The sequence below is a fragment of the Magnolia sinica genome, chromosome 15, assembly GCF_029962835.1.
Source record: "Magnolia sinica isolate HGM2019 chromosome 15, MsV1, whole genome shotgun sequence".
NCBI classification, from domain to species: Eukaryota; Viridiplantae; Streptophyta; class Magnoliopsida; order Magnoliales; family Magnoliaceae; genus Magnolia; species Magnolia sinica.
In genome coordinates this window covers 38,862,815-38,934,903 of record NC_080587.1, presented here as the reverse complement: position 1 = coordinate 38,934,903, position 72,089 = coordinate 38,862,815, and the positions used below count along the sequence as shown (strand labels likewise).

At 40.8% G+C, this 72,089-nt stretch overlaps 1 non-coding gene across 1 annotated transcript; it reads left to right on the top strand.

The window, feature by feature from the left end:
- Positions 1-29,871: 29,871 nt before the first annotated feature.
- LOC131228433 (small nucleolar RNA R71) lies at positions 29,872-29,978 on the top strand. The gene has a single exon (XR_009162936.1). It is a non-coding gene; the product is annotated as a small nucleolar RNA R71 (small nucleolar RNA).
- Positions 29,979-72,089: the final 42,111 nt, after the last annotated feature.

The window sequence follows — 72,089 nt, the reverse complement described above, 5'->3', positions numbered from 1 at the left end:
TAGGTATAGGTACTAGGTACCAAACATCATTTCTCACAAATTGATTAAGCTCTTCTTGCATAACAATTATCCAGTTTTCGTCAGTAAGAGCTTCTTTTACGTTAGCCGATTCTATCTGGGATGTAAAACACACGTAATTGCATATATCTTCTAGTTGTCTACGGGTGCGCAAACCAGTGAGAGGGTTTTCAAGAATTTGAGTGGTTGGATGATCTTTAACAGTCCTTAGATTAGAGTTAGTTTGATTTGATGAAGTATCTGGTTTGTCAATTGAAAGAACTTCATCATTATCAAAACTTGAGGCAAGTGTATTTAAGTGATCGTCAATGACCACATTAATGGACTCTTGAATAACACCGGTCCTCTTATTCAGTACTCGATATGCTTGACTTTTTAAAGAATATACTAAAAAGATCCCTTCATCACTTTTAGTGTCAAACTTGCCTAGATTTTCACAGTCACGTAAAATATAGCACTTGCTACCAAAAACTCGAAAGTATTTGACAGTAGGCTTCTTATCGAACCACATTTCATAAGCAGTTTTATTATTTATTTTACTTGTATAAACTCGATTGATTATATAGCATGCAGTATTTACGGCTTCAGCTCAAATATTTTTAGGGAGCTTCATACCATTCAACATTACATTTGCCATTTCTTGAAGCACTCTATTTTTTCTTTCAACAATTCTATTTTGTTGTGGTGTTTTTGGTGTAGAGAATTCATGTGATATTCTTGGATCGCTAAAGAATTTCTCAAAACTGTTATTTCTCGAATTCTGATCCATGATCACTACGGATCTTACAGACTTGAGAACATTTTTCTATTTGGATTCATTTGAGAACTCTTTTTACTTCATCAAGAGTTTCTGATTTATCCCTTAAGAAGGCTACCTAGGTAAATCTAGTATAGTCATCCACGATTACCAGTATATATTTTTTGCCACCTCGACTCTCCGTTCTGGTTGGTCCTATAAGATCTATATGGAGAAGCTCAAGCGGTTTTGATGTGGCATTGGATTTCACCTTTTTATGAGTAGTCCTAGTTTGTTTACCAATCTAGCATTCGCCACATATTTTGTCTACTTTCTATAATTTAGGTAGACCTCTTATCAGTTCTCTTTTGCTTAATCTATATAGATTGTGGTAGTGTACATGTCCAAGACGTTTATGCCATAACTCAGTTTCATCGGTATGGACCATGTAACACAATTGATCAAATGAGCTAAAATCACTTACCATGTAGCATTTTTCAGAAGTTCTACGACCAGTTAATATTACTAAACCATTTTTGTTTAAAATTTCACACCCTAGATTAGAAAATTTTACATTGTGGTTTTTATCGCATATTTGATAAATGCTTAACAAGTTATGTTTTAAACCTTCTACATATAAAACATTCTCAAATAAAGGGAGATTAGAAAGTTGAACCGTACCTTGGCCAATAATCTTGTAGTTGCTACCATCACCAAATGTGACTGAATCATCAGCCATGTCTTCAAGATTAGTGAATAGACCTTTATCACCAGTCTATACCTTGAGCATCCACTGTCTAAGTACCACTTTGAATGACTTGTAGCTTTGATAGCCGTGTGAGTAACCAAGCAAGTAACCTTAGGAACCCATTTCAAAACTATTTTGGGTTTGGGAGTATAGTTGGTCTTCTTATGTTTGTAGTTGTTATAAGAATGACCCACTGAGTTAGATTTTAAGAGCTCCTTAAGTAAATCAAATATTTTTTCAGCTAAAGGGTTTTGGTTCTGATTATTATAGTTGATATGGTTACTTTTAGGTTTAAATGATTGAAATGTTTTGGCATTTTTAGAAAACTTTTGATTAGAACTTTTCTCTTTTGAGTTTGTGGACTCTCCCTTTACAAACTTAGGAGGAGTATTCTTCTGTTTAGGAGGAATATATCTACCGTAGCCCAAACCGGATTAGTCGCTACATTTTCTTGATCCAGATAAAAGTTTTTCTAACTTTAGATCACCTTGGGCATACCTCCATGTGTCCTTTAAACTCAAAAGTGAAGAGACTTCAAGTTTAAGTTTTTCATTTTCAGATTTAAGATTTTCAATAAGAGAAGTTTTGTAATCTAAATTGCATTTGCATTTTTCAAAACAATTTGAAATATGGGATTTTTCTAAAATAAGAGATTTAAAATTTTCTTTAAGCTTTGAAAACTTTTCTTTTTGAAGTTTTAATTTAACAACAATTTTACAACTTTCCTTGTAAAGAGCATTATAAGCATCTTGAAGATCTTCTTCATTTTCATGATCACTGTTCAAATTTTCTTCACTAGTTAGATCATCATTATCTGAAAAAGTGAACTTGGCTAGAGTTATAAGGGCTTTGAGTTCATTGCCCGACTCAGTTTCAGAATCTTCTGATTCAGAAGAAGCTTCAGAATCGGAAGATTCATCCCAAGTAGCCAACATACTCTTCTTTTTAGGTTTGTCCTTTTTAGGACACTTGTTTGCCAAATGCCCATATTCTTGGCAGTTGTAACATTGACTGTCTTTTAATGACTTCCAAGTTTTAGATTTAGATTTTTTCTTATCATTAGCTTTTTGAAAATCAACCCTCTTTTTACTTTTGAAAATTTTATAAAACTTTTTCGCTAAGAGGGCCATATCATCTTTTGAGTTTTCTAAATCAGAATTGCTATTGTTTTCTTGAGAAACATTTTTAGAAGATTAAAGGGCGATAGATTTACCTTTAGGAGCTTTAAAATTTAACTCATAGGTTTGTAAAGAGCCAACTAGTTCTTCTACCCTCATATTGTCTATATCACAAAGTTCCTGGATCGCAGTTACCTTATAATTAACCGTTCAGGAAGTGAACGTAGTATCTTTGCACACACTTTAATTTCTGGGATTTTGTCACAAAGACCCCGCATAAAGTTCACAATGTCATTTAATCTAGTATAAAAGTCCATGAACATTTCATTTTCCATCATATGTATTTTCTCAAATTTGGTTGTGAGGATTTGGACTTTAAATTTCTTCAAAATTGATGTTCCCTCATGTGTCATTTCTAAAATATCCCAGGCTTGCTTTGTAGTATCATAGGATATAATTCTTTTGAATTCATCCAGTGATAGTGTGCAAGTGATTGCATTTAGTGCTTTTGCGTTGGCACTACTCTCACTTTTATGAAGAGCGGCCCAAGAAAAATAAGGTGAGATTTTCATAAATTTGGATCTATCGATAACCGTTACTTCAATGGTAGGAGGGGTCCATTCAGTCACTGTGGCTTGCCACACACTCTCATCCATAAATTTTAAGAAAATTCTCATCCTGGCTTTCCAATAGGCATAATTGGGGCCATCAAATGGAGGAGGCCTAGTGACTGAAAGGCTATCAAAATTTGACATCTTATAAATAGCTTAGATCGATTAGCTCAGGAATTAAATAAAAAAATAACAATTAGAACGAGCTATTAGGCTCTGATACCACTTAAAAAGGCCAAGCTATATGTCCTAGAGGGGGGGTGAATAGGATTATGCCAAATTAAATCTTTAATAGCAGAATTTAAATGAATATAGGAAAGATAACACTTTAAACAAATCATAGTACGAAAATGTAAAGCAACCTCAAAATTCAAGTCTTGAGAGGTTGATACAAATGTTGTTCTAAGGACAACCTTGCACCATAAAAACCAAGGGTTTATGGCAGGACAACCTTACTAGAACGGTTTAAGTATCAATATCTCAAACTGAAGAGGAATAAAAAGTAAATAACAAGAATGGAAGTCTAAACTATTACAACATTCCCCACAATGCTTGAAATGAAAATATTACAACATTCACATCCACACATACATCCCACAACTTTGAATGATAAAAGATATAGCAAATAAACAAACATTCAAATCACAAGACACAAAGAATTATAGTGGTTCGCCTGTGTGTTCACAAACTGTTAAACAACAGCCACACAGTTTGCTACTCCACTCATAATATCCTCGCACAGGGGATATTAGCGTTCACTATGAAAATAGGTTTTTCTCAGGTTCAACTAAAACTCTCAAAATTGTGTCTTTCAAATGGGCTTACACAATTCAAAAACCCCACACTCTAAGTTTTCTGGCTCTCCTCAGATAACCAACACTTTGAGATTTTTCTGGCTTAATCTCAAAGAAACTAAAAATATAGATGATTTACATAAATGTAAAATACCTGGATTTCTCCTTTTGTAGTAGCCCGGGAGAACCAAATTTGAGTAGAAGTTTGAATAGAGAACTTCAATGTCCAATACTCACTTTGACATGGTTCTAAGTTCTAATTGATTTTAAATTAAATCAAGTTGGGCTAGCTCTATTTGATTTTGAATAAAAGAAGTGGAATATCATAATTCCTCTTTCAAATCAGATTGGAATGTAGAAACAAAATCAAATATAAAAAGCTAACAAAAGGAGAATATTAAATATGCACAATGTAGCTTAAAAAGAACATAAACTTATCTCTCAGAGTGATGCCTTGATTTTACTTTAACTGGATATAAAACTTTAAAATTTGTGATCTATTTATAGTTGTATAAATTGCATCTTCTACTGGTGATGTGGACACTACGACTGGTCGTAGGACCAACAACATTTTAAAATTTTAAGCACGATCGGATAAAACCATTCCACGACTAGTTGTAGGCACTTCACGACTGGTCGTGAGTCCTCCATAACTGGTCGTGACTGGTTGTGAGAAACCAGAATTCATTGCTGGAGTTTGAGTCGTAGCTGCAGGATTGGTCGTGAACGAGTCGGCACTGTTCACATGACCGATCGAGCAGACTCCAGGACTGGTTATTGCTCAACCAAAAAATTTTGAAAATCTGCAACAACTTAGGACTGGTCTTGGAATTTCTTAGACTGGTCGAGCCAGTTCTAGGGCTAGTCGAACAGAGTCCAAGACTAGTCTAAGAACAGACTAAAACACATATAAAATAAGCAATTGACTTATGTATCCGAAATGACTTACCCTAAGGTCAATTTAAGGTCATTTATACTTGAGACATGAAGTATGAACATTGAACATTCTTTTCTTTAGATGATGGAAGATCTTTGAAGATCATGAAGCTTAAGATCTCAACGCTTGATGAAGCTTGAAATCTTGAACTTGTATTCTTGAGTTGTACTTCAGAGATCTTTGGAAGCTTGAACTTGTAGTTCTTGCGTTGTACTTCACCTTGAGTCTTGAACAAGATCTCATAGCTTAAAAACTTTGAAGCTTTAGAGAAGAGAACAATGTACTTGATCTTACATTTCTTGAAGTAGATCATTGTACTTGACTTGAAGCATTGTCCTTGAGCATGAGATGCATTGCCTTGAACATATATATCAACGTGCTGAGACAAGACATAGTTTGTGGTTTTGGCACAACAAAATTTGACAATCAAAGGAGCAAATAAGCATAGCACTTATAGAAAAGTCATTGCGCGCTGCCATTATACAATTGTCAAGATTCTTTAACGTCATACGTTCCAAAGAAATTCATTGTATGGAGCTTCAAGAAATGAAAAATAAAATAGTGGAAACATTATGTGTTTTCAAAAAGTATTTTCCACCATCATTTTTCATTTCTATGACACACCTTGTTGTGCACTTAGCGGAAGAGGCACAAGTTTGCGGACCTGTCAGATATCGATGGATGTATCCTTTTGAGAGGGCTGTATTGCAGAACGCTACATGATAGAGGAATCTATGATGTACTGCATGGAATACTATCCTAATAATACGATAGGAGGTCATAAGCGAGGAATGAAAATATTCAATGATGATGATGATGATGAAAATGCTGGTGATTGCTAGAACGATAAGAAAGAGAAAGTTTATGATCTTACTACAGTGCAATACTAACAAGCATGCAGATGAGTTTTGCAACATCACAGTGAAAATAATCAATGGGAGGAGTAAGTTAATGAAGTACACTATTCTTTTCTTATATTTTTAAATGGCTTATGGTAATAAACATTGTTATATACAAAAAATTAATTATTATGATTTGGAATTTATAGGAAGTACCAAACATACATCCAGGGCCAAACACATATGGGACAAAATCGGAAGGGTAATCTGTCAGCAGGAAAACCAATGGAATACATTCCTTGGTTAAGACATCAATTAAATAATTAAGAAATGTCTCAATTTAAGAGAATTGTCAATGGTCCTGACTTCAAATGAATATCGTATAATACGTACTGAGTAAATGGATATGTTTTTAACACTACGAATTTTAAAATGAACAGAACAACATAGAACTGTGGAGTCTCAATGAAAGCGCTAACTAGCTTCAGGGCAAGTGCCAGGGATAGGAATCCTATAGAAGAAGAAGTCACTTATTATGGCATCATTAAACAAATTCTTGAATTGAACTATTTCGACTTCAGAGTAGCACTCTTCTACTGTGATTGGGTGCATATTGAAGATAAATTGAATGGATGTTTCATAGATCCCAAAATAAAATTTATATTTGTCAATCTAGGAAGGTTTAAACGGAACTTAAAGGAAGACGATGAGCCGTTTATTCTTGCATCTCAGGCGGCTCAAGTCTTCTATTGTAAGGATCCAACTAGAGATGAGTGGCATGTTGTATTGGATGCTCCTAAGAGATTGACCAAAGATGCATATGCATTTAAAGATCCACTTGAGTTTGAGGTCAGGATGAATGCAGGTTCTTCAACACTTTCATTAATAAATGATTTAAATGAAGAAGATGAAGATGTACAGGAAAAATCATGGGCAGAGAGTGAGCCAAGTACCTCATGTTATAGGAAACAGAAAAGAAACTAATAAGATTCAAATCAATTTGAAAGTGAGTTAAATTCTATTTAGTAATGATTGTTACAATTTTCTAGCTATCAAAATCTTAATAGAATGTCAATTACATAATAATGAGATATTGTTTTGTTTTATAAAATTGCAAGAATTATGTCGCATTTTGGTGGTTCATCAGCTTCAGCCCAAAGAAGCAATACAAAGAAGAGACTTGAATTAAATGAATATAAACAACTAGTTGGAGAAACATTAGTGCCTTTCAACACATTTTTAGGGCAGCTTGGCAGGACACACTGTCCAATTTCATATGCTGATTGGCGCAAAGTGCCTGGTGCAATTAAAGATAATATCTGTTCTATGGTTTTAGTGAGCATATTTATTCCTAATTTTATTTCTAATTCTTAACTAGTAAGTTTTGTTTAATTATTAATTTAATGAAATAGGCCACGTACGACATCGATGATGAGCTGAAAGAATATGTATTTTCGAAAGTAAGCAAAGCTTGGAAGGTATGAAAATACAATCTATGAAAGGAATATGATAAATTTGATAATAATGTAGAAAGAAGAAGAAATTGTCCCATTGGTGTGAAGCAAGAGGATTGGGATATTTTCATTAATCTACAATCCACAGAATTGTTAATCAGTCTTTGCAAGAAGGGAAAAACTTCCGGAGCAAAGATTAAATACCCTCACATGACTAGAAGACGAGGTGTTGCTAGGATGTTAGAGAAAATGGTAATCTGTACTACATTTTTTGACAATTTAATTAAGGAATATAAATTCTTGTCAACTAATTTACTTATATAATTACAGTGAAAAGAAAATCCAAATACTATTATTACCAGGACCGACTTGTCTGTTGCCACCCATAGCAGACCTGATGGGTCTTACCCAACACAAACACATTATGTAACAGCGGCGAGAACAATTTTTCATTTTTTAATCTTTTTTTTTTTGCATTTAAGTACAATAAAGGATTTATTGTAACAATTATCATCCAACAGGAAAGAATATTATCGATAGTTAATAGTGATCTTCCAATAAACATAAGGATTTAGACCACGACCCAATTTCACAGGTTTTCTATCAATTCTACTGACTTTACATATATTTTCGTTGTTTTTTTTTTAAATAATAATACACAGACATCACTAATCTTAAAAATTATTATATATGTTTGTGGTCGTGATAGCAGAGGCTAGGTTAGAGGGATGGGTTTTTATAACGCCCTGAAATTCAGGGGTCGAGCATAGCTCAGCTCCCGAGTTCCAAAACATCACTTATGCAACATATTGAATGATGGATGTATGTTGTCTGTATTAGCGCATAAAACATGGAATAGATTAAGCCAAATAGCAAATATAATTCAGGGATAAGTGAAGAAAGCAAGCGGAAGACTTAAAGAAATATGTGAGTACATGTGCAAATCCCTGAAGTACATATACATACCAGGTCGTATTTTATGTGTTGTTATCAAAATTACAAGTATCAAATTACATCATTAATTTCCCAAAAGAAATCCCAGCTTCCCGCGTATCAGAACAAGGCTCACTAGAACCCGTCTGAAAACTGCATAAAAGAGAAAGCAGCCTCATCATCATCGATCTCCCGCTTTGCCTCAGAAGTCGCCTCAACATCTGCAACATCAGCAACTAAGACAGAGTCTGGTGGGTGTTTAACACTGCCCCAGATCGTGGGAGTGAGTGATCAACTCAGTGGAACAATAAAGCAAAAGTTAACACGTTATTAGTTCAATCAAGCAGTAATGATAAAGCAGAACAATTAAACATGTCCTAAGTACTTTTGTTAATGTAAAGATGTATGCAGAATGATGCGTGCCCTCACGCGTACACCCTCAGCGTCTACATCTTACGTTACGTATGACATTGTCTCAAAGTGCGCCACATCTATAAAGCACATGCAAATGCGGTGCATGAACATGATTACCAAGTTGTTATTAGTCCTTTTCATACAGCAGCATTGGAAAGCTAAGGTACCTTCCTCATATCACCATCCAAACAGTGAACCATTCTAGGGTCGTCAGTCCTAGGCATCTCATACGATCATATGGTTTCAGGTCATTGCAAAGGGCTCGTCACCAATCAATGCACACCTATCATACCTTTATTACTACAATAAGGCTCGTCACCTCAATGCGGTATCCAGGTATGTTCGAGGTCACTACAAAGGGCTCGTCACCAATCAATGTAGGCCGACAGCACGAATATAGTGTCCCATACCACCATAATCGGCTCACGAGTTTAGTTACTCACTGGTCACTACGGGGAGGCTCATCACCCCAGCGTAGGCCGACAGCTCGACCACGGTGTCCCATACCACCATGTCTGGCTCATGAGTCTTAGCGGATTAAGGTACTATGGTTAATAGGATTTCATCGGTAAGTTTGGTACCCTAGATTCAAACAGTAGCGTCCATACATGATGAACATAAATCGGACAATCGGGTTACTTGACGAACTCGACTAGCACGAGCGCAAGTTGGGTTGAACGACATAGAGTGCGCAAACACTCCGCGTGGCCAAACCACTGCCGACAACTCTAATATGACTCGGGTTCGTCTAATCACGTCCTACGTGGTGAAAGCAACTTCAGCCACGAACTTAAGACCGATTACCAATTTCCTGGACTATTCATAGTCCCAAACACATTCCACTATAACAGATATTGATATCAACAATTTAGAATAGTAATGGAACAACAACTCAAATCATACGGTACATGAGCATTTAAAGAATATCAACTTAACATGGATTTAAGCATAAGTAATACTTGAAATTAAACAACAAGGAATGTAACTTGCATGAAGGAAATCATACACACTAGTGGGAGAGTTGAGAATCGCTTCTCAACGCCCATACTAGATCAATATGTCACACTTCAGATCATTCAAACATTTCTACAAACACTTAGAATACACAATACAACATACATGACGTATGTTGAAATACACACATTTGGACAATTCCTTTTACCAAGGAGTTGCTGCACATACAATAAGCATACGTACACGACAATTAATCATGGCAATCACATGTTCATATTTTATACGCATACGGTACTTTATACATACACATAGAATACATAAATCTCAATGTAACACATGTATATCAGGAACGCAAAATAAACATAACATTTGACATGTGAAATCTCATCCATAGCAAGAATAAACCATTCACTAGCATTGAAAGCCTTGAAAACCATAACCTATACGATTAAAGTCCGCACTTTAATCCAGAAAAGAACACCGAACTAATTTCAGACGATATGTCTTCGTCAACGGTGACAGGATAACCTAAGGTAAGAATAGAAATGAGATACAACATCACAAAGACTATTCTAAGCTCTAAAACAGATTAGGGTTAGGTTAACTTACCCAAAGATGAACTCAAAATCACCAGAATAACGATTCTAAAGTGAAGGTTTAAGGATGAAGAAGAACAGGAAAGAATCTAAGATGATTCACCAACTTCTCTCTCACTTTCTCTCTCTTTTCCTCTCTCTTTCTAAGCTAGGGTTAGGAAATTCGTAATGGAAAAGAGAGCTAGGGTTTTAAGGTCTATAAATAGGCCTAACATTAATGAAAATAACCCCAGGGCCAAGGTATACTTAGGGTATAACCAAAACAAGCCTTTCTCAATCCAACGAAACACTTCCGGTGGGCCTAATACCATGAAAGGTCGCATTTAAGCTCACTGACCATGGATCTAGGTCAAGCTGAGTTTTCGTACCGACTGGATCTTTAGATCAGCCGTGGCGGACCACACTCAAATCAACGGTCATCGAATCTCGATCAAGTTCACAAGCACAAGGACATGCCTGGGCCACCTTTCCTGATCAAAGGGTGAAATTGGGTTAGAATCCAACGGTCAGATTGCTTAAAATCATCGCGCAAGCGACACGACTCAGATTTCACAAAATCTTAATTAATTTCCAACCGTTCTCACACTCTTCACTTCGAACTCAATCAAATCGACCCAGGACATCATCTGGACTTGATTTTTGAGGTGATGGTCAAGCCCAACATGATGACCGCAACAGCCTAAGATCATCACTATCGGACTTTCGACGCGCGGTCCAGGTCCGATCCAGAACTTATAAAAATTTTCAAGAACAACTGGCTTTAGCGATGAATCCCAGATTTCAGAATAACCTAGCGCTAACCATTCTAAAGGTTTTGAGTCATGCAGATACAATTTAAAGTGATTGATGCAAATTTCACAAGCAATCGAGTATAGCGCTAATTACCCCAAAAAGCTTCTAAGGAAAATAGAGGTAGTACTCAGGTCTTGGCACAAAATTTTCAGAGTCATTACAATCTACCCCCCTTAAAGAAAATTTTATCATCGAAATTCATACCTTCTCATATTCCTCAAGGATCTGAGGGTAGCTCTTTCTAACCTCAGCTTCAGATTCCCAAGTAGCCTCTTCCTCACTATGATGCGTCCATAGCACCTTCATAAGAGGGATAACCTTGCTACGCAATACCTGCTCCTTCCTGTCGAGAATATGCGTCGGTCGCAGTACATAAGTGGCATCCTCACTCAACTGCACCTGCTCCCAACTGATAATATGCGAAGGATCAGGAACGTACTTCTTCAGCATAGAAACATGAAATACGTTATGCACACCCGCAAGAGGTGTGGGAAAAGCAAGGCGGTATGCTACCGCTCCCACTCGATCCAGAACTTGAAATGGACCAATAAATCTCGGCGTAAGCTTCCCCTTCTTACCGAACCGCAGAACTCCCTTCATAGGAGAGACCTTCAGAAAAACATGGTCTCCAACCTCAAACTCAAGCGGTCGACGCCTCGTATCAGCATAACTCTTCTGCCTACTCTGGGCTGTCAGAAGTCGACGTCGAACGATTTCAACTTTCTCTGAAGTCACCTGCACCAACTTCGGGCCAAGCAAACTACGCTCACCAACTTCTGCCCAGCAGTACGGTGCTCTGCATGGGTGACCATACAACGCCTCATAGGGAGCCATGCCAATACTCACCTGGAAACTGTTATTATACGCGAACTCTGCATACTGGAGACAATCATCCCAACTGTCCTTGAAATCCAAAACACAAGCTCGCAACATGTCTTCCAGGATCTTATTCACACGTTCCGTCTGCCCATCTGTCTGCGGATGAAACGCGGTGCTGAACTTCAGTTTCACACCCATCGCTTCCTAAATACGAGTCCAGAAGATAGATGTGAAACGCGTGTCTCTATCAGACACAATCTCCAAGGGAACTCCATGCAGACGTACAATCTCCTTGATATACAGCCTAGCCAACTCGTCTGCAGAGTTTGTGACTCTGATCAGTAAGAAATGCGCCGACTTCGTCAATCGGTCGACGATCACGTAAATAGAGTTATATCCCTTCCTCGTTCACGGTAACCCAGAAATAAAATCTATAGAGATGAAGTCCCACTTCCATTTTGCTATGGGCATGGGCTGCAGCAACCCAGGAGGTCGACAATGCTCTGCCTTGACCTGCTGGCACGTGAGACAACGAGAGACAAACTCAGCAATATGGACCTTCATATTGTCCCACTAATAAGATCTCCTCATATCCTGATACATCTTCGTGCTACCGGGATGCATCGCAAGCTTAGAACTATGGGCTAACTCGAGAACCTCCCGTCTCAAGTCAGGGATGTCAAGAACACATAACCGGCCACGAAATCGTAGGCCCCCATCAGAATTAACACTCCAGTCGAAATTCTCATCTGTACCAACCCGCTTCCTCATCTTCACCAAAAGCTCATCATCTGCCTGAGCTGCAACGATCTTCTCGTCGATAAGGGGTTGTACACGAATATGTGCGATAACCTCATACGGTTCAACCACCGTAAGCTTCTGCTCAAAGTCTTGCACAAACTCCAACATATCCCACTCTGCTATCATCAGCGGAGCCGCAAACTCAATAGCCTTCTTGCGACTCAACTCGTCTACCACAAGGTTCGCCTTACCTGGATGGTAAGAAACATCGAACTTAAAGTCTTTCAATGTTTCCATCCATCGGCGCTGCCTCATATTCAAATCACGCCGCGTGAAAATATACTTAAGGCTTTTGTGGTCGCAAAAGAGCTCGAACTCCTCACCATAGAGGTAATGTCTCCAGAGCTTTAATGCGAAAATGACAGCTGCCAACTCTAGGTCATGTGTAGGGTAATTCTCTTCGTGTTTCCTCAACTGTCTCGAAGCATAAGCAATCACCCTGTCCTTCTGCATAAGGACACAACCCAGGCTAACGCGAGAGGCGTCAGTATATATAATATACTTAACCCCTTACTCTGGCAATACTAGCATAGGGGCGGACGTCAATTTGTCTTTCAGCTCTTGAAAAGCTAACTCCGCCATCTCATTCCAAGCAAACTTCAAATCTTTCCATGTCAACTGCGACAACGGTCTGACTATCTTCGAGAAGTCTTGAATTAAGCGTCGATAATAGCCTGCAAGACCCAGAAAGCTCCTTACCTCAGTAACTGAACCAGGCTGCTTCCAGTCCTGCACTGCAGCTACCTTGGCAAGATCGACAGCTATCCCTTCCTTGGACACCACATGTCCCAGGAACTTGACTTCCTCTTTCCAGAAATCACACTTCTTGAACTGCGCAAAAAGCTGATTCTTCCTAAGAGTATCCAAAACCGCTCTTAAGTGCTCCTCGTGTTCTTCCCGACTCGCAAAATATATCAAGATGTCATCGATAAAAATAATGACGAATCGGAACAAGAATGGCAGAAACACCCTGTTCATCAGATCCATGAACACGACTGGTGCGTTCGTAAGATCGAACGACATCACAAGGAACTCATAGTGACCGAAGTTAGTCCTGAAAGCGGTCTTCTACACGTCTTCATCCTTGACGCGCAACTGATGATACCCTGACTGCAGATCAACCTTCGAAAAGTACCGTGCCCCCTTCAACTGATTAAACAGATCATCAATCCCAGGCAAAGGGTACTTATTCTTCACAGTTACCAGATTCAACCTGTGATAATCAATACATAATTGCAAGGAACCATCTTTCTTCTTCACAAACAAGACAGGTGCTCCCCAAGGAGACACACTAGGCCGAATAAAACCCAATTCCAGCAAACCATCTATCTGCTTCCTCAACTCCTTCATTTCACTCGGAAGCATACGATAGGTGGGCAAAGAAATGGGCGCCGCACCAGGCATGAGATCGATAGTAAAATTAATCTCGCGCTGAGGAGGTAATTCAGGAATCGACTCAAATACATCTTCAAACTCCCAAACTACGGGCGTGCTATCAAACACTAAATTAGAAGTATAATAATCAGGACGAAGAGGGTAACTGACCTGAACTGGGAAAGTAACTGTCTCGCCCTCAGGTCCATGGATGATCACCGACCTTGCTTCACAATCAATCTCTGCTCGCATCCTCGTGAGCCAATCCATACCCATAATAACATCGTAATGATAAAGAGGTGCGACAAAGAAATCAACCTGGATCGATCCACTTCCTAGATCAACCAAACAATCCATACAACGCTTGTTCATAGCAGAGGAAATCCTCGTAGTGGTAGTAAGCGTCACTCCTTGCATAGAAACAGTGCTCAGACCCAAACGCCTAACTGCCGCATATGATATAAGAGAGGTAGTGGACCCTGTATCCACTAACATAGAAACGAGAATACCTTCAATGTGCGTTGTCACCTCAAAGGATCTCGGCACCAAGTCAGACATAGGTGCTTCAACTAAGAGCGCATGAACTTGAGCCTGCTGCTGACGATTCGGCGGAGGAACCTACAGGTCTGAAGGATGGATGAGCTGGCGCTGAATGAAGAGGTGGAGGAGAAATAACCTGAGGCATCGGACGGCTAATCCTCTGCGGTGGAGTAAAATCACTGGCCCGCATATGTGAAAAGCAAAAACGGTCCAAATGCCCCATCTTCCCACAATACGAACAGCAAAGATCAGCTCGCATCTGCTGAGCGGGCGGCGCTGAATGCCTAGGAGGAGAATCTGCTCGAGGCCTCTTGCCGAGGAAAGGTGCACCCTGAAAGTCAGGTCGCGGCCTAGGAACCATCGGTGTTCGCATACGGGACGACCTGTCTCTGTCCTGCTCAGCTCGCAAGGACATGCTCACCAACTCCACATAAGAAGAAATGCTAGCACAGCAAATCTTCGATTGGATCTCAGGCCTCAATCCCTCAGAAAAGTGCCGCATCCTCATCGGCTGATCGCCCAAAATCAAAGGCACATACCGACCTAGCTCAGTGAACCGGTTCTCATACTCTGTCACCGACAGCCCTCCCTAGCGGAGGCGAAGGAACTCACTCTCCTTCTTATGTCGGTACGTAGCCGGAAAATACTTCTCGTGGAAGCATGCCTCAAACGCCTGCCACGACCACTCAAATTCTTCCTCGACAGTGCGAAGAACACTATCCCACCATAGACTGGTCTCCTTCTCAAACATGAAGGAGGCAAGCTCAACCTGCTCAACCTCTGAACAATGCAGCGGTCTCAGCATCTTAGAGATGCAATCGATCCAATACTCGGCCTCCTCGGGTCTATGAGAACCTACAAATGTAGGAGGTCGTAAGCGCTGGAATCACTCAAAAGTGCCGCTTGCACTGGCGCTCCTAGATGGAGGCATAGGTGAAGTAGGAGGAGTCGCCCCCACTGACTGAGCAAAGATGCCAGCCATGGAAGATAGGAACTGCTGCTGCTGCTACTGTTGCTGCTACTGTTGCTGCTGCTGGTGCTGCTGCTGCTGAATCTACTGCTGCTGTATCAACAACATCATCTGCTCAAACCTATCAGACGGTGGAGCAGACGAAGATGCACGGCTCGGCTCAGGAACCGAAGGCGTGACTGGAGGAGCCATAGGTGTCGGCCCAACACCGGCATGAGATGGGCCCGTCTGTGGATCCGTCTGGCTATCACTCAAGGGAGGAACCCCAGCAAGCAACTCAACTAAGGAGAGACGGGCCGAAGTCTTCGAACCCTTAGGAGGCATACCCTACATTCAAGAGAGGATGCAACCTGTAAGATTCTACATCCACATAATCCATCCACACAACATTCATAGCACAACTCCAAAGATAAACAACATGCATTCCATTAAACAAAATTGTCGCAATACAAGTAGTGCAGCATTACATGAATCACGACCAGGAAAGCATGTGAACTACAACATCTAACACTTCAAACAACAACAACAAACAACTACAAACAACTCCAACTATAAAGCCAACAACGGCTACACACAGAAAGAAACAACAAAACAAAGTAAAGGACGACTACAACGACTACTACTCGTCGGAATCAAGAGATGGAGGCAAGGCACCCTTATCCTGCAAGCAACACAGGATAGACTTCAGAGTTCGAGTCACCTTCTTAAACTTATGCTTCACAAGGCCTCGAAGATCCATAATATCCTGGCGTAGAACAGCCTGCCCTTCTTCAAGCTGAATAATACGGGCATCCCTGGCAGCCTGATCTGCGCTCTGCTCTGGTGCCACAGGAGGAGAGCTCTCACTCGTATCCTGTGCCTCTACCTCTTCCTCGTCCTGCTCTGTTTCTTCTTCAATCTCAGCACCACTTCAGCATAACTCTCATCCTCATCACTCTCTGACTCATCCTCATTCTCTGAGGCCTACTGACGAGGACCAATCTCCATCTGCTTAAGGGTCATCAGATTAATATGACGAACAGGAACCGGCTTCTCAGCTCCAAGCCTATAGCCAAACTCATGAGCAAGCTTACAGATGAGTCAGCCAAAAGGAAGTGATTCGGTCCTCCTAGTTGAACGAGCGATGAGAATAATCTGACGCAAGATGTACGTCGGCACACACAACTTCACTTCTTACCCCACCTGATACAGAAAATCTACCATCAGACACGTACACTCGCTGTGATTGCTCCACCTTGGATATACATTGAACGTACACATGTGGTGAAGCAAGCGGAAGTCGTCCGTCATGTTGGTAGCCAAAAGACTCCTATTAGGCTACCATTCAACTAGACGACCACACAAGGATCGGGTGCGACGATCCCTCTCACGCATACTGTTCAAATTCTTCTCGCTGGCATGCACTTCACCAAGTGGCACATTTAGAAGTCGGGATATCAAAGCGACGTTGACCGTAGCCTCCCGACCGCTACCACAAGGAATCTTGAACTGCAAAGGCTCCAGCGAAGGATCACGAATATTGGCATAAAAAGCTCGAACAGTACTTGCATTCGTGCGATACTCGCCCTCAAACAAGGGACACCAACCAGCCCCTTCCAGACGCTCTAACAACAAAAACTCGTCAAACAGCCGCGGATCAACATGAGCCTCAAAAAGGACCCTACGGCCTTCATAGACTACATGCGACAACTCCGCCAACAAGGTTCTACCAATGGGAGCTCGAGGATCAAGGTCCCGCTTGGTTTGGAATTCACGAGCGGCGGTCGTACTCGCGGCGGCACCTCTCGGCCTCCGTGCACGGGTTGGGCGGCTAGGCCCGGCTTCATCCACGGGCACTCTCTTCTTCCCCATCAAAGAAAGAAGGGAGGAAACGGAAAAGATGGTCGTGATAAACTCAAAGAGGGCTATGAGAAATGAGAGAAAGAGAGAAATAGGAAAAAAAGGGTAAGCTCCCACACACTAAAGATCCCAAAGGAGAATGTGAGAGCTCAAATGAGAAGGAAATGGAGTGAAATCAGCAATGGGGGTGAGGGTTTTGAGATGGGCAGGTAGGGTTTGCACGAAAATGGAAGAAGAAGAAGATTTGGGGAGGATTTGGAGAAGTTTGGAGAAGAACTTGAAGGAAAAGAGAGCTTGGGAGGGAGGATTGTGAAGGAAGTAGGGTATAGAAGAAATTTAAACTAGCAAACCGTGGAAGGGTGGGCCACACTAGGCCATACATTCATTGGCCCGAGCCTTCCCGCCCGGCCTGGCCCGCTGATCGGTGAGCCCTCACCGAACCGGCGATGACATCGCCGGTCTCTAGACCGACCAACGATGGCTTGCCATTTGGACAAGGTCCTCCTAGTCCCTTATGCTCAAAAAGATGTGGGCCCCCCCTGGGCCCCACTGGAAATGCCCCGATCGTTCCCCTTGCTTGGTTCAACGCCTATCGGGCCATTTGGGCAGAAATCTGATACAAACAGAGATTTCTTGAAGATTGAAGGGTTGAAATGGGATGATAAACCATCTAAACGCATTAATAGATAGTCTAGGAAAGGTTTCGGGTCGCTGTGTGTGATCAGGAGAGAGCACAGACTCGATCTCGGTGATCGTTTTCAGTAAACTTTAGCCGATAGAAGCAACGAAACACAAACACACAAGCTACAATAAACTCACACCCAAATACACTAAAGTGGCGACAGCATGTGGTGTGTGACCATAACCCAGGTCCGGTTTAATGTAAATCATGCTCTGATACCAACTTGTAATGCCCTGAAATTCAGGGGTCGAGCATAGCTCAACAACCGAGTTTCAAAACATCACTTATGCAACATATTGAATGATGAATGTATGTTGTCTGTATTAGTGCATAAAACATGGAATTGATTAAGCCAAATAGCAAATATAATTCAGGGATAAGTGAAGAAAGCAAGCGGAAGACTTAAAGAAATATGTGAGTACATGTGCAAATCCCTGAAGTACATATACATACCAGGTCGTATTTCAAGTGTTGTTATCAAAATTACAAGTATCAAATTGCATCATTAAATTCCCAAAAGAAATCCCAGCATCCCGCGCATCAGAACAAGGCTCATTAGAACCCGTCTGAAAACTGCATAAAAGGGAAAGCAGCCTCATCATCATCGATCTCTCGCTCTGCCTCAGAAGTTGCCTCAACATCTGTAACATCAGCAACTAAGACAAAGTCTGGTGGGTGTTTAACACCGCCCCAGAACTTGAGAGTGAGTGATCAACTCAGTGGAACAATAAAGCAAAGGTTAACATGTTATTAGTTCAATCAAGCAGTAATGATAAAGCAGAACAATTAAACATGTCCTAAGTACTCTTGTTAATGCAAAGATGTATGCAGAATGATGCGTGCCCTCACGCGTACACCCTCAGCGTCTTCATCTTACATTACGCATGACATCGCCTCAAAGTGCGCCACATCTACAAAGCACATGCAAATGCGGTGCATGAACATGATTACCAAGTTGTTATTAGTCCTTTTCATACAGCAGCATTGGAAAGCTAAGGTACCTTCCTCATATCACCATCCAAACAGTGATCCATTCTAGGGTCGTCAGTCCTAGGCATCTCATACGATCATATGGTTTCAGGTCATTGCAAAGGGCTCGTCACCAATCAATGCACACCTATCATACTTTTGTTACTACAATAAGGCTCGTCACCTCAATGCGGTATCCAGGTATGCTCGAGGTCACTACAAAGGGCTCGTCACTAATCAATGTAGGCCGACAGCACGAATATAGTATCCCATACCACCATAATCGGCTCACGAGTTTAGTTGCTCACTGGTCACTACGGGAAGGCTCGTCACCCCAGCGTAGGCCGACAGCTCGACCACGGTGTCCCATACCACCATGTCCGGCTCATGAGTCTTAGCGGATCAAGGTACCATGGTTAATAGGATTTCATCGGTAAGTTTGGTACCATAGATTCAAACAGTAGCGTCCATACATGGTGAACATACATCGGACAATCGGGTTACTTGACGAACTCGACTAGCATGAGCGCACGTTGGGTTGAACGACATAGAGTGCGCAAACACTCCGCGTGGCCAAACCACTGTCGACAACTCTAATATGACTCGAGTTCGTCTAATCACGTCCTACGTGGTGAAAGTAACCTCAGCCACGAACTTAAGACCGATTACCGATTTCCTGGACTATTCATAGTCCCAAACACATTCCACTATAACAGATATTGATATCAACAATTTAGAATAGTAATGGAACAACAACTCAAATCATATGGTACATGAGCATTTAAAGAATATCAACTTAACATGGATTTAAGCATAAGTAATACTTGAAATTAAACAACAAGGAATGTAACTTGCATGAAGGAAATCATACACACTAGTGGGAGAGTTGAGAATCGCTTCTCAACGCCCATACTAGATCGATATGTCACACTTTAGATCATTCCAACATTTCTACAAACACTTAGAATACACAATACAACATACATGACGTATGTTGAAATACACACATTTGGACAATTCCTTTTACCAAGGAGTTGCCGCACATACAATAAGCATACGTACACGACAATTAATCATGGCAATCACATGTTCATATTTTATACGATACGGTACTTTATACATACACATAGAATACATAAATCTCAATGTAACACATGCATATCAGGAACGCAAAATAAACATAACATTTAGCATGTGAAATCTCATCCATAGCAAGAATAAACCATTCACTGGCATTGAAAGCCTTGAAAACCATAACCTATACGATTAAAGTCCGCACCTTAATCCAGAAAAGAACACCGAACTGATTTCAAACGATATGTCTTCGTCAACGTCGATAGGATAACCTAAGGCAAGAATAGAAATGAGATACAACATCACAAAGACTATTCTAAGCTATAAAACAGATTAGGGTTAGGTTAACTTACCCAAAGATGAACTCAGAATCGCCGGAATAACGATTCTAAAGTGAAGGTTTAAGGATGAAGAAGAACAGGAAAGAATCTAAGATGATTCACCAACTTCTCTCTCACTTTCTCTCTCTTTTCCTCTCTCTTTCTAAGCTAGGGTTAGGAAATTCGTATGGAAAAGAGAGCTAGGGTTTTAAGGTCTATAAATAGGCCTAACATTAATGAAAATAATCCCAAGGCCAAGGTATACTTAGGGTATAAGCAAAACAAGCCTCTCTCAATCCAACGAAGCACTTCCGGTGGGCCTAATACCATGAAAGGTCAGATTTAAGCTCACTGACCATGGATCTAGGTCAAGCTGAGTTTTCGTACCGACCGGATCTTCAGATCAGCCGTGGTGGACCACACTCAAATCAACGGTCACCGAATCTTGATCAGGTCCACAAGCACAAGGACATGCTTGGGCCACCTTCCCTAATCAAAGGGTGAAATTGGGTTAAAATCTAACAGTTAGATTGCTTAAAATCATCGCACAAGCGACACGACTCAGATTTCACAAAATCTTAATTAATTTCTAACCGTTCTCACACTCTTTACTCCGAACTCAATCAAATCGACCCAGGACATCATCCGGACTTAATTTTTGAGGTGATGGTCAAGCTCAACGTGGTGACCGCAACAACCTAAGATCATCGCTATCGGACTTTCGACGCGCGGTCCAGGTCCGATCCAGAACTTCCAAAAATTCCCAAGAACAACTGGCTTTAGCGATGGATCCTATATTTCAGAGTAACCTAGCGCTAACCATTCTAAAGGTTTTGAGTCATGCAGATACAATTTAAAGTGATTGATGCAAATTTCACAAGCAATCGAGTATAGTGCTAATTACCCCAAAAAGCTTCTAAGGAAAATAGAGGTAGTACTCGGGTCCTGGCATAAAATTTTCAGGGTCATTACAGTTTTGGTATTTCTAAGACTACTATGAAGGTTGCCACCCCCTACATCATAGAAGCTCGATTGGAGAAGAATGCATGTATGTCCATTGAGGCTAAATTTCAAGCATCAATGACTGAAATGCAAGAATTTCGTACGATTGTTGAGCAACAGTTTGCTGAACTTAGGCAATAAATTATTCATCAACGCCAACTAGTTCACCACTCCCCTGATACAGCTGCATCTCAGGTACTGCATTTGTCATGATCAAACGGCATAATTATTATTTTTAAAGATAAAAGTAACATTATTATTTAATAAAAACCATAATTTTATTTGTAGGCCCACTGCCGATCTAGTGAGCCCTCAAGTATTCGAGAAGACTCTACAACAACTCCAGAGATGGAATAAATTTGCTAACTAAGAGATATCCGTGGTTGGATTGTTGCTAGTGGGTGGATGGTGTCAGATAATATAGGCATCCCTCTAGAATGCATAAGAGTTGTAATAGATCATATCAACGTTCGTACATCAGAGTTGTTTAATGATGACATGACATTTAAAGATATTTAATTAGGTGAAATTGTTGTTTGGCCCAAATTCCTGATGAGAATTTGAATATTCAGTTGTTTTGTTTAACTTTTTAAACATCTAGGACATGCTTTGGTAATTTATATGACGAAAACTTGATTATTCTCTAAAATCTTGATTTGATCAAGTTGCCTTTTTTAATTTATTTAATCTTTAGCATCCTTTTTATTAATTATGGCTTGTTGTCATTTATTTTTTATTAACCAAGTTAGTAAAGGATTTCAATTTCAAATGTAACTGAAGTATTAACAGAACATTGTCTCTAGTTGCAGTACGAGATGTAACAAGAATATAATGGATTACATATTTGATTTTTTTTAAATGCACCACCTGTAAACAATTTGAGACGACGTTCAATGATACTTTGTTAAATATGAAATTTGTGACCTTTAGTAATATGTAGGCAGCCGTTCATAATGTACTAAAGTATCGGTGCAGCCACAAATCTTTTTTCTCCTTCTCGAATTGTAACAGATTGTATTGGTGGCATTTTTCTCTATCATATAGGTTGTAGTTATCAAAGATATAATATCACCTCCTTATAGGGAAACATTTAATGATGTGTACATTATTTATAAGCTCATTGACACTGTTCTTCACCAAATTATTCGTTCCAATCAAGCTTTGTCAAAGGAGCATTATCAAGTGATATTTAAGATTTTCATAATAAATAGATTAAGAGCCAATGATAATTATAAGTAGACATACAAAATTTATAAATACAATTGAGTAAGGCTTAGATGATGATGATAAATCTCTATAATCATGACAAAAGTTTCTGATTTTCAGGTTTCTAGGGGGAAATATTGGATTTGATCTTATCTGTGGTGAAAATCTTAACATGCATATTTAGCCTTGTTAAATGCATTTTTATTGACATTAAACAAAGGTGAGTTGACTTGCACTAAGTTGAGAAGCTTGTATATGAATTTTATTCTTGCACTAAATGCAATATTATAAATAGGAGATAATTTTGTGGAAGGCTGTTAAGAAGTTAGCTTTGTTGGAGAACCTTGCTTGTACCAAAGGCATTGTGTGTTGTTCTTAATACATGAGGTTGGGAATAAGACATATTGGCTAGTGATTTAGAGGTCTATAATGGATTATGGAAGTTTCTATGGAGTTGACTTTGACTAAAAGTTGAGTTGGCTAAACACTTACTAGTAAAAAAGTTTGCGAATATCGTGAAAATAAATTTTCATAACTTCATAAATGTTTCATGGTTACAAATTCATGTAAACTATAAAACCCATGAATTTAATGGTGTTTTGTTTTATGCTACTAGATTTTATAATGTCATTATATTAGAAGTTTGTAGACCATGAAAGCCATCTCATTAAATGAATATTGTTGTTTCTATTTTTTTTCAAACCCTCTTTTAAACCATTGATTAGTTTCAATTAGATTGTACATAATCTGTTGCATAGGAAAAGAAAAGGGCTTGACTAGTTTTTGACTTCTTTTAAGCTTCCTTATCATCCATGCATGACAGTGCAAACCTTTACTAAATTTTAACTCTAATCGGAACTTTATGTGCAATCTGATCTAGTGCATTAACATCTAATACTATCTTATTTCTTTGCAGGATAACATTGCCGTATTTATGGGCCCTTGTGCTGCAATTCTTGTTCTCATCATCATTGGACTCTCATGCATGGGAATCAAGGATGTATCCCTTTAGCACATGCCCCTTTTTTACAAAGCTTTAATTTTTGTTGTTTCTATTAACTTGAATTGAAGCACTTTTTTATATTATTTCCTTGTCCACTTTTATTATTTGCTTGCAATTAGTTTTATTTTTAAAAGGTGTGCTCACTTCTTTTTCTTTTTTTTTTCTTTTTTTGGGGGCAAATGAAGTTTCTGTTTAAGCTTAACAATTCTTCCTAATTCTGAATGTTTTTGTTGGATGAATATTTTTTTATTAGATGAAAGAAACACAAAAAGAAAACTGCTACTGATTTTTTTTTAATGCAAGAAATTTTTCGACGGCTTTAGGTCGTCCATATTTCTATTAAATATTGAAATCCGAGACGATCCATAACTGTCCTTTTAACGCCTGTCTCTAATGACGGTCCATGACCATCCTTTTTTTAAGACGTTCCATAACTGTTCTTTTTTAAAGACGTTAAATGCACACTAATGACGACCACAAATCGTCATTGTTTTAGACAGTTTGTAACCATCTAACATTAGAGACTGTCCATAACTATCCTTTTATTGTCCATTTTTAATGACGGTCCATGACCATTCTTCTTTACAGACAGTCCGCAACCGTCCTATTAATGTTCATCGATAATGACGGTTCATAACTATCCTTTAAGTACTATGACGCAACAAAATAGGACAGCCCATGCGACGGTTCAAAACTGTTCTTTATTCAGAATTGAGACAGTTTTCAGTTGTCCTTTTTTCATTGTTTTGGCATAGTGAGATGCCATATTTCTTCATTAAGTTTGCAAATGGCCTATTATAGTAATGTGAGCCTCTATCACTAATGATGGCCTAAGGCATTCCGAACTGAGAAAGGATGTTTTCTTTTAAGAATTTAATGACCGTTTGATGGTTAATATTCTAGCATGGGATCGCTTCGACCCATTCAGTGACATAGTCTACTGCTAGCAAAATATATAAATTCTCAAAGGATTGGGGGAATGGTTCCATGAAATCGATGCCCTAACAATTAAACACTTCAATAATCAGAATGGGGTTCAGAGGCATCATATTTTGATGGGACAATGCACCCAACTCTTGACAACGCCCATAAGCTTTACCAAACTCATGAGTATCTTTGAACATAATGGGCTAATAGAAGCCGCACTACAGAATTTTAGACGTGTCTTTTTAGAAGAAAAGTGACCATTATAGGCCTAAGAGTGACAAAGGGAGATGACACTTTGGTATTCATTATCTGGCACACATCTCCTTAGAACCTGATCTAGGTAATATTTAAATAAATACAGATCATCCTAGAAGAATTTACATACCTCGGCAAAGAAGTTTTTCTTATCTTGCGCAGTCCAATGCGTAGGCATGAAACCCATGGCAAGATAATTAGCAATATCAGCAAACCAAGGTGAGTGGGAGACTTTAAACAATTGTTCGTTAGGGAACATGTCATTTATAGGTTCCGTTTTAAGGGAAGTGGGGAGGTCGAGTCTCGAAAGATAGTCAGCAACTACGTTTTCTACTCCCTTTTTATCTTTTATTTGTAAATCAAATTCCTTGAGTAAGAGGATCCATCTTATTAGGCGGGGCTTAGAATCATTCTTAGAAAGAAGGTACTTGAGCGCCGCATGATCTGTGTAGATGATGATCTTAAATCTAATCAAATAGGATCTAAATTTATCTGAAGCGAATACCACGGCCAAGAGTTCCTTTTCCGTAGAAGAGTAATTCACTTGGGTATGATTTAGAATCCTACTTGCATAATGAACAATGTAGTGCTTCTTTTCTTTTCTCTGGCCTAATACCACCCTAATAGCATAGTCAGACGCATCACACACAAGTTCAAAAGGAATGCTTCAATCGGGTGGCTGCATGATACGTACAGTAGTTAATATGCCCTTGAGATTAGAGAAAGCTTCTTGGCATTGTTCAGTCCACTCATATGGTACATCCTTTTAAAGTAGATTACATAAATGATGAGAGAGGTGACTAAAGTCCCTTATGAATCTTTTATAAAACCCAGCATGTCCTAAGAAGGATCGCACGTCTCATATGCTTTTGGGTGGAGGTAGGGTAGAGATAAGATCAATTTTATCTTTATCTACGTCAATTCCCTTATATGAGATAATATGTCTAAGAACAATTCCCTTACGAACTATGAAATGACACTTCTCCTGATTTAATACCAAATTCTTTTCCTCACATTGCTTCAGCACATATTTAAGATTCTCTAAACAATCGCGAAAGGATGAACCAAAGACAGAGAAGTCATCCATGAAGACCTCTATATATTGCCCCACCATGTTAGAAAAAATACTCATCATGCATCGCTGAAAGTGGTAGGGGCATTACACAGTCCGAATGACATCTTTCGGTAAGCAAAGGTGCCAAAGGGGCATGTGAATGTGGCCTTTTACTGATCTTCATGGGCTATCTCTTTTGGTTGTATCTCGAATACCCATCAAGAAAGAAATAGTATGAGTGACTAGCTAGCCTTTCTAAAATTTAATCAATGAAGGGAAAGTGGTCCTTCCTTGTGATGGTATTCAATTTTCTATAGTTAATGCACATTCTCCAACCAGTCGTAACTCTAGTTGGCACGAGTTTATTGTTGATATTGGCTACGATGGTGATTTCAGACTTCTTAGGAACCACCTGAGTTGGACTCACCCATTGACTATCGGATATAGGGTATAAGATACCTAGATCCAATATTTAAGTACCAAGGCCTTAACGACTTCTTACGTTTAGATTTAATATACATTGTGGTTGCCGGGAGATCTTCACATTAACTTCTAGATAAATGTGGTGAGTACAAATCAAATGGTCAATTCCCTTAAGGTCCGTAATTGACCATCCAAGGGCTACTTTGTGCTCAATGAGAGTAAAGATAAGCATACTCTCCTGTTCCTGCTCAAGGTGGGAAGAAATCACCATCGGGTATATCTCATCTTGACCTAAATAAACATATTTCAAATCAGAGGGTAAAGGTTTGGTGCCATGAGGTCGAACGGTAGAGGCACTACATCAGTTTGGGGTAATTCTTTAAATTGTGGCCTCCACCGGTTAACTTCAAGTGCCGGTATGGTATCCAGCATAGTTCACATCTCCCTAATCATATCATCAACTAAATCATGGGAGTGGTGTTGAGGGTCAAATATTGTATATTGAACCCCATTTATTACTTGCTTTTATGAACATGATACTGCTTAATGTTCTATTTTAATCATGTTTGTGTTGCAACGTGAATTTAAGAGCTTATATTGAAAAGGATGCTAAAAGCATGGATTTAACACTTAAGAATAACCAAGCCAAAGATTGGATTTTAGAAGACCAAGAATGAAAAGTTCACATGTCAAAGATCCAAGAAAACCAAGTCAAGAATGAAGAGAATCGAAGTTTTGAAGTGAATTTCTGTGATCATCGACTAGTTCTAGCTCCGCTTCGACTAGTGGAGGCTCCTGCTCAACTAGTCTTAGCTTCCCTTCGACTAGTGAAGGCTCCTGCTCGACTAGTCCTAGCTTTACTTCGACTAGTTGATGTTCCTGCTCGATTAGTCGAAGAATCCTCGACTCAAACTCCAGCAATAAAAACCTTTAAAATCCAGTCATCCTCAACCAGTCGAAGGAAACCCTTGACTAGTCGAAGGTGACACATGACCAGTCGAAGGCTATCCTCGACCAGTCGAGTGTTACGCAAGTGTTGCGTGGACTGTGTTAATTTGAGGTAGTTTCTAGAATTTTTTAACTAAGTGTGAAAGTTGGAGTTGCAAAACTATAAATAAGCATCCCTAGGATGTTCCTAGGCAACTTTTAGGGTTTGAGGAGTGGAGCAAAAGCATGGAGAAGCTATCGCTAAGAGTTTTTCTTCCTTTTCCTTAGTTTTTTTTATGCTTTTCTTAAGAGATTTTAGTTCACTCATGTCTATGGTTGGCTAAACCTCTTAGCTAGGGCTAAGAGGTGAAGCTTGTAGCGTGATGGGATGTTTTCTATTACCTTGATTCATGTTTAAGTTGAATTATCTTTGATTCTAATTTGATATGTAAGAAATACTTTCTGTTTTTAATAGTTTGTTGTAACTCAAATGATAATAGATCTGTAATAGCTTTGCGTATGTTCTTTTCTTGTATTGAGATTGTGAAATTAGAAAATCCTGTTGTTCACCATCGTCCCATGGGCATGGTTGGGTGATGGAATCCTACCTAACCTTCACAATTCTCTTATAATTGGTTGTGGGATTGGTAAATCCTGCTGTTTGCCTTGTCTCCTGGGCATTGTTTTGTGATGAAATCACTTCCAATTCTCACACCTCTCGTCCATTAAGATTAGGTCAAAGGAAGTTCAGATTTGGTTTTATTAAGATATCTTCCAATGGGATAAGATGGGACTCTGATTCCAGTTGTGTCCTTGAATCATGCATATATCTCCTTGATCTCTATAAGTGGATCCTTGGAAACCCTAGTTCCCACCTTTAAATTCACTAGTTTTAATTACTTTAATCACAATTACTCTCTCTCAAATATTCCAAATTTAGGTTTACATCTTCTAGTTCTAATTCTAGTTACTTTCAGAAGACACACAAGTTCGGTCCCTGTGGACTCAACCTTGGTCTCACCGTACATCGCGACCCTACACTTGGGGTTGTGAACACGTGGGCTAGGTACGTATCTAGAGGGTCATAGGATAAGGTCAGAAGTGTTCTATCTTACAGGAAAGAATCAATCAAGTTAATATCTTGGGCATTATCTTCTTTCTCTGCTTGTTTGCACATATTGAAAAAGATATTGAATCCAATGTCATATTCCCAAAAGACAAATTCACGACTCCATTCCTATAATTAATGATTGCATTTGATGTGGCAAGGAATGGGGCGACTAAGAATGACTGAAATTAGAGTGCTCATGTCCACAATGGGTTAAGTATCCAGGATGATGAAATCTACTGGGTAGTAGAATTTGTCAATCTGGACCAACACATCCTCAATTAAACTTCTCGGTACACGAACTGAGCGATCGGCAAGTTTTAATGTGGTCAGGGTGGGTTTTAATTCACCTAGACCCAGTTGTTTGTAGACTGAGTATGGGATTAGATTTATGCTTGCTCATAAGTCAAGAAGTGCATGCTCAATCTGGTAATTCCCAATTACACAAGCAATGGTTGGGCTACTAGGATCTTTGTACTTTTGTGGCACATCTTGTTATAGGATGGCACTCACTTTTTCTGTTACGAAGATTTTCTTTTGAATATTTTGTTGTCTTTTGGTCGTACATTAGTCTTTCAAAAATTTTGCATATGAAGGTATTTGTTTAACGACATCCAGTAGAGGAATGTTGACCTTCACTTGTTTCAGCACCTTTAGAATGTCCTGAGAGTTAAAGAGAGGTTTTGGTGCAATCAACCATTGGGGAAATAGAGCAATCGGCTTGCCTTGAGGTTTTGGTTATAAATCTTGTGGAGTAGTGTTAGATCTATCATTATTGTCTTCTTCTAGGTCCTTAGGCTTTTCAGCCCTAACTGGAATGGTTTTATCAATGGTCTTCCCACTCTTAAGAGTGGTGATAGATTTATCTTGCTCCATCTAATTTGAAGAGCATAGGTCATTGACCTCGTATTATTGTTTTGGATTGGGAAGAAGTTGAGCTAGAAGGCTTCCTTTCTCTCCAATCACATTTTTTTGTCTCAAACCCTTGTATGGCCTTTGTAAGGTCTTGAAAGGCTTGTAGCATACCCTGATTGAAAAGCTCTTGACTTTGATAATGCTTTATGACCGGGTCCTCTTGAGGTTTCCCTTGATTTAGTATTTGATTAGGAAATGCTTGAGGAGTAGCAGTTTGTCCATTCCTCCAACTGAAATTTGGATGATTTCTCCAACTAGGATTGTAAGTATTAGAGGTGGGTCCTTTAAAAGGCCTCTGGTAATTGTTTATGGCATTTGATTGCTCATTTAGAATTTCTTAAAAAGCAAGTATTATTGGACAATTTTCAATTGTATAAATATTGCAAGCACAAATACCGCAAACAGTTTCCTTAGCCTTAACCTTTTAAAGTTCCACGGCCTCGAGTTTCCTTATGAGATTAGCCACTTTAGCATTTATAACATCTTCCTCCTTCAAAAGATATATTCTGCCCCTCTCCTTTGATTGAGTAGGCTTAGAAATGGTACTAGGTTTTGGGGAGATGTCTCATGATTGTGCGTTTTCAGCAAGTTCGTCAAAATAATCCCACACATCATCAACATTTTTATTTATAAATTCCCCATTGCACATTGTCTCGACCAATTGGCACATGGAAGATGTCAGTCCATCATAGAAGAAGTTTGTGATGTGCCATGTTTCAAAACCATGTTATGGGGATGAACTGACAAGATCCTTGAACCACTCCCAACATTGGAAGAATGTTTCTTCTTCCTTTTGGGCAAAGTTCATGATTAACTTTCTAAGGATATTTGTTTTATGGTATGGAAAGAATTTCTTTATGAACTCCCTTATCATGTCATTCTATCTACCAATAGATTGTGGATGTAGTGAATGTAACCATGTCTTAGCTTTTTCTTTCAATGAAAAGGGAAAGAGTTTCAGCATAACTGTGTCCTCAGTTATATTAGGAAAGTATAAAGTGGCTATGATCTTATCAAACTCTTTTAAGTATAAATATGAATTTTCATATTCAAGTACATGAAATTTAAGGACTTGGATCACACTTGACTTGATATCCATAATTGCTATGTTTTTTAGAAAAACCATACAGGAAGGTGTGCTCACCCCCACCGGTTGTAAATAATCTCATAAAGTTCAAGGCAAGGGTGCTTGATGCACCTCGTTTTCATCCTAGATTTCCTCAACCCTAGGTTAAGGTGGATTTGGAGGTTGATTGGTCGGTTGATTTGCGGCTGTAACTTCAGTTAACTTTGAGGATCTCGACCAGTGACTAATCTAATGATGGATAGGTAACCCTTTGACCAATCCTCCTTCACTTAAGAGACATCAAGTGTTATCACAGACCCACTTAGTCATGAAACACTCTCAGCCCTCAATTTCAGAATCTAACCTAACCCTAAAAGAGAAAGCACCCTAAAGCAATAAGAAATCTAGAAATAGAAAGAGAGATATTTAGAAAGAAGTTACCAAATTAGAAGTTTCTATGTTAAGATCCTACAAAATAGAAAGATAAGTTATTTCTAAAAATAATTTAGGAGAATTGTGAAGATTAGGAAGGTTTCCATCACCCTACCACGCCCAAGGGACAATGGTGAACAACAAGTCTTACTAATTTCACAATCTCAAATCAGGAAAAGAAGATATTCAAAGCAATTGTAGATCTATTGTAATTTGTCATAACAAACCATTATAAACTAAAAATATTCCTTAAATAAGAATTAGAATCCATAAGGTTCAATAAAAAAAATGAATCAAAGCAAAGAAAATATCCCAATCACGCTACGAGCTTCACCTCTTAGCCCTACCTAAGAGGTTTAATAAACCATAGGCATGATTAAACTAAGAACTCTTAATAAAATTTTAAAAAAAAAACTGAGGAAGTAGAAGAAAAACTCTTGGCGGTAGCTCTCCACTCTTTTATTCCACTTCTTAAACCCTAGAAGATGCCTAGGAACATCCTAAGGACTCCTATTTATAGTTGTGCAACTCGAACTTTGGCACCGAGTTGAAAAAAATATGAAAACCACCTCAAATTTACGTAGTCCACGCAACATTTGCGTAACCCTCGACTAGTCGAGGACAACCTTTGATTAGTCGAGGATAGTCTTCGACTGGTCGAGGATCATGTGAATTTAAAAGTCCATGTTGCTGGAGTTCAAGTTGAAGTTTCTTCGACTAGTCCAGGCAGAGCTTAGACTAGTCGAAGCAGCCGAATTTTTAAGGTTCATTTTCTTCCCTTCAAGTCTTTGATTTTCTTCATTCCTCATTTAGTTTTCTTGAATCTTTGGCATGTGAATTCTTCATTTTTAGTCTTATAAGATCCATCCTTTGCTTTGGTGATTCTTGAGCAAAAAATCCATGCTTTTAACATGCTTTTCAATCTAAGCTCTCAGATTCACCTTGCAACACAAACATGTATAAAATATACCATTAAGTAGTATCTTGTGTAAGACCCGTATCCTAGATTGTACCGTTCCTTAAACTCCCACGGTCCTCCCTTTCAAATTTCGGTGACCCACGATCTGTAATAGACATTTGAGCACGACCCTAAGTCGCATACTTTAGATCTAAGTCAGCCTGGCCCGTGACTTATACTCTTGTGACCGCGTTGTCACCGCGGTTCTAATGTCACATATCACGCGTCAATACGATACCCAGACCAGGAGTTATGGGCCCACATTTATTTTGAGAAAAATGCCGCGCATTATGAATTTTGAGAGAATCTCTACAACTCATCAAATCAATCAATCAAGTACACATCCTATCACAAGTACAAGTCAAGTACAACCAACCCATCCCTCTCCCATTCCCAAAGCCAACTCTCTCTCTCCACCCATCCCTTTCTTACACTCACCAATCACCCATCACTCACTCTTACATCACCTCTCTCTATCTCTCATTTTCTCACTCCATTCAAGCAATTCTCAAGGAGCGGAAATGTCCATGAGAGAAGACAAGTGTGGCCCACTCCTTACCCCCCAATCCCTCATCTCAACCCTTCAATCTTCATCTTCCACCATCAAAGGAAAAGCTTAGGAGCTAAGGAGTCCATGGAGCCTAAAAGAAGCAGAATCGATGGGTGTTCATAGCCTTAGATCTTAATATTTGATGTAAGGCCCATTTATGATGGCATCCATTTTCATGTATGTGGTTGTAAGCAAAGAGGGGCCCATAGTGGCGGGGTCCCTCTATCCACCCATTTTCCCACTTGATCTTCGCCGTACAAAGCCGTATGGGCCCACCTGGATGGTTGAAGCTAGTGGGCCACATGTATGTGGACCCCACCTTGATGGACATATTGTAACCACCATCCAGTAGCCGAGGCTACTGGACTGTGTGAAAGGAAAACAAATATCAGCCCTATTCATAGCTGAGGTGGGCCACACGTGTGGACCCACCTCTGATGCACGTGTTTCATCTATGCCATCCGTCTATCTAGATGGTGGGTCCCACGCAACTCTGATGTGCCATTAACGTCTCGAAGTTCTGTGGGTCTGTATCTAGGTATGTGTAATACCTTCGATCCATTGACACGTGTGCCCTCCCCCCCCCCCCACACGTGTTGCACGTGTGGGTGGGACCCACCTTGATGAACGTGCCTTACATCTTAGCCGTCCATCCATTTGAAAATGGTGGACCCTACCGTAATGTATGTATTTTATCATGCTGTCCGTCCATTTTTCTGGGACGTCGGACACACCCCACACGTGCTGCACGTGTGGGGGTGGGGCCACCTTGCTGATGTACTTGTTTATCCAGCCATCGGATGTGTAGACCCCCACCTTGATGTGTGTCTCGTATCCAGGCCGTCTAGGGCCTGGACGCTGGAGCTAATATAAATAATATAATATATATATATATACACTATATATATATATATATCTGGTGGGCCACACGTGTGGACCCACCTTACAATGTGAAGGATCCACATCGTCCAGACCTTGGACAATGGGTCTCATGTAGAGGACAACTGCGATACAGCGTCAGTAAGTTTGTGGGCCTAATCACTAGGTGTGTGTGAAATCCACACCGTCTAGCTGAGGATGGTGGGTCCCACCAATGTGAGTGTTTTATCTACTCAGTCCATCCATGGGGCCTGTCCTGGTGGCACATGGCTCCACAGGTGGGACCCACATAGTGCATGTGTTTCATTCACACCATCTAGTCCCTAGACGTGGACGGTGGTCCCGCTGATGTATGTGTTAGATATCCCAGCCATCCTCCGTTGGTGGGATGTGGGACCCACCTTGAATGTATTATATGCACTGTCCAATTGAGGACAGTGTGATCCACCATGATATATGTGTTTCATCAACGCCGTTAACTAATTTTGCATCCACGTCATCCATATGTTTTGGATGGCACGCGTGGAGGTGGACCCCACTTTTATGTATTTATTTTATACCCATACCGTCCATTAGGACGGTTTGCCATGGGACGCACCATGATGTATGAATCGTACATCTATGCCATCCGTTTGTGCGTCCCACCATGATGCATGAATTGTATATCTATGTCACCCATTTGTGCGGCCCACCGCGATGTATGTATTGTATATCTATGTCATCCATTTGTGCAGCCCGTAGTGATGTTATTGTGGCCCATTGATAAGGCCCAAAGTGATGTATTTATGGCCCATTTAGCAAGGCCCATTGTGGTCTATTCGTGGCCCATTTGATGATGCCCAATATGATGTATATGAGGCCCATGAGTGAGGCCGATATGATGTATATGTGGCTCTTGAGTAAGGCCCATTGTGATGTGTATTAGGCCCTTGTGTGAGGCCATGGGCCCACTATACGCTTGGCTCTATATGGGCCATCTCTTGGGAGTAATGTTGGTTAAAGATTCACATTGTTGGGCAATGATGGTTGAATGTCCACATTGTGACCTTCCCTTGGGCCTTGTTAGGCCCATTCTCATCGGTGCTGATTCTTGAGGTTGATGCTGATTATCGAGGCCGATGTTGTATCAGTGCCGATTATTGAAGCTGATTAATGGTACCAATTATTGATGCTGTTATCGATGCCGATTATTGAGGCCGATTATCGATGCCCATTATCGATGTTGATTATCAGTGTTGATTATGGAAGTCAATGCTGATTATCGATGCCGATGCTGTATCAATGCTAGTTATCAATACCGATTATGAGTGCGTGACAACATAGCATCATGATACATGCTCATACGCATCATCTGCATGTTCGTCATGAGATGTGGTTGACCATTGCATATGTCATAAGGCAGGTTGTTCATGAGACTCCCTGATAGGTGGAGTCATCCCACATGAGCGCATGGTATGTGCAGGATTGATGCATGATTGGATTGTGTGACTCATACATCTTGCATTTTGTGATATGAATACTATACATCATAGCGATATCAGGGGCGTAGCCTCCACAGGCATATCGTGGATGGCTAGATGGGACACAGGAAATATTTCATTCTAACACTATGGGGCACATAGGATGTCCTCAGGTGAGAGTCTCATAATCCTTTGGTACCGGAGGAGACTCCGATGTCTACACCAAGTGGATACAGGAGCGCCTGGGTGCCAAAAATTAGTAGGTGGCATCTCTCTCTGTGTCGTGGTCAATTTGAAGGAGGTGTGACCTTATCCGCCTGAGTGAGGGGGCTGTAAGCTAGGCTGAGTTTGACTAGCTCCCAAATGGGTCCGCTATCGATGAGTCGGGTAGGCATTGACACACAACTGGCTAGGCGGATAGTGATGTCTTTTCCACTCACTGGTTGTATGGTTAGGGAGGTGGCAGTTATTGTGGAGTGTACTAGACCCTGGTGATATCCCAAAGATGAGTTATACTGACATGTGGACTTATTGAGCAGGAGTTACATACTCAGAATTTTACCCATTCATTCATTCATTTACTATCCACTCGGGCTGGTGGTGCGTAACTAATTATTATATGTACATTCACAATGGCCAGGATTTTTGTTGGACCGCACGACTAACCTGAGATCAGGAGTTTACCACATTAAGTCTGACTATCCAAATTTATGTATGAGACTGGTTTGGATAAAAGTCCCTTGTGATGGACCCCGTAGCTTGCGATACTACGTACTATCATCCCGACTTCACACTCCAGCTTGCGATACTATGTACTATCATCCCATTTCATTTGCATTGCATATTGTATTACATCCTCAACACATAGCATTTGGTTACTGTGCTGCTATGTTGTATAATCTGATTAAGTTTGATGGTATTCGTGGACTCAGTATCTGATATTTGGCTTATTATGTCTCCGCATTGCATAGCTGATCTATATTGCCTCCTTAGTATATGATATTGGCTTATTATGTTTCTGCTTTGCATAGCCTGGATAAGGCTGATTGTATTTATGAACTTGTCAGCATGTTTTTGCATTACTCTAATATTGCGTTATGAGCACATTTACCTTACACACACACACTTACACCACCCTCTAAGCTTTCTATAAGCTTATGCCCATTGAGCTTGGAGTGTGCAGTTGTCTTCTGGAGCTACGATTTACGATATATGTATTTTCCTTTCAACACTATATTCAAATGTTTACATTAGTGAATATGTGATGATGATGTTGCCTTTGTGATTTGGGTAAACTTGTGGTTATACTTATTATGAGATAAATGTACGTTTAAAAATCCTCCTTGTAGGATCCCAGGATTGAAATCCAGCGTATGGGTGCTAGAAGCCGACAATGGGGAACTACGGAGGTTATCGGTGCCGGATTCGGCGATCGGGAATTCTGTGAGCCCATTTTCTGAGTTTGGGGCGTGACAGAAGATGGTATCAGAGCATAACTTGGGAATTTGTAATGATAACATCACATATCTGTTGATAGCTACCCCTCACCGCATGATTGTTGAGAACTTAGAATGATTAGATCCTCGAGTTCGAATAACTTAGAAACTTTCTGACATAGCTCCCTACCGTTGAGATTGTGAGGCAGCATAGTATTCTAGTTTCGATTATTTCTAACCAGGATCCAAGGATCAGTGGGGTCATCATAGTGCTGATGAGGCATCTTAGGAGAATAAAGTTGAGATTCGTGGGCGTTATCCCCATCTCTTAGGTGTTTGATTATTTGGTATGGCATGTTCTGATTATATCTATAGTGATAGGTCTTCCCTCCCTTGGTGAGCTCTGTATTAGTTGTGTTGTGGTTTAAATTTCGAGGACAAAATTTTTATTAGGAAGGGAGAGCTGTACGACCCGTATCCTAGACCGTACCATTCCTTAGACTCCCGTGGTCCTCCCTGTCGAATTCCGGTGACCCGCGATTTGTAATCGGCATTTGCGCAGGATCCTGAGTCGCATTCTATCGATCTGAGTTGACCCGACCCGAGACTTGTACTCTTGCGACCGTGCAATTGTCATAACTTATGGAGTCAATGGAGCCTAGAAGAAGTGGAATCAGTTGGTGTTCATAGCCTTAGATCTTGATATTTGATGTAGGGCCCATTTGTGATGGGACCCATTTTCATGTATGTGGTTGTAAGCAAAGAGGGGCCCATAGTGGCGGGGTCCCTCTATCTCTCTCTCTCTCTCTTGTGATATGTGTGGCCCACTTGATCTCCACCGTACAAAGTCATATGGGCCCACCTGGATGGATGTAGCTGGTGGGCCACATGTATGTGGACCCCACCTTGATGGACGTATTGTAACCACCATCCAGTAGTGGATCGTCCAGCAGCTGAGGCTGCTGGATTGCATGAAAGGAAAACAAATATCATCTCTATTCATACCTGAGGTGGGCCACACATGTGGACCCACCTCTAATGCACGTGTTTCATCTATGCCATCCGTCTATCCAGACAGTGGGTCCCACGTAGTTTTGAGTTGCCATTGACATCACTAAGTTCTGTGGGTTTGTACCTAGGTATGTGTAATACCATCCATCCATTAGCGCGTGTGGGGCCCCCCCACACGTGCTGCACGTGTGGAATGGGACCCACCTTGATGAACGTGCCTTACATCCTAGCCGTCCATCCATTTGAAAACGGTGGACCCTACCGTAATGTATGTATTTTATCACGTTGTCCGTCCATTTTTCTAGGACGTGGGACGCACCCCACACATGCTGCACGTGTGGGGGTGGGGCCCACCTTTCTGATGGACTTGTTTCATCTAGCCATCCATCAGGTGGGACGTGCGGACCCCCACCTTGATGTGTGTCTCGTATCTAGGCCGTCTAGGGCCTAGACATTAGAGCTAATATAAATAATATTATATATATATATACATATATATATACACTATATATATATCTGGTGGGCCACACGTGTGGACCCACCTTGCAATGTGCAAGATCCACACCATCCAGACCATGAACGATGGGTCCCACGCAGCTGGACAGCTGTAGTACAACGTTAATAAGTTCTGTGGGCCTAACCACGAGGTGTGTGTGAAATCCACACCGTCCAGCTGAGGACGGTGGGTCCCACCAATGTGAGTGCTTTATCTCTCGGTCCATCTATGGGGGCCTGTCCTGGTGGCACATGGCTCTACACGTGGGACCCACATAGTGTATGTGTTTCATTCACACCATCCAGTCCATGGACGTGGACGGTGGTCCCGTTGATGTATGTGTTGGATATCCCAGTCGTCCTCCATTAGTGGTGTTTCGAATAAGAAACAAATGCATTCGATTTGGGAGATTATCTTATTCAAATATAATAGAGAAAGAGTCCATTAAGAACAATCATCATATTATTGATACTGAGTTCATTTACATCCTCGAGTATCCCTTGATTCTAAGATAGATTATTTAGAATACAGAAATTGACAAAGTTCAAATGTCAAATTCGCTAGCACTTTGACTCATAATTTAATCATCTCTTTAAGAGGAATATTGTGCAGATTCGATCAACTGATTTCTCTCCTTGAAGCTTGAACATAAGAAGAACTAGAGCTTGATCATTTCACTAGCATTTCGGCCTGATCACCATTATAGGCTGTATGATAATCTGATTGCGCGGACCCGCGCAACCAACATGGTTTGCGCAGGTCCGCACAATCCATTGACTTCTCTTCACTCCTACCTTCAGTCTTCTCTGCTGCTCTGCTCCTCCAAAATCTTCGATCCCCTAAATGAGGGGGGAGGGGGTATTTATAGGCCTGCACATGTGCAAAACCTAGATCTTGGTGCCATTGGACCCCACCTTTCATCAATTTTGACCGTTCATGGACAACATGTCCCTAAATCAATTGTGTGAACCCGCACAACTGGTATTTGGGTTGCGTAGACCCGCGCAATCAATATCGGTTGCATGGATCCATGCTAACAATCCTAAAGACATTTGTTCTTCTTCTTTTTCTATTTTCCTTCTATTTTTACTCTTCAATCTTCAATCATTTCTTCTCATTTTTATGCCTCAACAGATGGCCCCTTGATCCTTTCTTTGTTTGTTCAGAAAATCAAAGAAAAGGATCAAATTTTCACTCTGACAGGCTTTGCGTGGGCCCACGCAACCAAGACCCGCATACCATACTCGGCCACACACCCTATAAATACCTTGAACTTTCACTCATTTTGCACTTGTTTCTGTTGTAACAAACCTCTGTCTCTCTGCCAAATCTCTACGTAACTTACTTTTCTTGCAGAAACCACCGTAACAGGTTTCCTGTTCGCTCAAGACTTTTGACTCTTACATTGTTCCGCACAAAGGACTTTGATTACGCGAGTCTGCGCCACTAACACTTAGAGAAATTTCCAGCTTTAACCTTTTCTTTCTCAAATATCTTCACACCATGGCCCACATTAAGTGAACATATCGTGCTGTAGACCCTCCGACCGAATAACCCTCTCATCAAGACTTACCAGCCCAGCTTCTTTCCGCCCTTCCCCTTCTTTAGATCAACCACCGCCAAAGCGTACAAAAACCACCACCCATCATCTTTCTTATTTTAAGGAGCTTGTGCTCCCAACCTTCAACTTTACCAACCGATTTCTTCATTAGCCTCTCGCATTCATCAAATAATCGCAATGGGAGATATAGAATGACTTCCCAAGCACAATCTTGAATATGACTGGGATAAGTGGCTAAAATTGACCGCTCATATTCATACTGATAGCCAGAGACTTCCTGTTCAAGAAGACACTCCTCCTGCTTCTCGTTCAAAGAATACCTGCCGAAACAAGGCCAAGGAGTTCGAGGAGAAGATCCAGGAGCACAACAAGAAGAAGCACCAAAACTCATGGGAATTAATCAGAGCAATCAAGGGTATTATGAAATTTGATAATCCACACTCGGAGGGTATGATGGTGATTCACCTCAACCTTCATCCCCACTAGTCCATGCTTGATTGCGAGCCGAGGGATCACATAAATGGAGAGAAACTAATGTACACTGCTTCGTGGTCGTTAAGAGAACCGCACATCCTTGAGGGGATATTGTTAGCACCTAAACCGCAACAATGCATTGGCGAAGTCCACCCGATGATTTTTCTCACCCCTTTTCATAATCCCCACAACTTATTCCCCACGTACTTCTATGAAACAGTCAAGCAATGCTTCCGGGATTGTGAGCAACTTTGCGGACCCAAAAAATTCTGAACGAAGGGTCTCCTAACTTCACGACATTATTATTTAGACTAGGCGGAAGCCACCTTACAAAAACACGTAAGTATGCTTGCTAAGATAGGCCTGTATGACGCCATAGAAGTTACGCCCCAATACTTCTATAAAGAGCCGACTGTGATAAAGGGCTTCCTCGATTACTTGTCTCCCACCACCAACTCCTTTCATTTACCAGTAGGTGAGATAAGCATCACACTCTGGGATCTCCATCGGATAGCGGGCCATCCATTGACAGGGAAATGTTACGATGAATTCGTCCCATCTAACAAGGAATTGGCCTTTGTTTCTTCTCCCAACCGCAAGCCTTCCATCTCTGAAACCACTATCGAACTTTTCAGAGAAATTTTAAAATTTCCAAACATTCACAAGCTTTCTCCTCTACAATGGCTTGCACACTTTTCCAGGGCCCTCAGGTATTTTAAAATCTAGGAGTCAACTCTTCATTTTTTTTTATTATACATTTCGTCACACTAATCTTTTACTTTTCCCTATAGATTCCGCGATTGTCATTCTTGAGAGCTAATGGAGCTTCACGACAACATCAAGGAAAGAGCAGAGTACACTTATTTAGGGAGCTCATGGTCTTTTTAGCCTATTGGTTAAGCATTGTGGTACTTCCAAGCTCAAAATGGGTAGATGCTATTCGCCCTACAGTCTTTGTCGTTGCTGTCGCTTTATCAGAAGGCCACAAGTATTCACTTGCACCTCCAATGTTATGCTCTATTTATAGAGCCCTTGCGAAAGTAGCCACTTATGTCAAAAACCTTACCATTGGAGCTTCCTCAGCATACACTCCATGACATTATGTCACTGGCTAGATGGGAGTCTACTTTCCTTGGACTTTTAAAGCGCCGGAGAAGGCATATGTTCATCCTGCACACCTTCCACTCTGGTTTTTTTAACAAAGGGCTATAAAAAAAGATCATACAACTAGGTAGCCAACAAAATCTGGGATACTAATCAAGTGGATTTCTTTCAATTATGCCTCCATCGCTATACTGAAGATACTGACATGGTGGACATGACAACACTCACTGTAGGAGAAAGGGCATTCTTCCTCTCTATACGTTCTTCCAGCCTACCACTGCAGGAAGGAACGAAGTTTTGGAGAGAACCGTACTATCCCAGTCGCTTTGCTTGCCAGTTCGGTTATGATCAGGCTGTTCCAGAAGACTGCAGATTAGTTACCAGAAGAATGCGCTGCTATGACACTGGTCCTTACAATTGGGTCATGGTATGGATACAACTACTAGGTGGTTGTGTTGATTCTTTCTTCATAATCCCCAATTGCAATCGTATAGTTCGTACTTCTTATAGCTAGATGCGGTGGTGGGATCACCAATCATTCTTGGTCAATAATTGTTTGCCAGTAGATGCACCCACCTGGCTTCACCCGCCTAGGTTAAGAGGTAGAAAGCTTGAAGATAGAGTTTTCTACATACCAGAGAAGAGTAGCGCACCTTTTCACGGTGAGATTTGTAAAAAAAAATATCACTAAAAGATCCAAGGCTGGATTGCTCATGGAATCTTGACGGAATTCGAGCAAGTCCCTTGTGACTTGATTGGCCGGGTCACAAATGATGTTGAAGGAACATCTTCTCCCATTTCGGCAGAAATTGCTATAGCTTAGGATGAACCGGCTCCTCCTTCATAGCCTACTCCTCCTAGTTCATCATCTCCCATGACTAGGTCTTGAGTGTGCTTGCAAGCGTCTCAATCTGTTCCCCAAGAAGGCAGCATATAGGCCTCTCCATCCCCTTCAATTCCAATTAACAAAGAACCTCAGCCGGAAGGTAATTAAGCTCATCCTTCTAAAGGGAAACAGGTCATGATTGAAGAAATCGACGAAGAAGACTTAAGGGATGAAAGTTCAGCTTCTTCATTGAAGGGTACTACTTCTACCGAATACGAAGATGATAAAGGTGACGAAAATGGTGAAAATGATGATGATGATTTTGAAGAAGGAGAAGTCGATATAGATGGCGAGGAGGATGTTGTTGCAGAAAGTGCTGACAAAGAGCATCCTCCGCCAAATTCTGAGATTCTTCCTAGTATGAATGTTCCTACAAAATCCCCTGCAATAATAGAGGAGGAGGAAGATGAGCCTTTGGATTATGGAGAGTATGGATATTCACCAGGTAAGGAAACTTTTAAATTCCACATATATATATTTATATGTATATTTTGTGATAGTTATCTCATTATTATTGTCATATCTTTATTTTAGGTGCTCGTGTTGTTAATGCTAGGACAGGTGATAATCCTCTTACTAATCCTCTTACAACTGCACCGGTGATTTCATCGAGGGTTCCTTTGGATCCTTTGGTGGCACCAAAAGTGGAGGCTCGTGAAATTATTTTCCCCATAGAGACCATCGATCTGCCAACTCCAACAACCAGAGATTTAAGTATGGAGGCCAGAGCACCTTTTTTTACCGATATGTTAGGAGCTGGTCCTTCTATGGTTCATGAAATTCACCTCCTGTTAGTCGTACTTCTGCAGCAGGTGTATATATATATATATATATATATTGATTACTTTATCGAGATTTATACATTTTCTAGTTTTATTATCATTATTATGAGTTCTTTCCTTCTTTATACTTTAGGAACCCCTCCCTGCAGTGGAGCAGCAAGCTCTGAGTCTGTAGCCACTACATTCGAACTATTATCCTTTACGAAGATTCCCACACACAAGATGCTTTTGATGAAGAATTCTATGTCAGCAATAGTCCATATTTTCAAGGATCCTGAACAATGGTCATACTTGGATATCACCATCGAAATTTTAGAAAGTACTGCAAGGATGGCAAAGATCAATTATTTTTTCCCTACGTGATTCTCTTTTCAGATTCCGTGATTTAATAATCTTTTTAGCATCAATAAAAAATGTCACAATTGCTCCTGAGATTTTGGAATATGGGAAGCAGCTAACTCTTTCCAAGGAAAAGGCTTCCCTCATCCCTTCTGCTATTTCTGAATTTGATCAGGAACAATTATCCCTTCAAGAACAGCTAAAGGCTTGTGCTAATGAGTGAAGAGATGATTGCATCCTTGGAAAATAAACTGGCTGGCATTCCTGATCAGGCAAAGATCATCCTTGAGGAAAAATCAAAGCATGCTGCAGCTCAAATGCAGATAAAGGAAGATTTGCAAAAGTATATGGGATATTAGGAATTACAGAAGAGCTTTGAACATGTAATTTCATTTGTGCACTTTTTTTAACATGTAATTTCCTTTGACTTTCAGCATGAAGATATTAATGAAGATATGATGACATTTTTGAGATATTTTGTTCTTTTATAAATTCTACATCGTGGATCATTTTAAGCATAATCTTAACATGATATTGAGTGAAGAATTGAGATAAAAACATCAACATATTATGAATGTTAGTATGGGATCCCCTATATGACTTTTGTTTTGATAGGCGGCACTAGATTTCATTTTAGTTTGATGATCACACACAGTTTAAGCTCTTGAGTAGTGGAGCCACGCAGTTTTTTATACTCTTGAGTAGGGGAGTCGGGTCTTACGTGATAGTCTCTATAACTCTCATGAGTTCACTGAACTTCTCACAGCCTAGTGAGTTCACAAACCGTGATCCATCAGAGGGGCCTAGTGAAGCTACCATGGCCATGAACTCTGTTGGATTTATACACAGGGTTGGCCGCAGTAACTCTCTAAAGTTCACAAGGTGCACAAGGTGACCTTTTGGGTACCAAATCTAGGGCCACCAGTCCATTAATGAGTAGGTTTAGGCCCTTCCTCATGAGTTACTACTGAAATCAAGCCAAAGAATTGAGGGGTCTTACACATGGTTGGCCTATCTATGGTTAATGACCAAAGAGCGCAAATCGTAGCCCACGTTCTCTTCATCTGTAAGGTTAAGCCATTCACGGGAGGGCAATTTCATCCGTTCCCCATGACATTGACGGAAAGCTACACAGACGGCAGTGTTATGCGTGATTAGCCGTTGAGGACTTCTTGGTCATTTAGGGCTTTAAGTCACTGGCTTCATCCGTTGCCAGCACGGGTATGCGTACGATGGCCTTCACGGTCTTTTTAAGGCCACTGGTGTAAGGCCCATATCCTAGTCTGTACTGTTCTATAGATTTCTGCGATCCTTCCCGTCAAATTTCGGCAATCTATGACCTATAATCGACGTTTGCGCACGACACTAAGTCGTATCCCTTAGATCTGAGTCGGCTCAATCTAAGACTTATACTATTGTGATCGCACCATCGTCGTGCTTCCAACACTGTGTCTTGCATACCAATCCAATACCCTGGCCAGGAGATGTGGGCCCGCGTTCAGTTCGAGGAAAACACCACACGTTTGCAATCCTAAGAGAATCTCTACATCTTGTCCCATTAATCAATCAATCACTCATGTCAAGTACAAGAGTAACCCCAAAGTCAACTCTCTCACTCTCTCTATCTCTCTCACACCCATGCATGTCAAGTACATGCCCATCACCTATCACTCACTCCCCATCAATCCATCACTCACAACCATCACCTCTCTCTCTTACAACCACCATCCCTCTCTCTCTCTCTTCACAATTTCCAAGCAACAAAAAAGTGGACGTCCAAGCTCTTCCAAGGAGAGAAAAGAGTGTGTGTAGCCCACTTCCTATCTAAGATCCATCATCCTAGCCCTTCAATTCTCATCACCTTCCATCAAAGTGAGACACAAGGAGATTAACATTCCATCAGACCAAGAAGATCGAATGGTGGGTGCTCCATAGGCTTAGATTTTCATGTTTTGATGATGGGCCAAGTGAGGCTTACCAATTGATGGTATGGATCTCACTTTGGACCCTAGATGTGGACATTGGCCCACCTTCATTCTCATGATCATTCCATGATGGGGCCATTCTCCATGGACCCCATCATGATGTTTATTTTCCTTGCATAAATAAGGTCATCTACACCTTACATTTTGGTGGAGAAAGGATCTCCACCATTGATTTTGATCACATGTATTGGACCCACTTGATGTATGTTGTAAGTCATGGAAAGGAGGGCCTATAGTGTCGGGGTCCCTCCATCACTCTCTCTCTCTCTCTCTCTCTCTCTCTCTTTTCCCTTGTTGTTGGCCCCATGATGCATGCATTTTATCCAAGCCGTCCACCTTCGTGGGACCCACTTGATGGACATGTAGGATCTACACCGTCGAAGCCATGTGGGCCCTAGGGGTGATGGGAAATCATGAATATCAGATTGATCCAAATCACGTGGGCCATGTCCATGTGGGACCCACCGTGATGAAATGTATATTCACACCATCCATCCAGCGTCCTTGGATGCTGGACGTGTAGTGAAGTGTGAACAGGCAGTGGGATGCACTCCAACGTCTGGACGTGCTTTGTAATATATATATATATATATATATATATATATATATATATCACCTTGATTCAAAATTTGGGGTGGGCCGTTCATGCAGGCCCCACCTTGATTTATAAATCTAATCCACGCTGTTCATCCCATTCCCCTGCTCCTTTTAGCCGTTGAGCCGAAAAATGAAGCTAATCCAATTTTCTGGCAGGCCATAGCATAGAAAACAGTGATTTCCACCATTCAAATCTATTAGGGCCAACCTTGATGTTTCCACACACTAAAAATGTTGAATGTTAGGCTTGATTGGTTAGTCTTGAGCCATAGAATCCAGTGGATGGGGTGGATTCTCCTGGTGCGGGCCCCACCTGGGAAAAACTGTGAAAAAACTATTTTAAAAAAAAAAAAAACAAGGTGCAGCAGGTGCTGCTGCTAACGTCCAGAGGACACGCAGCAGCGACCTGCTACGCTGTGGCATGAACGGGTAGGGACCGTGGGTCCTAGCCGCTAGCCCCACATGAAGTATGTGTTTTATCTGTGCCTGCCCCCTGCACATGTGCTGCATCCGTGCAGCGTGGACCCACATGATGTATTGGTTTTATCTATATCGTCCACTATTTGGACGGTGGGGCCCATCGTGATGCCTATAGTCCAACCATTTTAAAATATCATTTTATGGTATGCGATAAAGAATAAGTTAGATCTAAAGTCCAAGTGGACCCCACCATTTAAATAGTGGATAGTGACGTCCACCGTTCAAACTTCTAAGGGCCACAGTAGTTTCCAATTAAGCTTATATTTATGAATTGGTTGGACCTCAAATACATTACAGTAGGCCACACCGTGATGTGTCCATCCATTGATCAGGTGGACCACACTACAAAATAGTGGAGGATTAAGCATCTATCATTGAATCCCATTTGGGTCATAGAAGTTCTGGATCAATAGGGAATTTGTTTTTCCCACTTAATCCATGTCTTTAAGACTTATGATTAGATTAGGTGGAAAATAAACTTGATGATGGGCCTTGTGATTTGTTTAATAGTGAGAATTATTTTCTCCACTACTATTTGTGATATGGTCCAAATGATCCATCAATATGACTCGTTTTTGGGAATTTATGAGGCTCATTATTGAGGCCCATCCTGATGTATTTGTGGCCCGTTTGTTGAGGCCCACCTTGACATATATGAGGCCCATATGATGCGGCCCATTTGATGTATCTAAGGTTAAATGTTCGCATTGTAACTTTCCTTAGGGCCCATTGGTAGGCCCCTACTTATTGTGTGTAGACCGTCTAGGCCCATCTTCGTTATGAGGATAGTTCATCACCATATAACATGCTTAGTATAATTCCATGATTCATACCCATTCGCATCATATGTATGCTTGATATGAGGAGTGACTGATCATAGCATATGCCATTGAGCAGATTATTTATGGGACTCACTGATAGGAGCTACCCACATGAGCGCATGGTACACGCAGGATTGTTGCATGACTGGATAGTATGACTCACACATCTACATATGTGTGACATGACCATTGCACGCCTTAGCGACATTAGGGCCGTGGCCCCCATAGGCACATCGTGGATGGCCGTATCGGATACCAAAAATACTTGGTTCTAACACTGTGGGCACTTAGGATGTCCTTGGGTGAAAGTCCCAGAACCTTTTTGGTACTCGGAGATGCTCCAACGTCTAGACCGAGTGGATACATGAGCGCAGGAGTGCCGAATACCAGTAGGTCACGTCTCCTACTGTGTCGTGGTCGGTTGGAAGGGGGTCTAACCTTATCCTCCCTAGTGAGGGGGTTGTAAGATAAGTTGAGTTTGACCAGCTCATAAATGGGTCCGCTGACGATGAGCCGAGTAGGTATTGGCAGACTACAGGTCAGGAGGATAATGTGGTCTCTTCCACTTGCTGGGCTGTGCAGCTAGGGAGGCGGCAGTCAGTGTGGAGTGTACTAGACCCCGATGATATCCCATAGAGGAACTGTACTGATATATGTACATGATGAGGATTGACATACTTGTATTGTATCTGGCATATGACATTTGACTACGTAGGCCTCGCACTGTATGGACATGGTATGGCCGATAGCATTCATGCATTGTATCGCAAAGCCTTAGTACGACTGATAGTATTCATGGACTTACTAGCATATTTTCACATTACTCTGATACTCCATACTTGGCACTTACCTTGCGCACACACTTACACCACCCTCTAAGATTTTGTAATTTTATACACGATCGTTGCATGCAAGTGACGTTGGATCGCAGCAGCGCTGAGGCAGGACCGTGCATCAGATTATTTTGGAGTCTTTTGATCACCTTGTATTTCCCTTTCCGCATTGTACTCAAAGTTTTTGATATAGTAGATATGTGGTGATGTTATTTTCATGACTTGGTTATGCTGATTGTGCTCCATTACAAAAAAATCATATTGAAAATTCTCTTTATAGGATCCCAAGATCAAAATCTGCATATGAGTGCCGGGCTGAGAATGGGGCACTACGAAGGCTGTCGGCACTGGATTTGGTGATCAGGAATTTTGTGAGCCCGTTTTCTAAGTTTGGGGCCTGATAGAAGTTTATATTAAAGCATAACTTGGGAATACCTAAGGATCACATCACATATCTACTATGAACTTAAAATAAATAGGTCTGAGTTTGAATAACTTTGTGATTTTCTAATATAGACCCTTAACGTTTATGCCTTCGAGAATTCTCAAGGCTAATTAGGCCCTTGTTCCTCCCTGTAGGACATGCCGCCTAAGAGATCGACCCGAGGGACTCCCGCTCCCCTGTGTGAGCTTGGCGTAGCCTCATCCGTACCTGTGACCGCAGATCAGCTTCAGTAGATGTTACAGACAATGGCTGCTATCTTTCAGTGGCAGGGCCGGCGACCCATTGTTACGCTAGCCTAGGCAGAGCTAGAGTAAGCGAGCACCCTTCTTAGAGACTTCCGACGGCACGATCCCCCATACTTCCAGGGCATGCTAGACCCTATTACAGCAGAGATATGGTGCGCCGAGTTGGAGAAGATTTTTGACACTGTGAGATGTACGACCTAGCAGCGGGTCCCATTAGCTGTATTTCTTCTCCAGGGTGAGGCTCAGCATTGGTGGGCATCAGTCACCCGAGCGGCAGCGGCCGATTTCAAGTGGACCTGGGAGGGCTTTATAGACCGGTTCGACTGGAAGTTCTTTCCTAAGCACATTCAACAGCAGCGCGCATTAGAGTTCGAGACTTTGGTCAGGGAGACATGTCCATGTCGCAGTATGAGGCGCATTTCATTGAGCTATTGAGGTTCACTACGTATCTTATTGACGATGAGGGGCAGAAGGCCCGCCATTTTGAAAACCGCTTGTGTCCTACCCTCAGGAGCCATGTGGTCAGACACGAGGTGGATTGGGCCAGTTTGCAAAGGGCCCGTGACCAGAGAGGAGATCAGAAGAGGAAGGCACCCTCTAGTAATTCCCAGCAGCAGTAGCATCGTTCACAGCAGTGATGCATGACCCGCCTAGCATTCCAAGCACCAGTGGCACCCCTAGCACCACCTATGGGGCCGTTCCCTGGTACTTCCTTTGGATGCGGTAAGACAGGACATCGTAGGCATGGGTGTCCCCATTCGTAACAGCAGCAACTAAGGGCACTGTATCAGCCTCTGTGTCAGCCCCCACATCAGCAGCAGCGACCATAGCATCAGCCTCTATGTCAACCCCCACATCAGCAGCAGCGACCGTAGCATCAGCTTCCTGGACCTCCCTCGCATCAGCAGAGGCGGCAGATCAGGCAGCCATAGCGGCAGCAGTAGCAGCAACAAAGACCTCAGAGGGGACATACACCTCCCCAGTAGGCCTAGGACATATTTTATGCCGCCCAGCAGGACCCTCAGTCATCAAAAGGGGTCATCGAGGGTACTCTCCCTGTTTCTACATGCATTGCACGTGTATTGTTTGATTCTGGTGCATCGCATTCATTTATGGCTGATGATTTCTATCAATCGACCGGTTTGCTGATGGAGTCTGTTCGTGAGGGTTTGTCGGTATCAACGCCATTGGGGAAGACTGCAATGATAGGCCGATTTTGCTCGTCTTACCCCATTCTGATTGGGGATATCTTTCTGCCTGCTAATCTATTTATTTTACCGATGTCCGAGTTTGATGTCATCATGGGCATAGATTGGCTCGGTGAGTACCACGCCATATTAGACTGCTCTGTGAGGATAATCAAGTTCTGTATACCCGGCGTGCCAGAGTTCCATTTTGTTGCCGAGCCCAGAGGAGTGCAACTTTCCTGCCTGTTATCGTGTGTCGTTGAGGAGTTAGTTGCTTTAAGTATCGACTGGCTACTAGTTGTTTGTGGTTTTACCGATGTGTTTCAGGAGATTCTGGGCTTACCACCTTGCCAGCACCCTGAGTTTTAGATGATCTTATGCCTGGTACCGCACTTATTTTGAAGGCTGCGTATCGTATGACACCATTGGAGTTGCGGGAACTACAGAAGCAGTTAGACGAGTTGTGCAAGTTTGGCTTTATCCATCCGAGTAGTTCATCATGGGGAGCATCGGTATTCTTCATGAAGAAGAAGGATGACTCGTTGAGGCTTTGCATAGATTACCGTGAGTTCAACAAGGTCACGATCAAGAACAAGTACCCACTCTTGAGGATCGATGATTTGTTTGATCAGCTGTAGGAGGCGCAGTTCTTCTCAAAGATAGACTTGCGGTTCAGTTATCATTAGGTTTAGGTCCGAGATGAGGATATCCTTAAGACAGCCTTCAGGATGCACTATGGTCATTTTGAGTTCCAGGTCATGTCCTTCGGACTGACCAATGCACCCGCAGTATTCATGTAATTGATGAACGAGGTCTTCGGTCCATATCTTGACCAGTTTGTTATGGTGTTCATCGACGACATTTTGATATATTCGAGGACCCGTGAGGAGCATGAGCGACATTTGAAAATTACCTTGCAGACCCTCCGTGCACACCAGCTTTACGCGAAGATGGAGAAGTACGAGTTCTGCCAGGAGGAGGTGAAGTTCCTTGGTCATGTGGTGATGATGCAGGGAGTCACAGTGGACCCCTCGAAGATTGATGTCATGCGTCAGTGGGACCAGCCCACGAATGCGTCCGAGTCTGTAATTTCCCTGGTTTGGCGGGCTACTACCGATATTTCATTGAGGGATTCTCTCATATTGTAGCCCCGTTGACCAGGTTGACCCGAAAGGGCACCAAGTTTGTGTGGAGCGATGCTTGTGAGCAGGCATTTGTGGAGCTGAAGGACCACCTCATGTCTGCTCCTATCCTCACTCTTCCCTCTAGGAGTGATGGATTTATTGTATTTACCGATGCCTCGCGAGTTGGCTTGGGTGCTGTCCTGATGCAATAGGAGAAGCCGTTGGCTTATGCGTCTCTCTAGCTTAAGGTCCATGAGCTGAACTACCCTACGCATGATTTGGAGTTGGCAGCAGTTGTCTTCGCATTGAAGGTGTGGAGGCACTATCTCTATGGGATTAGGTTCGATCTCTTCTCCAACCACAAGAGCTTGAAGTATCTGTTCTCTCAGTCCAAGCTGAACATAAGGCAGAGGAGTTGGATAGAGCTCCTGAAAGACTATGATTTTGATCTTCAGTACCACTCGGGCAAGGCGAACATGGTGATGGATGCCCTTAGCCGTTAGCCACGAGACCTAGTGGTGCACATGATGATTCAGGAGTGGAAGATGCTTTAGGATGTTTCTGCATTTGATTTCGAGATTGTCTTGCAATCTTCTATTGTGCAGTTATCGAGCCTGTCAATTCAACCCTCTCTTTTCGCAAGGGTGATCGAAGCTCAGCAGGCAGATGAGTTATTGCAGAGTTATCAGGCAGAGGCAGCATCTGAGAGTTAATCAAATTGGCATAATGGTTTTGAGGGTGGACTTCATTTCAGAGGCCGATTATGTGTCCCAGATATTCCTAAGTCGCATAGAGATTTTATGACTGAGACACATCGATTGTGGTTCTCTATCCACCCTGGTTCAACAAAGATGTATCGTGATATGAGGCGTTAGTATTTTTGGGTGGGGATGAAGAGCCATATAGCCAGTTTTGTGGCCAAGTGTGACACGTGCCAGCGTGTCAAGGCCGATCATCAGAGACCCCTTGGTCCCTTACAGCTGTTGAGCGTTCTGTTGTGGAAATAGGAGCACATATCCACCGATTTTATCTTGGGTTTACCGAGGACTCAGCGTGGTCACGACACCATCTGGGTTGTCATCGATCGTTTGACGAAGTCGATGCATTTTCTTACGATGCATGAGATTTGGTCGATGGACCGGCTTGTGAGGTTATTCATCGAGGAGACTGTGAGACTGCATGACGTTCCAGTCTTGATCATTTCTGAACGAGACCCGAGGTTTATGTTTCAATTTGAGAGGAGCTTTCAGAGAGTGATGGGGACTAATTTATAGCTCAGCACAGCGTACCATCTGCAAACCAATGGGCAAACCGAGAGGGTCAACCAGATCCTTGAGGATATGCTTCGGGCTTACGTGATCGATTTCTCGGGTAGCTGGGATGAGCACTTGTGATTGGCTGAGTTAGTGTACAACAACAGCTATCAGGCAACCATTGGCTGGTTCCTTTTGAGGCATTATATGGCAGACCGTGCAAATCTCTGAGTTATTAGACCGAGATTGGAGAGCGGCTTCTCCTAGGTCCCGAGCTTGTGCAGAAGACATCAGAGGTCATTGACATCATCAAGCAGAGGATGTGCATAGGTCAGAGTTGACAAAAGAATTTTACTGATCGTCAGTGTCATCCCTTAGAGTTTGTCATTGGGGACCATGTGTATCTCAAGGTCTCGCCCATGAAGGGTGTGGTATGTTTTGGAGCAAAGGGCAAGCTTGCTCTGAGATTCATAGAACCTTTCGAGATCACTGGGTGCATTAGCGTCGTGGCCTATCAGCTTGCCTTGCCATCAGTTGTCTGGCCTCCACAACATTTTCCATATCTTTATGTTGAGGAAGTGTGGGTCAGACATCGTTCCCGTTATTGATTGGCAGCTATTGGAGGTTCATGAGGATGCTTATTTCATTGAGCAGCTAGTTCGTATCCTCGATCGGAAGGAGCAAGTCCTCCAGACTAAGGGCATTCCCTTGGTGAAGGTGCAATGGGGCCATCATAGTGTGGATGAGGCATCTTGGGAGCTAGAGGCAGAGATTCAAGAGCACTATCCCCATCTTTTCGATGTTTGATTGTATGTTGTATTGTGTTTTGATCATGTATGATGTTATGTTTTCTATTCCCCTATGAGTTATGATTAGTTGCGATGGTAGTATAAATTTTGAGAAATTTTTATTAGGTGAGGAGAGCTGTAAGGCCCGTATCCTAGTCCGTAATATTCCACAGATTTTCACAATCCTTCCCGTCGAATTCCGACAATCCGCAACCTATAATCGATGTTTAAGTTGTATCCCTTAGATCTGAGTTGGCTCAATCCGAGACTTGTACTATTGCGACTGTACCGTCGTTGCGGTTCCAACGCCGTGCCTTGCATACCGATCCAATACCCTAGCCTAGAGATGTGGGCCCACGTTCAGTTTGAGGAAAACATCATGTGTTTATAATCCCAAGAGAATCTCTACATCATGTCCCATCAATCATTCATTCAATTAATCAATCAATCACCTCATGTCAAGTACAAGAGCAACCCCAAAGTCAACTCTCTCTCTCTCTTACACACCCATACATGTCAAGCACATGTCCATCACCTATCACTCACTCCCCATCAATCCATCACTCACAACCATCACCTCTCTCTTACAACCACCATCCCTCTCTCTCTCTCTTCACAATTTTCAAGTAACAAAAAAAGTGAACATCCAAGCTCTTCCAAGGAGAGAAAAGTGTGTGTGTGTGGCCCACTTCCTATTCCAAGATCCATCATCCTAGCCCTTCAATTCTCATCACCTTCCATCAAAGTGAGACACAAGAAAATTGACGTTCCATCGGACCAAGAAGATCGAACAGTGGGTGGTTCATAGGCATAGATTTTCATATTTCAATGATGGGTCAAGTGAGGCCTACCGATTGATGGTATGGATCTCACTTTGGACCCTAGATGTAGCCATTGGCCCACCTTGATTCTTATGATCATTCCATGATGGGGCCATTCTCCATGGACCCCATCACGATGTTTATTTTCCTTGCATAAATAGGGTCATCTAGACCTTACATTTTGGTGGAGAAAGGAACTCCACCATTGATTTTGATCACATGTATTAGGACCCACTTGATGTATGTTGTAAGTCATGGAAAGGAGGGCCCATAGTGCCAGGGTCCCTCCATCACTCTCTCTCTCTCTCTCTCTCCCTCTCTCTCTCTCCCTCTCTCTCTCTCTCTCCCTCTCCCTCTCTCTCTCTTTTCCCTTGTTGTTGGCCCCATGATGTATGCATTTTATCCAATTGGTCCACCTTCGTGGAACCCACTTGATGGACGTGCAGGATTTACACCGTCCAACCCATGTGGGCCCTATCTTGGGGTGATGGGAAATCACGAATATCAGATTGATCCAAATCACATGGGCCACGTCCATGTGAGACCCACCGTGATTAAATGTATATTGACACCGTCTGTCCAACGTCCCTAGACACTGGATGTGTATTGAAGTGTGAACAAGCAGTGGGATGCACTCCAACGTCTGGACGTGCTTTGTATATATATATATATATATATATATATATATATATATATATATATATATCACCTTGATTCAAATTTTTGGGTGGGCTGTTCATGCAGGCCCCACCTTGATGTATAAATCTGATCCACGTCGTCCATCCCATCCCCAACTCATTTTAGGCGTTAAGCCGAAAAATGAATCTAATCTGATTTTCTAGCGAGCCATAGCATAGAAAATAGTGATTTATACCATTCAAATCTATTAGGGCCCACCTTGATGTTTCCACACACCAAAACATGTTGAATATTGGGCTGGATTGGTTTGTCTTGAGCCATAGAATTCAGTGGATGGGGTGGATTCTCTTGGTGCAGGCCGAAAAACTGCGGAAAAACTATTTTTTAAAAAATAAAACAAGATGCAGCAGGTGTTGTTGCTAACATCCCAAGGATGCGGAACAACGTCCTGCTGCGTTGTGGCATGAACGGGCCGGGACCGTGGGTCCGAGCCACTGGCCCCACATGAAGTATGTGTTTTATCTTTGCCTGCCCCCCTGCACATGTGTTGCATTCATGTAGTGTGGGACCCACATGATGTATTGGTTTTATCTATACCGTCCACTATTTGGACGGTGGGGCCCATCATGATGCATATAGTCCAACCATTTTAAAATATCATTTTATGGTATGCGATAAAGAATGAGTCAGATCTAAAGTCTAAGTGGACCCCACCATTTAAATAGTGGATAGTGACGTCCACCATTCAAACTTCTAAGGGCCACAGTATTTTCCAATTAAGCTTATATTTTTGTTTTCACTTCATCTATCACCATGTTAACTTATGAATTGGTTGGATCTCAAATACATTACGGTGGGCCACACTGTGATGTGTCCATCCAATGATCAGGTGGACCACACTGCAAAATAGTGGAGGATTGAGCGTCTATCATTAAAACCCATTTGGGTCACAGAAGTTCTGGATCAATAGGGAATTTGTTTTCCCTCTTAATCCAGGTCTTTAAGACCTTATGATTAGATTGGGTGGAAAATAAACTTGATGTTGGGCCCTGTGATTTATTTAACAGTGAGAATTTTATCTCCACTACTATTTGTGATATGGTCCAAATGATCCTTCAATATGACTCATTTTTTAGGAATTTAAGAGGCCCATTATTGAGGCCCATCCTGATGTATTTATGGCCCGTCTGTTAAAGCCCACCATGACATATACGAGGCCCATATGATGCGGCCCATTAGATGTATCTAAGGCCCATGTGTTGAGGACTAATGGGATGTACACAAATCCATTGCAATGTGTGATTCTACCATAGTTTATGTAATGAGGTTTATGGCGGGCTATGCCTTTAGAGCAATGATGGTTTAATGCCCACATTATAAGTATAATGTTGGTTAAATCTCTGCAATATAACTCGCCTTAGGGCCCATTGATAAGCCCCTACTTATTATGTGTAGGCCATCTAGGCCCATCTTTGTTATGAGGATAGTTCATCACCATATAACATGCTTAGTATAATTCCATGATTCATACCCATCACATCATATGTATGCTTGATATGAGGAGTGACTGACCATAACATATGCCATTGAGCAGCTTATTTATGGGACTCACTGATAGGAGTTACCCATATGAGTGCATGGTACGCGCAGGATTGCTGCATGACTGGATAGTATGACTCATGCATCTCGCATATGTGTGACATCACCAATGTATGCCCTAGCGACATTAGAGCTATGACCTCCACATGCACATGGTGGATGGCCATATTAGATACCGAAAATAGTTTGTTTTAGCACTGTGGGCACTTATGATGTCCTTGGGTGAAAGTCCCAGAACTTTTTTGGTACCAGGAGATGCTCCAACGTCTAGACCGAGTGGATACACGAGCGTGGGAGTGCTGAATACCAGTAAACCATGTATCCCACTGTGTTGTGGTCAGTTGGAAGGGGGTCTAGCCTTATCCGCCCAAGTGAGGGGGTTGTAAGATAGGCTGAGTTTGACTAACTTACAAATGGGTCCACTATCAACGAGCCAGGTAAGTATTGGCAGACTACTGGTTAGGTGGATAGTGTGGTCTCTTCCACTTGCTGGGTTATACAGTTAGGGAGGCGGTAGTCAGTGTGAAGTGTATTAGACCTGGTGATATCCCAAAGAGGAACTGTACTGATATATGTACTTGATGAGGACTGACATGCTTGTGTTGCATCTCGCATATGACATTTGGCTACGTAGGCCTCACATCGCATGGCCTTGATATGAGCGATAACATTCATGCCGTACATCGCAAAGCCTTGGTATGGCTGATAGTATTCATGGACTTACCAGCATATTTTCACATTACTCTGATACTGTATACTTGGCCCTTGCATTGTACACACACTTACACCACCTTCTAAGCTTTTGTAAGCTTATGCACGACTGTTGCGTGCAGGTGACGTTGGATCGCAGCAGCGTTAAGGCAAGAGCATGCATCAGATTATTTTGGAGTCTTTTGATCACCTTGTATTTCCCTTTTCGCATTGTACTTAAAGTTTTTAATATAGTGGATATGTGGTGATGTTGTTTTTGTGACTTGGTTATGCTCCATTACAAAAAAAATTATACTGAAAATCCTCCTTGTATGATCCCAAGATCAGATTCTGGCATATGAGTGCCGGGAGCCGAGAATGGGGAACTATGGAGGCTGTCAGCGCCGGATTCGGCGATCTGAAATTTTGTGAACCCATTTTTTGAGTTTGGGGCGTGACAACTGGCTTCTCACCACTGCCCAAATGACGATGGAGATAGGCTTTATGTGTAGTTGGTCATATAAGGCTTAATTAGGCTACCTTAAGAAGTAAGCTACTATCACTGTCATTATCTTTATATGTGGTTGGCTATATAGTTCGTTCCTCTGCCAAAATTGCTGAATCAATAATTGATATTTTTCCATTGTTGATGATGTTTTGAGAACATTCATATTATGTTTAAAATAGTGTATCAGCTTGGTGATGATAGCAATTTCGATAAAATAAGCTTATATGAGCGATTGATAATGATAGTGATATTCGCTAATTCTGGTGATAATCATCGATGTTTCATGAGAATTTGACAATAATTGTCGATGTCAGTGGCAATCATCAATGCTTGTAGAAATCATCAATACTTGGGGCAATCATCAACGAAAACGATCATCATTGCTTCTGAAACGTTTGAGCAGCTTTACTTGAAAATTTGTGCTTTTTATTCATTCACATGAGGGAGAGTACATGACTTTGTCTTTCGCAGTCCTTTTGCTCTTCTACTTGTCATGCCCCCTTTTGCTGTGGAAGCATTGCTCTGGGAATCTTCGTAATCAAAATCACGATGTTGCGCCCTTTAACGAATATACTGTCGCTACATCACCTCACATTGTTTGTCCTAGCATTGCCCCCAGTTTTGAGCTAATCAGGCCTATGTACTATTATCACCTCTTTTATTTCATACACTTTTCTTATAACAACTCTACCTTCATCAATCATCATTTGTAACTTTTTCTTCAGGCTGAAAAAAATTCTCCGTTCGATGTCTGAGGAAATGATGATAATAACAATAATCACCTTCATTTATTTTCTTCATTTTCGTTGGATGTTTCGACCACGGCAATTTGATCTTTTTGGCTCCCAGCCATTTGTTCAGCATAGGGAGCATTTTGCCTTTTTCAAATGAATATTTCTTATAAGCCTTAAGCCACACAAATTCTTTCTTCATTTTCTTGGTCGTATGTTCATTCATATTTCTTGTATCTGAACCTCCTTGCTCCTTCTGTTGATTCTTCATTTTTCTTTCTTCTTTATTCATGCCAGTCAAATTTCTTTCGAGGTTCAGAACCAACTGACTTATATAAAAGTCAGCCACCTTTATAATTATCCTTTCTGAACTACAAGCCTCCTTAATCAGGTCTTGAAATGGTTGTAAATTTAAACCCTCAAGACTTAGCACAATACTTGGCTTTATACATTCCAAGCATAACTTAACATGATCCTTTTCTTCTTTCACCAATCGTATGTGTGATGCCCCCAGGATTCTCCATCGATTAATGAATTCTCCGACCGATTCATTGTTTCTTTGTCAAATAGAAGCTAAACCATGAGTGACTTCTTTAGAAGATAATTTGACAAATTCTGAATCACAATGAGAATTTCTGAGTGAATTCACCACTACCGGCCATTCTCTTATTGTAACAGCTTTCCTTTTATCTTTCTTAATCTTCAATAGGTTCCCTACAAATGTGTTATTCACGGTCACTTTCTTATCTCATTTTTCATCCTTTTTCATTACTATTTTTCCTTGTTCTATCATTCTCCGTAGCATATCTTTTAATGTAAAACAATTTTCGATCGGATGCCCAACATAACAATGATAACGACAATATCTCTTATCTTTAGTCATTTAGACTTCTTCTGGGCGTCTGGGCTGAGGTAATTGAATGGTTCTGACAGGTAGCAATTGTTCCATTATTGGTACGATGTCTTCTTTTTCAAAATCATATTCTTTATGATAATCATTTGATCAAGTTCACTTATTGTTCACTTGATTTTTATACCGATCTGAATCTTCTCTTTTTCTGGTCACTTGCTTGTTATAAAAAGTACTTTTCTTTCTTTCTTGAGAAACAGTATTCACTAACAGTCTGTTCGATCCTCTTCAGTCTGCTCTGTTTTGAAATACTAGCATCTTCATAATCATCAATTCCAAAGCATGCACCTTTGTTGCTAATTCTTGAAAATTTTTTATATTAGCGCTTGAGAGTCCAAATGCGATTCCTATTTCTATAGAATTTATGCACATTTTCACTTATTCTTTCTCTTCTAGTAACTGTCTGCAAGAAGCTCCCAATGTCTTCCACCTGTCTATGAATTTCTTATGGTCTCTCCTTCTCTTTGTCGCATCGAAGCTCACTCTGAAATACTGACATCGCGTTCTAAAGAGTAGAAATTTGACATGAAGGCATCCTACATTTGCCCCCAAGTGCGTATCGATCCTAGAGCTAGACTAGAATACCATCGGAACGCTTTGCTTGTCAAAGATGATCCAAACAATCATAGGCAATATTGCGGTATAGTAGAGAAATTCCCCATGCTAGTAATAAGGTGCATTAAATGTTCCTCCAGTGACCCCTCTCCATTAAACTTTTGAAAATTTGGATGCTTGAAGTTGGCTGGGAATGAAATGTCTTCTACTTCCCGTGGATATGGTGTTTGATATTTAAACCGACTGACATTTTCACATTCCCTTTCTACCCCGACAACTTCTTTAACAACTTGCCATACTTCCTCTTGAGTTATAGCCTTTACCGCTGGAGCAGATCCGAGCGATCCTGTCCCTTGTGGTTGAAAACCTTCAAGTCGGTGTTCCTGTCCATTCATTGTACCCATCATCGGAGGAGCCGCTATCTGAGCCACATTGTGCGCAAGAGTTGTCAGGGCCTCTTTGAGATTTCTGCATTCTTCCATCAATGTTCTTTGTGCTTGTGCTTATTTCATTCATGCAGTCTTCCGTAATCGGCGTAGTCCCCTAATCTCTCCCGGCCATGTGTACTATGGCTTCCCCACTTCCTGATGAGGTCGTATTCAGAATGGGATGAGAATATGTTGATGTAACGGGGCTTACAAGGAGGGGGGTTCCATTCGATCTTCTCATACTTCCACTGCAACTGATTGATTAAGATGACACAGAAGTAGATGATCCCACGAGTAACGCTTTTCCCTTTTGTTCTTTTGTCCATCAGGCTCTTGGAGCAATTAGAGCTCGGAAGTCACGTGATGCTAATTGTTGAACCGTTTGCCCAGGATATATGGCAGGAGGGGCCAATTCAGGATTTTTTCTGGCAGCATTTCGTGTTATCGGTCCCCTGGTTCATGGTGAAGGTAGACTTGTTCGAGCCCTACTTCTCCGAGCCAATTATCGCCATCTTTTAGTACTCGAGGTGAGGCAGATACAACTCCAACCATTGTTCGAGCTGAGTCATTTTTGCTTATGGGAGACTGAGTCTCGCACTTCAGTGGCTGGTCCAATGCATTTTCCACATTACTCTGATATTGCATTCTAAGCACGCTTACCTTGCGCACACACTTACACCACCCTCTAAGCAGATACAACTCCAACCATAAGGTTGATAGTATTTATGAACTTGCCAGCATGTTTCTGCATTATTCTGATTTGCATTCTAAGAACGCTTACCTTGTGCACACACTTACACCACCCTTTAAGCTTTATATAAGTTAATGCACGATAGATGCGTGCAGGTGAAGTTCGGTCGCAGTAGCGTTGAGCTTGGAGCATGTAGCTGTCTTCTGGAGCTTTGATTTTCAATATATGTATTTCCCTTTTCAGCATTGTATTCAAATGTTTATATTAGTAGATATGTGATGATGATGTTGCCTTTGTGATTTGGGTAAAATTGTGGTTATGCTTATTATGAGATAAATGTACGTTTAAAAATCCTCATTGTAGGATCCTAAGATCGGAATCTGGCGTATGGGTGCCGGAAGCCGAGAATGGGGCACTATGGAGGCTGTCGGCGCTAGATACGGCGATAAGAAATTCTATGAGCCCTTTTTTTGAGTCTGGGGTGTGACATCATGTGTATAAAACTAAGATATAAATAGGGGAGAATATGCAATATTTGACACTCAACAGTGTCGACCTAGGTCATACCGACCTGGGCTATGCTGACCTGTCTCCTTAGTTGAGCAGCGGGACGGGATGTTTCTAATGAACTCTAGGGATCTTGGAATTGATGGAGGTGGTGCCCTTTCGGGAGTTTGGGCAGATCAGTAGGTGTTCCGATCTAGTGAAGAGATGTCGAGCTCGTTCTTACTTATTGCTTAGGTTTTGAGCATGGGATCGAACCCACTGTCGTGTCTGACCTAGGGTAGTGTGCAATGTTCCAACCCGACCTTTCATCATTGGTCGACATATTTTCCTTATAACAAACCTCATTAACCTATAAATCTTGTTCTCTGCCCCTTTAACTTCATAGTCTTTTGGTTATTTTATGTAGATCTACCCTTCCAATTCCTCGTGCTGGAATGCAGTTTTCACATCCAACTGTTCTAGCTCGAGATCATATTGGGCAACCAGTGCCAACACAAATCTTATAAACACTTGTTTAACCACCGGTATGAATATCTCTGTAAAGTCAATGCATTCTCTCAGAGTGTAACCTTTTGCTACCAACCTCGCTTTGTATCTATCATGTTTCCTTTCGAATAACCACTTGCATCCAATTTCTTTTTGGCCCACTAGAAGCTCCACCAGTTCCCATGTGTTATTCTAGGACAACGAGTCCATCTCATCGTCCATATCCGCCTTCCACTTTTATTCATCAGGTTCATCAAGAGTCTCTTAAATAGTAGACAGATCCCCTTTATTTGTAACGAGGTAATATGTAATATTGGAGTCGTCCTAATATCTTGCCAGTAACCTGCAATCACATGGTGTATTTTCACCTTATGACCATCCATACTTCCTCTGAAATCTTACATTCAATTGTCGAAGAAGGGGACTGGTTCACCAAATAGTAGGCCATGTTAACGGCCTCAGTTCATAGGTCCTTACCCAACACAACATTACTTAACATGCATCGGGCCCTCTCTAAGGGAGTCTGATTCATCCACTCAGCCACACTATTTTACTTGGGTGTGTGGCATACTATTTTATGCCTAATGAACCCTTTAACTTTGAAATATTCATTAAACTCTGTGGAAGTAAATTAATCACCATTATCAGCCCTTAAAATCTTTATATTTTCACCCTGAATGTTTTTTCACAATTGCCTTCCATTGTCTGAATATGGTGAAAACTTCAGATGTACATTTCATGAAGTAAACCCAATTTTTTCAAGAGTAGTCGTCAATGAATGAAACAAACTATGACGACCCTCTAACAGAAACCTCTGGTGATGACCCCATATGTCAGAGTGCACATAATCAAGTACTCCCTTACATACATGTTTTCTATATTTAAAAGATAATTTAAATTATTTGCCATATACAAAATGTTCACATATATCTAAATCAAAATTCTTAAAAGCTGGAATCAAACAACGATCAAAAGTACCTTCATGCCCAACTCACTCATGTGGCCTAGATGAGCATGCCACATATGTGCGAACATGGAATCCACAACAGTCATTGCCACTCCACTTACTGAAGTGCTCCCGATCAACCTATAAAGGTTTACGTGCCTCTCTGCTCTCATAACCACGAGTGCCCCTTTTGAAACTTTAAGGACACCATTAAGACCGATGAACTTACACCCTATCGCTTCGAGTGCAGCGAGAGAAATCAAACTCTTCTTCATATGAAGAATGTGCCTAACATCAGTGAAGGTATGCTCCATCCCATCAAACATCTTGATGTGCACTGTATCAATATCCACAACATTACAGGCATTGTTATTTCCCATAAAGACTTGTCCACCATCACACTCTCTGTAACTGGCGAACCAACTGTGATAAGGATTAATGTGATATGATGCTCCTGTGTCAAGAATCCACTCATCTCTATGATCATCCTACAACTGTCCAATTATAGACACAAATAACACATCACCTATGCTTATCTCTTCATCAAATGTGACAATATTAGCCTCTCTGAAAGAAGCCTCTAAGTTTTCTTTGTTCGAATTAAGATTTGTACAATTATTATTCATGTGTCCAGTCATCCCATAGTTTCAGCACTTTCACTTGCCTTTGCCCTTGCCCTTGGATTTAGATCTCGACCTTAAAGATTTTGTATCTCGCTCAGTATTCCTACCTCTCGTAAGTAATGCATCAGAAGAGACCCTTATAGTACCATTTATCTTTCTCATGGCCTTACCCAAAAGGAATGAGATAACGGTGCCTACACCCAGGGACAAATTTCTTGTGCACAATGAGTCCCTAAATGACTCATACAACGCCAGAAGAGAATTACTGATGTTCATCGTTGACCACTTCCTCCATGTCTAGTAACTTGCAAAATACATGCCTGATCTTCATCTTTGACCACTTCCTCCATGTCTAGTAACTTGCAAATCAACTTATTAAAATTATCAATGTAGGCTTCCACATCTCCACAATATACCATTTTGAAGTTAAACAATTGCAACTTTAAGCATAAGAGATTTTCAAGGGACTTTATAGAATAAACGTCCTCTGACTTCGACCACATATCCACTGCAATTTTCTCCCTCATAACATTGTAGAGAACCTCATTCATTAGACATAATTGCATAGAGGATTTGGCCTTCTTATCAAAAGTCTTCCAATCATCGTCACTTGAAAATGGTCATCGCTCTTCAAGAGCCTCATCTTCCCCTTGCTTAGTTAATAGGCTAAACGGCTTAACCTTTCATAAATTAAAATTATTTTTTCCTGAGTGCTTCTTAATATTATACTTAGTATTTCCCATTGATACAGATCCTTCTGTAAGTGCTAAAATGATTAAAGCACACTTTAGTTGTCAAATTTCGTTTAGTCAAAATAACTTGTCAAGTGATCTTCAAGTTTTGTTCAAGATCAAAGTTCAAGCTTGGTCCAAGATCTAGTAAAAGATCAAGCTCATGATCGACTGATGTTCTAGTAGAAGATCAAGCTCAAAAGACAAGATAAAGTCAAGATCGACTAATGTTCTAGTAGAAGATCAAGCTTGAAAGACAAGATGAAGTCAAGATCTACTAATGTTCTAGTAGAAGATCAAACTCCATAGAAAAGTTGAGTCTCTAATTAAGTTAAAGACAAAGAAGTTCAGTCGTTTTAGGTATTATAAATCGTAGAAAGACCTTAGGTTTAGGTGCTTTCAAAAATTATTTAATTTGGGATTTTATACTCTTGTTTGCTTTGAATTTGACCAACCTAAGGTTTTGTTTGACTAGTTTAAAGTTTTCTCGGCCAGTCCTAGTTCAAATTGAAGCAAAACTGAAATTATGTTACAAATTCGACCAATTGAGTGGTCTGTTCGACTAGTCAAAGCAGGATCTTTGACCAGTCTTAGGATCCTCGGATCGAAGTCCAATAACTAAATCAGTTCAGATTTTAGCATCTTCGGCCAGTTGAAGACCACATTCGACCAGTCGAATTGGGCCTTTAACTAGTTAAAGATTGGTTAAATCTTATCCTACTCAAATCTGAAAATCCTTTAGAACAAAATCCGGTACTAGGGCTAGTCGAAGACTGTCTTAGACTAGTCAAAGATTCAACTTCTTTGCCTATAAATTGAGGTTCTCTCTCAATCCGAAATATCAATTATTATAATTAAAATCCTTCTGCGAGAGAGAGAGAGAGAGAGAGAGAGAGAGAGATAGAGAGAGAGAGAGAAGCTCCAATTATTAGCAAGCTATTGAATGGTATTTATAAATTATTTTTTATAGCTTTTGTTTAATTCCCTTAATAGACTTTATCATTCTGATTTTAAAGGGAGTGAATACAACTCTTCTTTTTGAGATTTAAGAGAATTAACTTAAGTAGTCATTGTTTTAAACTTAATTAAAATCAATAGAACTTGGACCTTTTCTATATGGTTGAACGTTGAACATTCGACATTCAAGAAAAGCGGTTCTTCGTCTATAGTTTCTTCTACGGTGAAGAAAAGTTTACCTTCAATTCTTATTTTGGTTTTTCTGAGATAGCTAGAAAATCTCAATGTAGGTTTTGTCTGAGATAGCCTGAAAATCTCAGTAAAGGTTTTATTTGTGATAGCCTAGTAAAATCACAATTGTATCAAGATTTAAGGTGACCCTAAGAAAACCTTATTCATAGTGAAAGCCAAGATTACGTGAAGAGTAATTTTGGGAGTGGAATAGGTGTGGTTATTATAGAACAGTTATTGACACACTGAACCACTATAATTCTCTATGTTTGTGGTGAATGCTTTTATCTTTTATTTATTGAATGGTTGTATATTTATTTTAGTTGAAGTGGTGAATGATTGTAATATTTAATTTTATTTACTCTTGCAAAGTTTGAAATTTTGATTTTAAAAGTATTCATGAAATAAGGTTGTCCTGCCTAAACTTTTTAGGTAAAGGCTGTCCTAAGAATCAATTGAAATCAATGTTTCAATACTTAGGCAATTACGATCTCTGATTTATTTATTATTTGGCACTTTATTCAATTATTTGTGTAAGTGTTATATTATATAAAGTACATCTTTGTTAGTCAAATTTTGCTTCGACAAAATAGCTTATGAAGTAGTCTGTCTAATGTGGATCAAGATGAAAAGTTCAAGACGTTACTTCTAGACAAGATAGTTCACAATCTACTAAGTTCAAAACTATATTGAAGTTCATGTCATGAAGTAGATTAGGATGAAAAGTTCAAGCTTTACTAAATTCAAGTTCTACTACATTTCTAGTAGAAGATCAAGTTCCATCTTCAACTTCGAGCTCTATTGAAGATTCGAGTAGAAGAATAAGTTTCAAAAAATTCAAGCTACTTCAATGTTTAAAATTTTAGGTATAGTAGACCCTAGAAAGACCTTAGGCTTAGGTTTTTTTAACATACAAACTTATATGGGTCTTTATACTTAATATAAGCTAAACTTCGACTAGTCTAAGCTGTGGCTCGACCAGTTTAAAGAAATCTTTGACTAGTCCAAGTTTGAATTCAGGAAATTGGATTTTTCTGTTGCTTCTTCGACCAGTCAAGAAAACTGTTAGACCAGTCAGAGAGGGGCCTTCGACCAATCGAGGGTTGCTTGACTCAAAGTCTAGCAACTAAAATGCGGCACCCTCGACTAGTCGAAGCACATGCTTGACCAGTCAAATAGGGCCCTCGACCAGTCGAAGTTCGGTTTTATCCGATCGTGCTCAAAATTTAAAAATTCGTTAATCCTTAGACGAGTCGAAGAAAACCTTAGAGGACTCGATGTAACAACTTTTCAGCCTATAAATAGAGGCCTTCTCTCAATCTGATATTACCAATTCAAGCTGATAAAAGCCTACATAAAGAGAGAGAGAGAGAGAGAGAGAGAGAGAGAGAGAGAGAGGTCCCCATTGTTGTTAAGCTATTTCATGGTATTTTTAATATTTCTTTAATAGCTTTTTGTTTCAATTTGTAGACCTCTTATTTTATGAATCTTATTCTATAAAGAGAGAAGATACTCTTCTTTGAGATCTTGAGGAATTTAAACAAGTAGCCTTTGGTTTGAATTGATTTAAAATTAATTTAGAACCTAGAACCCTTATTTTTAAAACTGAACATTGAACAATTTACTTCACAGGAAGTGGTTCTATAGGCTACGTCAAGATATGTCTTCAAGGTGAAGATAAGTATATTCTATCTTTTGCATTTTGGTTTTATTGAGATAGTTGGAAAATCTCATGTCTTGGTTTACTAAGATAGCTAGAAAATCTCAGTGAGGGGTTTTTTGTTTGTGATAGCCCGTTAAAATGACAACTGTATCAGGTTTTAAAGTGACCTTCTAAAAACCTTGAGAACAGTTATTGGGAGTGATTATTAGGAGTGGAGTAGGTGTGGTTGTTTGAGAACAATTGTTGTACACACCAAACCACTATAATTCGTGGTGATGTAGTGAATGTTTAATTTCTACATTTTGTGGAGAATTGTTGTAATTTTATTTGTGCAAAAGAGGTGATTGTTTGTAATAAATAACTTTATTTTCTCTTGCTTGGTTTGAGATCTTGATCCTTACAAACGTTCATGAAGTAAGGTTGTCCTACATAAAACTTTGTTTTTAGTGAAGGTTGTCCTACGAACTAAGTTTGAATCAAATTTTCAATACTAGTGCTATTGAGATTTTTGATTTAATTATTATTTAACCTCTTTAGTTTTTTTATTTTGGCATAGTCTTATTAACCCCCCGTCTAGGACTGTTAAGATCGCCCTTTTCAAGTGGTATCAATGCTAAGTTGTTCATTTTTATTAGGATTAATTTCCATAAGTTAAAAGATCTAGAGCTTTCATTATGTCAAATTCCGATAGCTTGTCTATTACTAGGCCACCACCTTTTAATGGCTATAACTATGCATACTGGAAAGCCAGAATGAGGATTTTTCTAAAATCCTTATATGAAAGCGTGTGGCAAGCCACTGTAACCAAATGAAAACCTCCTATGTCTGACATATTAGGCAGTAATGGAACTAAATCTATGAGAGAAACTGCATTCTTTTATGAACTGCAGCTTAGAAAAGCGAAAGCAGTGCTAATGCTAAGGCCTTAAAAACCATAACTTGTGCTCTATCACCTAATAAATTCAAGAGAATTATTTCATGTGATACAACCAAACAAGCCTGAGATACTCTTGAAATGACGCATGAAGGAACGTCTATAATTAAGAAATCAAAACTTCAAATCCTCACTACTTGATTTGAGGAAATTCATATAGAAAAAAAATGAAACTTTTATGGACTTTTATATGAAACTAAATAATATAGTAAATTCCACGTGGCGTCTAGGAGATGGAATCCTTGAATGCAAGGTCTGTGCTAAAATACCGTGATCTCTTCCTGAGAGATTCAATTCTAAAGCAAATGCCATTCAGGAATTGGGAGATACTGATTATATGAAGGTTGAGGAGTTAGTTGGCTCTCTCTAAATATATAAGTTAAATTTTAAAGCTCCTAAAGGTAAATCTATTGCTCTTAAATCTTTTAAATCTGTTTCAAAAGAAAATAGTGCTAATTCTAATTTTGAAGATATAGAAGATGATATAGCTTTACTTGTTAAGAAATTTTATAGAATTTTCAAAAACAAGAAAAGATCAGATTTTTAAAAACTATCTGACAAAAGAAAAGGAAAATCTAAATCTTGGAAATATGTAAAGGACAGTCAATGTTTCAACTATCATGAATATGGGCACTTGGTGAATAAATGTCCTAAAAGGGATGAGTCAAAAAGAAAGGGCATGATAGCTACTTGGGATGAATCATTTAGCTCTAAAAGTTCTTTTGAGTCTGATCAATCTGAACAAGAAAATACAAATGATATAAAAGCCATGATGACGATAGCCAGAGTCACCCCCTCAGATAGTTGTAACTTATTTGATTATGAAAATCTCAAGAGTGACCCTGAAAATGAGAATGACGATGATCTTCAAGACGCCTACAATGCCTTATATAAGGAAAGTTGTAAAATTGTTGTCAAACTAAAAATTCAAAGAGAAAAATATCTTAATTTTTTTTTTAAAAAAGAACTTGAAAACAATGTTTTAGAAAAATCTCATCTTTCCAGTTGTTTTGAAAAAAAAAAAACAAAATTAGACTTAAATTTCAAAACCTCAGAGTTAGAAAAACTCAGAATTGAAAATGAGAATCTAAAACTCGAAGTTTCTTCTCTGTTGAGTTCTAAGGATACTTGGAGATATGCCCACGGAGATCTAAAACTGGAAAAACTATTAACCTCATCTAGAAAATGTAATAACAAATCAGGTCAGAGCTATATCAAAGATAATTCTCTGAAAAATAAGAATTCATCTCTTATATTTGTAAAAGGAGAATCCTCAAACACAAAAGATAAAAATTTGAGAAATTATGATCGAAATGACTTCAAAAATCCAAAACTTTTTCAAGTTTTTAAGATTAATTCTAATGTCATCAGCTATAAAAATCAGAGATATAACAAACCTCCTTTAGCTGAAAAAATAGTGGACTTACTCAAAGAGCTTCTAAAATTCAACTCAGATGGAATCAGAGTTAATAGAAAGGGGAGAAATTCTAACTCCCTAAAATAGAGAAAATCTAATGGAACTCCTAAACACAGAACCATAATGAAATGGGTTCCAAAGGTTACAAGTCTTGTTGTCCACACAGCCTTCAAAGCCACTAGCCATTCAAAATGGTACCTGGATAGTGGATATTCAAGACATATGACAGGTGTCAAAGCAATATTCACCAACTTCAAAGAAGTGAATGATGGTTCACTTACTTTTGGTGATGGAAGCAACTGCAGAACCATAGGCCAAGGTACTGTTCAACTCTCTAATCTTCCTCCTTTTGAGAATGTACTGTATGTTGAAGGTCTGAAACATAACCTCCTAAGTATTTCTCAAATCTGCGATAACAAACTCAATGTAAAATTTACAAATCACGGATGTGAGATTTCAAATGAGAAGGGAAGTGTGATATTAAATGATCATAGGACTTCAGAGAATTACTACATTATTAATGATTCATGCTCTTCTAACTTTTCATGTTACATGGTGCAAATAGACGAAATAGAACTATGGCATAAACACCTCGGACATGTTAACTTTAGATATCTTTATAGATTGAGCAAGAGAAATCATATTCGTGGCTTACCAAAATTAAAAAAGGTAGAAAAGATTTGTGACGCATGTCAAATTGGCAAGCAAATTAGGAGTAGTTACAAGAAAGTGAACTCCTTAGCCATAACCAAACCTCTTGAACTACGCCAAATGGACTTGGTAGGACCAATGAGAATAGAGAGTAGAGGTGGAAAGAAGTATTTTTTTATTATCGTTGATGATTTTACCAGATATATTTGGGTAACCTTCTTAAGAGAAAACTCAAAGACTCTTTGTCATGCCCCAGACTTGGTAACCAGACTCACAAGGAACCCGATAGCCGGTTCTGGTCGCAACAGCCTCCGTAGTATCCCATTCTCGGCTCCTAGACCAGGTTCCAATCCTGGGATCCTACAAGGAGGATTTTTATAGTTCATATATCTATCCAATAAGGGCATACCCAAGATCACATCAAGTATATCTGAGAAATAACAAAGGCACACATCACAAGTCCACTATAAGTTTGAACTTTAGATACATGGCTGAAGGAAATACATATAATAACAGAAGGAAGTGGGAAAGATCAACAACACTGTGGTCCTCAGCTCAACTCCTACCCAAGCTCAGCTGCTATGACGCCGATCTAGGATCTCGTGCACGCATCAATCATGCATAAGATTATAGAAGCTTAGAGGGTGGTGAAGGTGTCTGACAATGGTGCGTAGAAGAATAATAGGAGATACAAAAGGGAAACATGATCGATGCTAATGCCACAAGCCTAACCAAGGCTAAGTCATGAATGTAGGAAGCCATACCAAGGCTATGCAAAGCAACAAGGCCTATACGGCCAATATGAATGCAATGTGAAGTGATGCTAATGCTTATAACTAGTCCATATATCTCATACAGTTCCATCATAGGGAATATCACCGGGGTCTGATCCACTACAGGATGACTGCCGCTATCAAGACCACAAGGGACCACACTACCCACTTGTAGATAGCCTACCACCAGCAAGGCTCGACGGTAGCAGACCCATTCATGAGCTGGTCAGACTTAGCCTAGTCATGCCCTCTCACTTAGGCGGTAAGGCCACATCCCATCTTAACCGACTACACGATAGTGGGAGACGCAGCCTAATGGTGTAAGGCACTCGGGCGCTCATGATTTCCACTCGGTCATGGCGTTAAGGCGTCTTCTAGGTACCTTGAAGGTTTAGGGGCTTTCACCTAGGGATATCCTATACACCCCAAATGCTTAAATATTATATTTTCGGTGTCCATACATACGACCATCCACGAATGTCCCTGTGGAGGCAAGGCCCTGATGAAGCAAGGGTAGTATTATCATGAAATGCGATACCAATGCATGAGTCATGCATACAGATCATGTACTAGCTCCAAGCTCTCGATGTGTACAAGGGGAGAAACTCAATCCCTCTATTATATCAACCTAATGACCATACACAAATGCAATCCATTCATGCAAATGATGTATATGGTTCATAAGGGTGTAAGTGCGCCACTCGACGATGATGACATGGAACACACTCCTTCCCAAGGAGGGACCTAAGGAGCAATCCTCTAGTGGGGGCCCAATACTTTGGGGTAGCCCGCAAGCTAAGATGGCCATAAAAGCCCATGGAAGAAGCGGTCCTAACAAGGGTGCAAGGTGGGCCTTCAACCACCTATAACAACCATATGGACCTACCTTGGGGCCACCAAGGAAGACATCCAACCTCAACTGGGTCCCAAAAGGTAGCTCGCTACTACTCAAGCAAATCGAGGCCCAAGGCCTAAAACAATCCATGGGCTTAAGGGGCAATACACATGGCCCAATTTAGTAGGTAACATAATGGGCTCCTAAGCAAGGGTCAAGCTCAAGCATAAAGATCACAAACCCATACATTGTGGTGAGCCTAGTGGGCAGCACGATATTCCAACCATATGGGTAAATTCTTATATTCGAAACAAGTGAGTTAGGCCCCACATCTTGGCCCAAGTATGGGGTTAATTTAGTGGGCAACCAAGGGACCAACTACTTGAGTATTTTGGCCCATAAACCCGTCACAATAGCATGGTAAATATAGGCCCAAAGGTCCAATGGGCCTATCTAGAAAGTTCCAGCCCAACTGGGCCTATAGAAATTCCAACGAATAGCTATGAACATTGGTCCAATAAAAACCCAACTGGAGTGGGCCTTAAGTGTGCACTAATTAAGCCCAAAGCCTAATTGGGAATATGGCAAGATATGTATAAAAATATCCCCAAATCTGGTGAGCCATGCTGCCCCAAAACATGCATTATGGGCAACCACTTTAGGCATATTGCTGAAATTCCAGCCCATCCACTATCTAGGCTTGCTGGAAATCCAACAATAATTAATTTATATAATTATTTTGATCCCTGGTGACTCACACATGTCACAGAGGGATGAAAGAAGTGGATACAACATACCTATCAAGTGGGCAGCAGAAAGGAGTGGATACAACATACCTATCAAGTGGGCCAGCTGCTGGACTAGACGTCCAGCAGTAGCCCACAGGCTGGGCATCCTTGGTGGATGGTCCATGGACCTGGACGGCTGCCCAAAACCAAGTCTAAGGTGGGCCCCACCATATGGGAGAAAGGATGGATGAAACACTACATTATGGGGGCCTCAAGGAGGTGGGACAGCCAGCCCATGCTGGACATCAACCACCATGGGACGTCTAGCATGGCTGCTGGTCAGCCATGATTCCCCCAAATTCTGATGGTCCACATGGCCCCCAATCATGTATGATGGGTCCCAGCAAGGTGGGCCACATTGGATAAAAATTTTAGGGCCAACAGACATGCCAATTAATTTATACAATTTATGGACATTAAGGTTGCAGAAAAATACAGGTTGTTGCCCCCTTTTTGGATCACCCATTGGGGTGGGCCCATGCTCATCAATTCAAGGGAAAATAGGATAGAAAGGTGTCTCCATTATTGTACAACAAGGTAAGGCCCACATCAGTGGCCCACTATCCCCAAAAAATCATATTACATTGCGGTTTTCCCCCTCCAACAATATGGCTGGACGATCCCAATTGTT